The sequence below is a fragment of the Atractosteus spatula genome, chromosome 4, assembly GCF_055471065.1.
Source record: "Atractosteus spatula isolate fAtrSpa1 chromosome 4, fAtrSpa1.hap1, whole genome shotgun sequence".
NCBI classification, from domain to species: domain Eukaryota; kingdom Metazoa; phylum Chordata; class Actinopteri; order Semionotiformes; family Lepisosteidae; genus Atractosteus; species Atractosteus spatula.
In genome coordinates, this window is record NC_142709.1 from 70276180 (window position 1) to 70347332 (window position 71153).

General features: G+C 37.8%; 7 protein-coding genes across 11 annotated transcripts in view; all 7 read left to right on the forward strand.

The window, feature by feature from the left end:
• Positions 1-2686: 2686 nt before the first annotated feature.
• Positions 2687-7061, forward strand: LOC148837054 (vomeronasal type-2 receptor 26-like). Of its 2 annotated transcripts, none has more exons than XM_088914497.1 (6): positions 2687-2889; positions 3094-3388; positions 3480-4292; positions 5253-5480; positions 5626-5749; positions 6148-7061. In XM_088914497.1, the coding sequence occupies exons 1-6, from the start codon at positions 2687-2689 to the stop codon at positions 7059-7061; spliced, it is 2577 nt and encodes an 858-aa protein (XP_088770623.1). The 2 variants fall into 2 exon arrangements, with proteins under 2 accessions (XP_088770623.1, XP_088770624.1); XM_088914498.1 differs by having other exon boundaries at positions 2792-2889; positions 5626-5812; positions 6112-7061.
• A 5530-nt stretch (positions 7062-12591) lies between these two features.
• LOC148837055 (extracellular calcium-sensing receptor-like) lies at positions 12592-18396 on the forward strand. The gene is made up of 6 exons (XM_088914411.1): positions 12592-12794; positions 12981-13275; positions 13367-14179; positions 14680-14907; positions 15042-15165; positions 17477-18396. The coding sequence occupies exons 1-6, from the start codon at positions 12592-12594 to the stop codon at positions 18394-18396; spliced, it is 2583 nt and encodes an 860-aa protein (XP_088770537.1).
• Positions 18397-23295: 4899 nt separating this feature from the next.
• LOC148837056 (extracellular calcium-sensing receptor-like) lies at positions 23296-28779 on the forward strand. Its single transcript, XM_088914580.1, has 6 exons — positions 23296-23498; positions 23648-23942; positions 25041-25853; positions 26593-26820; positions 27354-27477; positions 27866-28779. Exons 1-6 carry the CDS (start codon positions 23296-23298, stop codon positions 28777-28779), a joined length of 2577 nt encoding a protein of 858 aa, XP_088770706.1.
• Positions 28780-31284: 2505 nt separating this feature from the next.
• On the forward strand, positions 31285-35180 carry LOC148837057 (extracellular calcium-sensing receptor-like). 2 transcript variants are annotated; one of them, XM_088914047.1, is made up of 6 exons: positions 31285-31487; positions 31614-31908; positions 32049-32861; positions 33448-33675; positions 33831-33954; positions 34267-35180. In XM_088914047.1, the coding sequence occupies exons 1-6, from the start codon at positions 31285-31287 to the stop codon at positions 35178-35180; spliced, it is 2577 nt and encodes an 858-aa protein (XP_088770173.1). The 2 variants fall into 2 exon arrangements, with proteins under 2 accessions (XP_088770173.1, XP_088770174.1); XM_088914048.1 differs by having other exon boundaries at positions 31342-31487; positions 33831-34005; positions 34174-35180.
• Positions 35181-39174: 3994 nt separating this feature from the next.
• LOC148837058 (extracellular calcium-sensing receptor-like) lies at positions 39175-43595 on the forward strand. The gene is made up of 6 exons (XM_088914049.1): positions 39175-39377; positions 39510-39804; positions 39947-40759; positions 41358-41585; positions 41688-41811; positions 42682-43595. The coding sequence occupies exons 1-6, from the start codon at positions 39175-39177 to the stop codon at positions 43593-43595; spliced, it is 2577 nt and encodes an 858-aa protein (XP_088770175.1).
• A 10107-nt stretch (positions 43596-53702) lies between these two features.
• On the forward strand, positions 53703-58645 carry LOC148837059 (vomeronasal type-2 receptor 26-like). 2 transcript variants are annotated; one of them, XM_088914744.1, is made up of 6 exons: positions 53703-53905; positions 54118-54412; positions 55214-56026; positions 56815-57042; positions 57407-57530; positions 57732-58645. In XM_088914744.1, exons 1-6 carry the CDS (start codon positions 53703-53705, stop codon positions 58643-58645), a joined length of 2577 nt encoding a protein of 858 aa, XP_088770870.1. The 2 variants fall into 2 exon arrangements, with proteins under 2 accessions (XP_088770870.1, XP_088770871.1); XM_088914745.1 differs by having other exon boundaries at positions 53778-53905; positions 57407-57643; positions 57704-58645.
• Positions 58646-70581: 11936 nt separating this feature from the next.
• LOC148837060 (extracellular calcium-sensing receptor-like) overlaps positions 70582-71153 on the forward strand; it is a 4642-nt gene continuing 4070 nt past the window's right edge. The window contains exons 1-2 of one of the 2 annotated variants that reach the window (XM_088914697.1): positions 70582-70784; positions 70880-71153. The exon at positions 70880-71153 is cut by the window's right edge and continues 21 nt beyond it. In XM_088914697.1, coding sequence (XP_088770823.1) covers positions 70582-70784; positions 70880-71153 — 477 coding nt within the window. The remainder of the gene's footprint in view (positions 70785-70879) is intronic. The other variant, XM_088914698.1, reaches the window with a different exon arrangement.

Below are 71153 nucleotides of genomic sequence, written 5' to 3' on the forward strand. Positions count from 1 at the left end.
GCTGTACAGTAAGTGAATCTGTTGTGGGCAACACTGGCCAACCTACTGCTCCAGGGTCCAGCCAGGAATGTGGGCCATGAGGAGGTGCTGCGTCAGAGGTCATCTGTGAGGTGTTCAGAAACCCAGATGGGCTTCGTGAAGGGTCAGTTAGTTCATGAGTTCTGCAGGAGGTGCCCGCAATATGTTGTAACGTCAAACTATATAGAAATCACAGAATTTCATTCTAATTATAAATAAAGTTACTTCCTTTTATTGATTTCTTTCTGCTTCTAAAATATCTTTTTAATATGTATGTCATCTTCATGTTATTCATTTTGAATACATTATCCCAATGTCCATGGAAAGCTGTTATGACTACATTTTGTACGTCTTATCAATCTCATTGTTTTCTTAAGATAAAGACAGATATTTCCTTATGTGAAGCACAGATCTGGGTCTTCTTTGATGTATTTCTACGTATACAGTACATTTTCTTTTTAGCATGTATTTCCTCTTATTATAAATTTTGAACATATCATAGATATGTCTATTTGGAAATCTCTCCAGTTACTGTCCTGTATATCTGAATCTGCTATCAGTGCTTACTGCATATCAATGTATCAATCCCATTGTTTTCTTAAGATTGTAACAGATATTTCCTTGTGTGAATAATAAAAGAAACCCCCCCAAAAAATGTCCAAAGTTTATATCACAGAGGACAATAATCTGGAGAACCCAGTCCCACATTGCCACAGGGATCATGCTAACTCCATAGCATGAGAAGCAGGCCATAGAAGGCCAAAATCTAATTCATAACCAAAGACATGCTACCATACTGCTCATTAGGAACAAGTAAAAGGTTTATTCCATGCTAAAACGAGAAGAAGGGAAACACAACATTTCGGCTGTGGAGCCTTTTTCAGGTGTGAGCACACCCGAAGAAGGCTCCACAGCTGAAACGTTGTGTTTCCTTTCCTCTCCTTCCAGCATGGAACAAAACCTTTTACTTGTTCCTTTGCAGCCTCCGCATGCTGATGCAGCTGCCTACAGTACTTGTACTAATACTGTTCATTGCCTACTATTACAGCGATTTCACATTATGATTCTGGGCATTCTGGATATAATAATACATTCATTATACTCACATAGCAGTTCTCTGAACTCTCCACTAAAAGCATTTTACAGGAAATGGTAACTCCTCTCCTCCACCACCACCAATGTGTAGTCCTACACATTACCCCTACCACACAGATATACAGGAAGTGGGAAGGATAACAGAGTAATAAAACCAATTCAAAGATAGAGATTATTAGGTGACACTGTTTGGTAAAAGCCAGTGGAACTTTGGCCAGGACACTGGGGGAACATCCTTACTCTTTCCAGGAAACTCCCTGGGATTTTTAATGCCCATGTAAAGTCACAGCCTTGGCTTTATGTCTCACCCAAAGGGCAGCACATGTTTTACAGTATAGTTTCCCCATCACTATACTGGTTCATTAAGACCCACACAGACAACAAGGTGAGCACCTCCTACTGGTCCCACTAACTAACACCTCTTCCAGCAGAAGCCTTAGCTTTCCCAGGAGGTCTCCCATCCAGGTACTGGCCAGGCTCACACCTGCTGAGCTTCAGTGGGTTGTCAGTTGTGAGTTTCAGGGTGATATAGCTGTTGGCTGATGGCGGGAGCTCTGGAATAGTCCTGGTTCAATAATGGCAGTACTGTTAGATGCAGGAAATTGGTCAAAAAATAGGATGAAAGCACCTGAAAACTGTCATACCTGAGCATGAGAGGTCACTGGCTTTTAGGCTGCTGGGGTGGGAACTGTTTAATTTTATAACCAGGAAGGCCAACAAAGAGCCTGACCTTGTCCTCTTGACCTGTTCGGCACATCGCGTCAATCATTCAGATGGAAGCATCCTACTGTATGTTCTGTGTGGGTCTTAATGTCGACCCTGGGTCTAATATTAATATAATTAGGAAATTGAAACATCTCTGTCTGCTGTCCACATCTTTGGAAAGGAAGGATAGTGATACTCACAACAATCTTTCGGTGGCTAATTACTGCTGTAGGTCATACCAATTTAAATGACTTGCAGTGTGACCTGTAGCCCAGTACTAAAACCTAGACTACACCCAGTCGTTAGACCCTGTATGAGTGAGATTCATATGGATAGAATTAAAGTATAGTATTGAATTTTTCAATGAGTTCTAATACAGTAGGTCTCTAATATTCAATATTTTAAAAACTGTTAGAATTGACATTGATCCTAATTAGGAGCATCTTAGAGTTGTGTTGAAAAAAGAAGATTTTTTTAAAATGGGTATGTGTTACTGTATGTATTCTGTCTGCACTTTGCTTTAGAGAACAATATACTGTATAGCACCTTTAATAAATAGTTTGTTTTATTGTTTCATGCTATCTGACATACAGTACAGTATATTTCTCTTCAGTCTCAGCTTATAAGTATAGTGTACTATTTGTACAGTACCTTTACTCTGATAAGTAAATTAAAATGTACTGTTTAAAGATAAAATAGCATGACTCCCAATGAGCAATTAAACAACTCAATGCAGACTCAATTGTGAGCTCACCTCTGAGAATTAATGCTTTGATGCTTCCATTTAAGCATAAGGGATTTGTGCTTAAGTATAAGTGTCATGAAGTAAATTAGTTTTTTACACAAGAAAGAAAGGAGACAGTCTGAGATGCTGCTGCTTGTGAAATTACTATTGATTTCTTTCTTCACAGGGGCTGAGAAGCCTACTTGTCAACCATATGGAGAACATGTCCAGCCCCAGTTTTCAAGAGATGGGGACATCAACATAGGGGCAATTTTTTCATTCCATAAAAAACCTATTATTGCAAATCCAACATTTATGGTTAACCCAGGACAACCAAAGTGTGAAAGGTAAGCACGTTTTATATAAAAAGTATAATATTTTTAAAAACTATAAAGAAATATTACTCTACTAAAAGGTTATAACTGATTAATAGAGTCTATAATAAATCAGACATCTGCTTATTTTAGAAAATGATGCTAAAAATGTTACTCTTTTAAGTGAAAAAAATGCCAATAATTATTTTAATAATAGCCAGTGCTTTCTTCCTACAGTTTAAATCCTGAAGAATTCCAGTATGCTCAAACTATGATATTTGCTCTTGAAGAAATAAACAACAGTTCACATATTCTTCCTGGTTTGTCTCTGGGATATAAGATTTTTAATGCTTGTAGTTCAGTGGCATTAGCTATAAAAGCTGCACTGGCATTAATGAATGAGCAGCAAGAGGAAATTAATCTAAACAACTCCTGTACCAAGTCACCCTCTGTTCATGCAATAATAGGGCTATCTGGATCATCACAGACAATTGGACTTGCAACAACTGTTGGACCCTTTAACATACCTGTGGTGAGAGAAATAGATGATTTTCAAAGACCATGGACCATAGTGTAGATACTCTTCCTTTGTCGTAATTTTTACTTCTTTCTCCTTATTGCAGATTAGTCAGTTTTCAAGTTGTGCCTGTCTCAGTAATAGAAAGAGGTTCCCTACATTCTTCAGGACAATTCCCAGTGATCATTATCAAAGCAGAGCAATGGCAAAGCTTGTGAAGCATTTTGGATGGACCTGGGTTGGAGCCATTAGAAGCAACAATGATTATGGCAATGATGGGATGGCTACCTTTGTACAGGCTGCCCAGCAGGAGGGGATCTGTATTGAATACTCAGAGGTCATTTTTCGAACTGACTCCAGAGATAAATTCCTTAAAGTTGCCGATATTGTCAAAAGATCAACTTCTAAAGTAATTGTGGCTTTTACATCTTACATAGATTTGGAATTATTAGTGAAAGAGTTTTTGATACAGAATCTCACAGGTTTCCAGTGGGTGGGCAGTGAGGCATGGGTTACACACAGCAGCCTTGCATCAAAAGAAGGCTATAAAGTCCTGGGTGGAGCCATTGGCTTTGCAATTCCAATCGCACAGATACCAGGACTGAAAGAGTTTATAGTAAATGGTCGACCATCAAACACACCTGGAAACACTGGCTTGAATGAGTTTTGGGAGAGTGTTTTCAACTGTACGCTAAATTCTCACACCAATGCATATGTTAAAACTTGCACAGGAACAGAGTCTTTAAAAGAAATAAATAATCAATACACTGATGTATCTGAACTGAGGATATCCAACAATGTGTATAAAGCAGTGTATGCTGTAGCTCATTCACTGCATGATCTAATGTCATGTCAAAATGGACACGGACCTTTTGACAACAGAACATGTGCAAACAAACACAGACTAGAAACCTGGCAGGTAAGGAAATTGTTTTTCTGTTTAGTGTAAAGATTTAAAGGGATAATTAAAAATGTACAAAAGGTTTTAATTAATTTTGAATTAAAAATCATTTAATTCTAAATGATTAACTTTTATTCATTGATTGTGAATGGGCACAGACAATTTCCTCAAATATTTCTGTTGTTTTCCAATTTTACAAGTTTGGGGTGAAGTATCACAAATTATACTAAAAAAGTATAAAAATGTTTTTACTCCTTATTTCTTTTAATTTAATTAAGTCTTTTAGACTGTTCTATGCTTTTCACACAATAGTGTCCCTTCGTTAAGCTGAAATACAATAATATGGTGGTCTTCAATAATAATCACGATAGAACTGTACGAAACACAAAAAGTAATCATTTTGCTTTGATGTTATGTACAGTAGGGAGAAATAAATGATGTTAATGATAAGTGATACCTGATAATTACAGTGATATTTGTGATGTATTTATGATTTATGTATGTGAAGGATAAACAAAAACAACACTTATCTGCTGCTTATGCACTGTACTGTACTTTACCTTGAGTTACCTTAATCTTTTAAAGATTCCACTGAATCTGATTTAAAAAATTCATACATTATAAACCTTGTTTTCACCGAATGTAAGCTATTTAAATAACAGCCTGTGTCCTTCTTTTTCTTTGGTTAAAACATATACAATATTTAACCTCTGATTATGTCTTATATGAGTAAAGGTTTGGAATGGCAGCTTTGTATCAGATCTAATTATAAATAATTTATATTCAATTATACACACACTGTACTGTAGGTTTCCTTACTTTATTTTTTTATCTATTTTATTCAATAAGATAGAAATATAGGTAAGAGTGTAATTTTTTCAGATTATATTCTCACTTTTTAAGGTTTAAATGGTGATGAAAACAAGCATTATCCACTGTATATAGAGTAATATTTTTTGTTTTGTTTTTTTACTCTAGGTGCTACACTACCTCAAGACAGTAAATTTCACAACCAGGAGTGGAGAAAATATCTTTTTTGATGACAATGGGGATCCAGTGGCACGATATGCAATTGTGAACTGGCAGATGAACAAGCAGGGAATCATAACCTTTGAAACTATTGGTCTGTATGATGCCTCTTTACCAGAAGGACAGCAGTTCATAATGAAAGATGTTAATATTATTTGGAAGGGTGATCACACTAAGGTAAAATATTTACCATACTTACTGATTACCATTTTATTGAACTCTAAAGACTGCTCCAGAAAAAAAATACCCACAGAAAATCGACCTCAAACCTACATGAGGGTCCACTGCTATTCTCTCCAACTCAGTTTTCACTGTTTTGCAGGTGCCGAAGTCAGTCTGCAGTGAGAGCTGCCTTCCAGGGACTCGTAAGGCCATTGAGAAAGGGAAGCCAGTCTGCTGCTTCGTCTGCATCCCCTGTGCAGAGGGAGAGTTCAGCAACATTACAGGTAAGGTATAAACATGAGCAAATACAGTTGCTAGTATGTTTGACATGGTGGCACAGAGGTGCAGTGTTTAGAATTACTGCCTCACAGTGTTGGAGCCCAAGGATTTATTTCATGCTATCTGCATGGAGTTTGTATGTTCTCCCCGTGTGCATGTTGATTTTCTCAGAGTGCTCTGGCTTTCTCCAGAGACATACTGGTATACTATGGGTAAACTGGATTTAGTGAGAATGGGCTTCAGTCTGTGTGTAGCACAGCAGTTGGAAATATTTTCTAGGCACATGAAGAAATGAATACTCCAATTTAATATTTATATTAGTATTAATACTAATATTAATTTTAGTATTCATACAATTTACTCCAAGTGAACACTGATAATTTTATTTGTTATCTGTCACCAGACTCCCTGGGATGTACCTTGTGTCCTTCAGAATACAGACCAAATGAACAACGGGATCAGTGTCTCCTTAAAACAACTGAATTTTTGTCCTTTGGAGAACTAATGGGAATACTTCTAGTCACATTTTCATTGCTTGGTACTTGCCTAACTATAGCAATAGCTGTTATATTTTATCAATACAGATTTACTCCAATAGTAAGGGCCAATAACTCTGAACTGAGTTTCCTTCTGCTCCTTTCACTGACACTGTGTTTCCTCTGTTCACTTACTTTCATTGGCCAGCCCTCTGACTGGTCCTGTATGTTGCGCCACACAGCTTTTGGGATCACGTTTGTCCTGTGCATCTCTTGTGTTCTGGGGAAAACAATAGTGGTGTTAATGGCCTTTAGGGCTACACTGCCAGGCAATAACATTATGAAATGGTTTGGGCCCACACAGCAAAGGTTAAGTGTTCTTGCTTTCACACTTGTACAGGTCTTGATTTGTGTTCTTTGGTTGACAATATCACCTCCTTTTCCAAACAAGAACATGAAATACTATACAGAGAGAATCATTTTAGAATGTGATTTAGGATCAAACATTGGATATTATGTTGCATTAGGATATATAGGATTCCTCTCTGCCATGTGCTTTGTGCTCGCTTTCCTGGCTCGGAAGCTGCCTGATAACTTCAATGAAGCCAAATTCATTACATTCAGCATGCTCATATTCTGTGCTGTCTGGATCACCTTTATCCCAGCTTATATCAGCTCTCCTGGGAAGTTCACTGTAGCTGTGGAAATATTTGCAATTTTGGCTTCAAGCTTTGGTTTACTTTTTTGCATATTTCTGCCAAAATGTTATATTATTCTACTGAAACCTGAGAAAAATACAAAAAAGCATTTAATGGGCAAAATGCCCTCCAAGTCACTGTAAGTTCTAAGCAATCTTTTTACAGCTATTAATTCAATTGCAGGTAACCCTTTGTAATTTTATTACAATGAGTACAACGTAATTTCTTTTTCATTTCCCCAATCCAAATTTTTCTAAATCTTCAACTTTTACAATAATGACAATGTTATTGAGTTGTTGAATATGATGAATATGATTGTCACACAAACACAAAACTCTTAGCTCTTGATTAGAACTACACCTTGTTTTTGGGAAACAGACAGCATTTCTTAAATTATTTCATTTTAATCAGATTACTAAAGGCTTCGATATCAATCTCTTTTATTAAATGTTCCTATTATTGAAAATAATCATATTCAAATATTTAAAAAATATTTGTAAAGCTAGTAACTGAACCTTAATGCTTTAGAATTATTTCTTTAGGGGAAAAAAGCATGGGAGTTGCTTTAAAATAAACGTAGTGTGAAAAATCAACAAACCTTCGCATTTACAAACATCTTTTCCAACATTTTAAATATTACTACGCTGTCAGATTGTCTGGATAAAATTACAATAAAATACAACTACAATTGTATAACAATACAATAAAAATAGAATAATAAGAAAACGTTAAGAAAGTATGTGATTTTTCAAATCCTTTAGACATAGTCTGAAGAGTGAGTGAATGAGTGAATGTAATTAAATTTTGTCTATTCACAGAAAATAAATCTTTAGATCACTTGATCAATACTGAAAAAGTGGTGAGAAAGTGGTGAACATGTCAGGCAATGAACCAAGCAACATTACATTAATAAGATTTTAAAAATCAGTTCTGTCAAGCAAGTAAAACCATTCATATAATAGTTAAATGTCACATGGTTATTACTCACACATACAGTATGTTAGGTGACATTCTAGGATACATAATATGTGATATACTGTACTGTAGATATCTCCCAGAAAGGGAAACTACAGTATATCACATATACTGTAGTATATATAATACACTGTATACTATGATAAATTCATAGTAAATGTGCCACTGACGAGTGATTACTACTCTCTGTCATGATCCAGGCATGCAGTCTGTTATTCAGCTTATTTTGCCACATGCATGTTATGGACAACCACCAATTCCAGCAACTTTATATATACTGTATAGATACAGTCAGCAGCCATATCACCCTGCAACTCACAGCTGGCAACCCACGGAAACTAAGCAGGTGTGAGCCTGGTCAGTACCTGGATGGGAGACTTCCTGGGAAAAACTAAGGTTGCTGCTGGAAGAGGTGTTAGTGGGGCCAGCAGGAGGCACTCACCCTGCGGTCTATTTGGGTCCTAATGTCCTAGTATAGTGATAGGGACACTATACTGTAAAAAAGGCGCTGTCCTTCAGATGAGATGTAAAACAGAGGTCCTGACTCTCTATGGTCATTAAATATCCCAGGGCGTTTCTTGAAAAGTGTAGGTGTCTGGGTGTCCTGGACAAATCTCCAATTGGCCTTCACCAATCATGGCCTCCTAATAATCCCCATCTATGAACTGACTTCATAAGAGCTCATTTGAGGTGGATATTCTGTTGCACTATGGTTGCGGTCGCATCATCCAGGCGGATGCTATACATTGGAGGTGGTGGAGCTGTAAAGCGCTTTGAGTGGAGTGTCCAGCAAAGCTCTATATATGTGTAAGGAACTAAACTTTGCAGTGTAAGACAGTCTATTTGCAGCCCTAATATTTCACAAATTGGGCAGGTTACAAGTCCACTGCATATATATTATATTATATTTATTATATATATATGATGAATAGACAGTTTTTTGTTGCTTTGGGAAATCAATCATAAAAAAATTCTACATTTCTTGTGGAGTTCCACAGGGTTCCATTTTAGGACTTCTGCTCTTTTCATTATATATGTTACCTTTAGGTAATTAGGAACCATGGGATCAATTTTCATAGCTACGCCGATGATATACAACTGTACAGTATATCTCTATTCCATCTGAAGATCAAAACTCAGTCAACAGACTAATTGGCTGTGTGTTAGATATTTCTCAGTGGATGTCCCAAAATGTTCTACAGTTAAATCAAGACAAGACTGAAATATTGATAGGTCTCAGCAAGAGAGAGTCCATGTGGCTTCCCAAGCACCTTCAGGTTTGCAGTGTTGTCTGTGAGGGCCGCGTCTCTCCGCTAATCAGTGCTGAACTTCCAGTACAGGTCTGTGGTGCCTGTGATATGTTAAAAGCTGAGTGGCTCGAAGGAATCAATCTACACTCTTTCAATATCTCCATCGTGGGGTTTCTAGCTGCAAACTGAAAACTTATCCAGCATTATCTGGTAATTCTAAAAAAACGGGTGATATAGCAAAGATAATTTATTTATATTTAAATATATTAAAACAACAATTTATTTAAAACATAAATACATTCTGCTCAATTTAGAGTTGTCTCTTTTCTTCCTCAGTCTTCCTGTTATGTTTTTTGAATATATCACCAAAAAAAAGTCTATTTAGACATCTGTCAATTAAATCAGACCCCTATCCGGATTAGTATGATGAAACAATGAGATAGAAAATACTAATACAGTACAAGATTTTCGTGAGAATCTAATATGACTCTAACACGTTTATATTAGAGAGGATAATACATATTTTTCTGACTATTTCAATATAACCACACTGAATCCTATAACATACACATGCATGCAGCCCATCAAGTAAATAACAGCATAATGCAAAAGTATTGGAGCCTTTAGGATGAATAAAGAAGCTACCATAGGAGAAGGTAATTAACTTCAAGAAGAGTAATAACATCCAAGAATCAGATGTTTTGCAAATGTTTATTGATTATTTGTGTATAAGTTTTGGTTTAACCTGCTTGGTAGCCTCCTGGCCATTTTGGGGGGTTTTGGGGCCAACCCCAAAAAAGAAACTTGTGACCTCCCCAAAAAAGCAATGCAAAAACAGAGATGGAAGGAACTTACAGTGAGGAAATATAGACATAATGATAAAAAGAGAAGGCAAACCTTATAATCGCTAGGATGCCTGCTGATGAGCAAAAGATAGGATATTGGACAGACTAGGGGACAATGACATGGTGTCAAGAGCAGCACAGGTCAAGGAAGGGACTTGAGACTGCTTGAACCCCAAAAGACAGAACTGAACCCCACAACCACCAATGCAGAAGAAACATGGAAATACAGATGTTGTGATATGAGGTTTCTAATTTACATTAACAAATAGAAACTGGAACAGCAAATTGCGAGAGTACTTTGAGTGTTAGGAATCAATGTATCATAATAATTCACAATCTCATACACAGATTCTAAATACACAATATACAATTTATTGATATAACACCAAAAACATGCATCAAAACAACAACAATAGTAGAATACATTTGTAAAGTTATCTGTGGTGATTCGAAAAGCTGATTCTTTAGTCAGGGATTACAACGATTAGAGTTGATAACCGCTGAGTGATCCTAGCTCTGAAGGTTAATGTCACGATCGCTAACACCTCCTCTTAAGGGCGCTCCAGCCCTTCCTTGTTCTGCCCCATTGTTTGCACCTGGTCCCTAATCCCGCTCCCCCTTAAAAGCCAGACGCGGACCTTACTCCTGGTTCGTCATTGATTTCAACATCATGAGAGCCCGGGGTCTTGCTGCGTCTGGCTCCGTTATGCTTTTAACTTTCTGTTCCTAGTTCCTGGTTCCCCTCGCCGGTTCCGACCCGGTTCCTGTTCCCCCCTCCCTCCGGATGGATCGCCTGGCTATGAACTTCAGCTCTTGTTTCTGATTTCCCGTTTGGATTTCCTACATGGATTGTTCGCCTGGATTCACTTCCCCTGGACACCTGCACTGCATGGACACACCCCCCGTCTCCAGACCCTTTTACTGCATGACCATTTTTCCTCGTGTCTTCACTATTCTGGATAGTGTCGTCCGCATAGGGCCCGGAAAGAACTGTTCGTGACAGTTAAGCATACATATTGCAACTATAACATTGTTATGGTCTACCTCTTAGGTTTTAATATACAATTTCATATATATATTTTAAGATAACATACATTTACTATCATAAACTAAACAATCTAACGTGTCTGGAATAATAGTTTAACTCTTAAGATTTATAATGTGAATAAAGAAGTTTTATACACAAAGACCCCTTGGCTAAAAAGCTCTAGGAGTTCAAACTTAACACTGAGTAGATGGAGCTACAGTAGACTAGATTGGTGCGTGGTCTCTTACATGGCAATTTGTCAGTGTCACAATGCAGAGAGAGAGGAGAGAGCTTTGTCTAGCATTCCTAAGGACATCTCTGCTGGAACTTAGCATTGCTGAATTTCAGTCTTTTAAATTTCTGCTTGGTTGCACGTGAGACAGGTGGGGAGAAAAATTTGTTTCATCCTGGATACAACTTTTACTGACGATACAGTATATGGATATATAGATGTCGACAAAAAGAATTAAACTTTCTTATTTAAAAAAAAACAGTGGTATCGCAAACACTTGATTTACTTTGTTGCAAAAAGAATATCTAGGGCAAAATTTTGTTATTTTACTGACTCACTCCCCTGGCCTTGGAGAATCTTGGAGAGAAGTTCAAGTCCTGACTAGAACTGCTTGCCACCAAGTGGTTGGAAAAGAGAAGATGAACAGTGAGAACCAACAAAAATTCATTGAGTAAGTTCGGTGCTAGCTTGGAACAACATCACAGTTGTGAGCTTCTTGCTTTTTTCCCATTGTCCCAGTGCATGGGTTTATTCTATGAGAACATTCTACTGCTTGCAACCCCCATGAGTAGTAAGATCTCACAGAAAGTAATTAATTATTATAACTTTAAACAGCTGGGTGAGACTGGCTTGTCTGTCAATATCCCTTCCAAACAACAGTTAATAACTTCCATTTCTTATATGTATCTCTAATATGCAATATATTGTCATTTGTCATTATTCACAACAATTCTAATTAGAAGTCACCTTTGTATTCTTCACATAACTAGTATTAAGGTTATAATCATTTTCAACATCTAGAACTGGAAAATAAGTTATGAATTATTTATTTATAAATACAGAATATATAATCAGTCACCGTGTCAACATATAATGAACACATATCAAATATTCTTTTATTGTAGCTAGTTGAGAAAGAAAAACAGAATATTGAAGAAAAAAATAGAAAAGGTAAAAATATTTGAATATCTGAATATTATACCTGAGAGGAAAGTATATACTGTTGGCACTCTGTTAAAATAAAGGTAGACTCAAGTCAGATGCACCTCCTAAGTGTATTATAATATTTTGTCTTTGCTTTGAAGTGAACAACTAGAAAAAAATCAAATATATTACACTGTTAAGGATCAATAAAAAAAAAACATCCATGGGTGTCCAAATGAGCAATTACACAGCTCCTTAATTTCTGCTTAAATGAAGCCAGGCAATAATTCTCAGACTCTACTCTGAACTCACCTCTGAGAATTATTGCCTGGCTTCATTTAAGCAAATGGGATTTGAGCAAGTATATAAGCACCAGTAAAGAAAATATGTACAGAAAAAAAGAATAGCAATAAGTCTGCAATGTTGCTGCTTGTGAAATTAGCAATGATTTTTTTCTTCACATGGGCTGTGAAGCCTATTTGTCAACCTTATGGAACACAAAACCTGCCCCAGTTTTCAAAAGAAGGAGACATCAATATAGGGGCAATTTTTTCTTTTCATAAAAAAACTGTTGCTGTAAATCCAACTTTTAAGGACAACCCTGGACAGCTAAAGTGCATTAGGTAAGCATTTTTATTAATATTATTATACAAAAGTTAGATGAAACTATTAAAAATATATGATTATATGAAAAAGATAAATCACATTTAAAATTTCAAAATGATGATGGGATATTATCTATACATTATTGTGCATCAGCAAAAAACAATAAAACAACATATGGAATGGGGAATTATTTCTCTCTACAGTTTAAACCCTGAGGAACTGCAGTATGCTCAAACAGTAATATTTGCTATTGAAGAAATAAATAACAATTCTGATATTCTTCCCAATGTGTCTCTGGGATATAAGATTTATAATGGTTGTGGGTCCATAGCTTTGGCTATTAAAGCTGCATTGGCATTAATGAATGAGCAGCAAGAGGAAATTAATGTAAACAGCTCCTGCACCAAGCCTTCCTCTGTTCATGCAATAATAGGACTATCTGAATCTTCACCGACAATAGGACTTGCAACAACTGTTGGACCCTTTAACATGCCAGTGGTGAGGAAACAGTACTTTCTTCAGTTAGTTTAAATAAGAGTGTGCATACGTCTTCTTCATCAGTATTTTACCTTCTTTTCATTTCCTGCAGATAAGTAACTTTGCAACCTGTGCCTGTCTGAGTAACAGAAAGATGTTCCCCAACTTTTTTAGGACAATCCCAAGTGATTACTATCAAAGTACAGCTCTGGCAAAGCTTGTGAAGCACTTTGGATGGACCTGGATTGGGGCCATTAGAACTAACAATGATTATGGCAACAATGGGATGGCTACCTTTGTACAAGCTGCTCAGAAGGAGGGGATCTGTATTGAATATTCAGAGGCCATTTACAGAACTGATTCAAGAGAGAAATTCCTTAAAGTTGTAGATACTGTCAAAAAGTCAACTGCAAAAGTAATTGTTGCTTTTATATCTTATGTAGAACTGGAAATATTAGTAAAAGAGTTTTTTATTCAGAATGTCACAGGTTTCCAGTGGGTGGGCAGTGAGGCATGGATAATGGACAGCAACCTTGCATCAGTAGAAAGCTATAAAGTCCTGGGTGGAGCCATTGGTTTTGCAGTTCCAAATGCAGAAATACCAGGTTTGAAAGAATTTATTCTACATGCTCGTCCATCTAATACACCTGGAAACACTGGCTTAAATGAGTTTTGGGAAAATATGTTTAAATGCAGCCTAACTATCAACAGCAATCCAAATGTTAAGCCATGCACAGGAACAGAGGATCTAGAAGAAATATTTAATCAGTACACTGATGTGTCAGAACTGAGGACATCAAACAATGTGTACAAAGCAGTGTATGCTATAGCTCATTCACTACATAATCTATTTACATGTAAAAATGAAAACCTATCCTTCAGTAACAAAACATGTGCAAACAAAAAGAATTTAGAACCCTGGCAGGTAAGAACAAATCTTATTGTATATATATTTCAAATTATTATTGTAAATTCTGAGTAATAAATTGATTTTTTTATTAAATGTAAATGCTGACTAAGAAGTAACTAACAATGAAGTAGTTCAATTAGGTACAGTAACTGCGTCAGTATGTGTAGGCTGCAGAGGACCAAGTAAAGGTTTATTCCATCCTTAAAAGAGAAGAAAAGAAACACGTTTCGGCTATTTAGCCTTCTTCAGGTGCATACGTTGTGTTTCTTTTCTTCTCTTTTCAACATGGAAAAACACTTTATTTTTTCTGTTGCAATAAACAATAAAGTCTATGTTTAAACCTTTTCCTTTGTTTCTAACCATATTTCAGAAGTACAGATGTTGATGAGAATTTTAGTAAATAGTACACACGCAGATTTTATACAGTATATTCCTTTTTCCTAAGGGTCATAGTATGAGTAAAGTAAAGCAAGCAAAAGTTAAGAAAATTAAGCTAAAGGTTTATTTTGCTCCAGGTGCTATGTTATCTGAAGAGTGTTAACTTCACAACCCAGAAAGGAGAGAATGTCTTTTTCGATGAAAATGGGGATCCAGTGGCACGATACTCACTGATAAACTGGCAGATGAAGAAGGAAGGAATCATAACCTTTGAAACTATTGGACTGTATGATGCCTCTTTACCAGAGGGAGAACAGTTTGTAATGAAAAATGTCAGTATTGTGTGGGCAGGTGGTCACAGTAAGGTAAGGTATTTTCCTGAGTATTCAGACCAAATTCAACAGCACTGCTCCTGAAAAGATAGCCACAGAAAATCTATTTCAAACTTACTTTTCAATCAACTGCTATTCTCTCCAACTCAGTTTTCACTGTTTTGCAGGTGCCGAAGTCAGTCTGTAGTGAGAGCTGCCTTCCAGGGACTCGTAAGGCCATTGAGAAAGGGAAGCCAGTCTGCTGCTTTGTCTGCATCCCTTGTGCAGAGGGGGAGTTCAGCAACACTACAGGTAAGGTATACGTATAGAGAAATACATTATGTATTTATTTTTACTAGCAAAAAATTGGAATTAGAATTTTAATTGTTTTCCAGAGGTGATTGGACTCATATACTTTAAATATTGTAGTTCTATGTTAATGACATAGTGCAGGGAACACTTTTCTTTTACTGTATATTTCACAATGATTTGCTCAGTTGGCCCTTCTGAAATCAACTATACTTACATCTAAAATAAAACAGCCGACAAATACAAAGTGTGGGCATATTTTCAAGAAAATGGAATTGTGTTTTAATAGTCAGAATACCTTATAACCTGAGGAACATTAATAACATTGGAAAATTACTTCTGCAACCAATAGCATTTATTGCTCTGTAAATTCTCTTCAGTAGATATTGTTTTTATTCCTAGTTATTTCTGAGTTATTTTACTATACATTAAAATACTGCTTGAGGAGAACAGTAGATTGAACTGAAGCTCTGAAGGTTAAGAATACATATTGCACTATATTCGATACTTAGTGTAGTATTTGCTTTCTGTTGAAAATGCAGTAGAAGCAATGGAACTTTTTTTCTGCACACTACTAAAATACATGTGTATATAAAACTATTTGAAATATATTTTAAAGATCACATATTTACTGTCACGACCCTAGGTTGGCCGTGTTTGTTTGTTTTTCTGGTTTATTGGATTAATCTGGGTAGAAGACGCTTCCCGTTTTATCGGATGTTGAGCTGCTGGCCCCGCCTCTCGTCTCAAAATAAATTCCAGTTTCCTCCATCTTGACGGTGAACATGTCTCTCACCTTTACAACCATTTAGAAGCGAAGTTTTCCGCTGTGACTTGTGTGGAGTTTGAGTTCTTTTGCTTGCTTATTTGCGGTGTGCATTAATTGTGTTAGTGAGTGTGGACTTTCGTAAGGCAACTGTGGCTTACAGTACATGTTTCCATGGTTGTCCTTCTGCTAATCAGTTTAGTGAGGACAATATATTTTAGATAGTTTAGGGTAGAATAGTGAGTTTAGGTTGCGGAAGACCTTTCTTTGGCTCTGGCTCTTTTATTTTTCGGGCTGGAGTTAGGTTTGCCTTTTCCGTTATGGTAGAGTAGTTTTGCTTGTTTTCTTTTCTTTTCAGGGACTCACTATTATACTGTTTTGGTAAATGACAGAAACGAACCAATACCTGTGTCACCCCTAATTGTCCTGTCACCCTATATCTGCCCCCGGGGAACGGGTCCCAGTGTTTAAATCGACTCCTGTTATTCTTTAAAGTTTTATGTTCACAGCTCCTTCATCCCCTAGTAACTAAGTGAGAAAAAATAAGGTGGGGTCGTAACACTACCAATAGATTATTATAAGGAGTATTTTAACATTTATTGAATTACTTTTTTTTTGAGGAATCACTAAGTTATACTGTTCCATTACTTAAACTACAAATGATAAAGAGGCATTAAATATCCTTTCAAATTAAGCTGTAAACATCTGACTTAAGTTAGGTAAATTGCACGATAATTCATTATTTGATCATTTAATATTAATATGTCATAATATTGTAACACAACGGGGTTCAGGTGGGCGCCCTTGCCGCATTAGGTCGGCCCCGCACCGTCGGGGGCTCGAACCCAGGACTCCCGCGTCACTCGATAGGGACCCAGCCCGGTGAGCTAAAGAGAGATCCCTCTACAGCCCAGTAGCTGTAGTCCTGCTATCACAGGGAAGGGCGGTGACTTCACCTGCTCTGGTAAGCCGGCTCTTACACAGTGCCTGTCGGTCGTAAGCGTTACAATATTAATTTAATTAAAATATATATGTTTAAAATATTTGCAGGCTTCATAAATGTCTTTGTAGGTTTAGTGTTCATGTATACATGCTTTGTGCATGTGAAAGTTAATTTAAGCAGGAAAAGTACATTATTTAGCATCAGAGCAAAACAGCAATGGAGGGCTGCCTTAGCTTCCTTCTCTGTAGTTCTCTTTTAGAATCAAATATTATTAAACATCCATGAGAAAAATAATGTAACTGCCTGTTAATATTAAATGAAAAAAAGTCTTAAATGCATTAATTGTAACTATTAGAAAATGTCATTTTAATTAAATTACTTGTTTGATTCAAGTTAAGACTGTCTTGCTAAAGAAATCATAATACTCTATAAGTATACATTTTTAAAAAACACATTTAATTTATACTGTTTTCAAAAGCCTTTTCAAAGCTTTATTTTATACAACACCATAAGTAAAAATACAAGATAATTTGGGAAAAGCGTGAAATACAGAATATTATATTTAAAAAAAACACAAAGGTCATTTCTTTTTCTTCTCTTTCCAGACTCCCTGGGATGTACCTTGTGTCCTTCAGAATACAGACCAAATGAACAACGGGATCAGTGTCTCCTTAAAACAACTGAATTTTTGTCCTTTGGAGAACTAATGGGAATACTTCTAGTCACATTTTCATTACTTGGAACTTTTCTGACTATAGCAATAGCTGTGATTTTTTTCCGATACAGATTTACTCCAATAGTAAGAGCCAATAACTCTGAACTGAGTTTCCTTCTGCTCTTTTCATTGACACTGTGTTTCCTCTGTTCACTTACTTTCATCGGCCAGCCCTCTGACTGGTCCTGTATGTTGCGCCACACAGCATTTGGGATCACGTTTGTCCTGTGCATCTCTTGTGTTCTGGGGAAAACCATAGTGGTGTTAATGGCCTTTAGGGCTACAGTGCCAGGTAATAACATCATGAGATGGTTTGGACCCACACAGCAGCGGTTAAGTGTTCTTGCTTTCACAATCATACAGGTCTTGATTTGTGTTCTTTGGTTGACAATATCACCTCCTTTCCCATACAAGAACATGAAATATTATGCGGAGAGAATCATTCTGGAGTGTGACCTGGGATCTGCAGGTGCATTCTCTGCTGTTTTAGGATATATAGGATTCCTCTCTGCCATGTGCTTTGTGCTCGCTTTCCTGGCTCGGAAGTTGCCTGATAACTTCAATGAAGCCAAATTCATTACATTCAGCATGCTCATATTCTGTGCTGTCTGGATCACCTTTATCCCAGCCTATATCAGCTCCCCTGGGAAGTTCACAGTGGCTGTGGAAATATTTGCTATTTTAGCTTCAAGCTTTGGCTTACTATTTTGTATTTTCATACCAAAATGTTATATTATTCTATTAAAGCCTGAGAAAAATACAAAAAAGCTTTTAATGTCCAAAATGTCTTCTGTAATGAAAAGTTACTGAAGAAAAGTGTTTTATCCTAAAAATTTACGGGCAGAGCCTTGTTGCAGAAGCAGCTGGATTCTTAGAACAAAGTGTGATAGCACCCAGCGAGTCAAGGGCACTGGATATTTTAATAATGTTTATCTCTGCTTCTTGAAAAAGGGAGTATGAGAAACTATTTGTATAACTACTCTTTTCTTTGCTTAAAGCAGAAACCTATAAGGAATGGAAAATTACTGCTTTGCCTGTCCTTGAAGTGTTGCATCAGCTAAAAAAGATATAAAACAAGGGGCTCTCCCTGCTTGCTTTGGAATCAGCCTTCACTTCTCTGCACAGACCAGTGATTGCTTTTTCCCATATTGCAATATGAATAAATGCCTTACTGAGTGAATGAGAACACTTCTCCTGACTCTTCTTTGATAAAATTCCACGACACTTCCAAGTCTTTCTAGGACCAATTAAACCATTTTCACTATTTGATTTCTAGCAGATACTCCACATTTTCTTTTCCTTTACATATCACCATTTCCTGTCTTTTAGGTCTGTATATTTTACAGCTCGACAAAGTATGACAATGAGGTGTAACTATTGTTGTCAATCATAACTTTAATAAATTTTAATTATGGCAATCTTTCCTAATTTCTGCTCAAGTTTTCCTTTTTCATATTTTGAGACAACCATTTCCTTTTGAATACGATTGTAAAAAAACTATCAAACGTTTTTCACTGAAATGGAATTGTCTGTTTTTTTAAACTTTTTCTGAATTACTTCAGGGGTTCAAACAGAGCTTTAATTTGTATTTTCTATATAAAACTAGGATAGAAATATACTCAGTTTTCATTCATAAAATAGTTTGACTTTTTAATGTAAATAAAGCTACATAATAAATATTAGGAAAAATGTAAAACAAATGCTCAGTATTGTGTAAAACCATTTTGAATGCTAACATATTTATAAAGATAAAATTAAAATCTCAGTCTTGCTTTTTCAACAGAATTTGGTCAAATAGTCACTTGACATGTTAAAAATAAATCTTCCAAAATATAGGAATTTCACTTTATTATTCTCCAATTTATTACACTACTTATATGTGGATAAAAAGATGGTAAAATTGCACATTCAAGACTGCAGTAAAATTAAGAGAAACTTTTTCAGACTTTTTACATTTTGTAATAACTTATGTTTTTACGGAGCCCGGGTATGGGCCATGGGTAGGAAAAAAAAGTTATATCGAGGGAACCACTTTACAATTCATGTGCACGAAATAACTAAATCGTTCCCTTGTTTCCTTTAATTCATGAGCACGAAATAACGTTTTCCAGCTCCTTCGCAAGGACAGGTGTGGCACTAGCAGTGAAAGAGGGGTGCAGTTCTAACTAGTAGCTGAAGAGTGCAGTAGCTACAATGCCCTAATAACTCATCCCCAAATCAAAATAAAACTCAATCCGTTCATCTTTATCCATTATCCTAATATACAGCAGTGTCAGACAGTTAGGCTTTATTGTACTAATACTTGTATAAAGACGCGGTAACATGTTAACTAGTGTTTGATAAAGTTGTTGTTTGGAGCCGAAGATAATGCTGGCGTTTTAGAAACTTTCTATGTGCGTGTAACTACCGTGACACAAAGAAAACAGAGGAAAGAGTTGGACATTTCGTGCGCACGAATTAAAACGAGGGAACGATTTACAATTTGTCCTCACGAAACAACTAAAACGTACACTCGTTTTCTTTTGTGCGCACGAAATAAGTAAATCGTTCTCTAGATATAACTATTTCGTGCATACGAATTGGAAATCGTTTCCTCAATATAATTTTTTTTCCCTACTGATGGCCCCTCCCGGGCTCCGTATGTTTTGAATCACAACATTCCTCTTTATTTTTTCACTTCATTGTGCTGGTCAGAGAATCTAATACACCCTGAGATAAAATTGTGTTCCATGAAAACGAGCGATTAAATGGTAAGCAAGTAAATTGTCTCTTAAAGGAATGCAAATCTTGAGCATTATGTTTCGCAGACACCTGTAAATTTGAAAAATTTTACACAGGGTTATGATTGATAACTCATCAGGTTAGTCCCTGGGGTACATAAGGGCCTTCAGACACCAGCCATCAGAAAGCGAGCCTGTATCCCAAACGTGAGCATGAATTAACCCTGAATGTGCTACAGATGAGTGATAATACTACTTTCTATCATGTTCCTGGTGTTTTTTGTCTAATGACTATTGCTATTTTTGTTTAGAAGAAGGCTGGTTGCAATATGTTACTCATTTCAGTTGTAACAGGAATGACCCAAAATATAAGTGAAATTTGGTAGAGATTATTGAACAGAGGATATGTCATGTTGCAGTGTACGAAATGTGAAACGTAGTCTGTTTCCATTCCATAGAAGTAATTATTATATACAGTAGGGGGTATGCCATTGAATCCATTGCCATTGAATTATATTTAATAAAATATAATAATAGGCATAGTTACATACTGTAAAAGGTTACAGACATGAGTAGGCCATATGACCTATTTAGCCCATTTAGTAGTTAGTACCTTGCTTTTGTGTACACTCTTCATGGCCTCTTTAAATTCATTCAGAACAATTATTATTACCCAGTCCTTCTGGGTGAAGTCCAGCCCTGACCTCAGAAAACACTTTGTATTTAGTTGCCATCAGCTGAGAATAACCCACAGGAGCCCTTAGGTGATGATCATCAACCCCCACCAGTTGAGATTTTCAGGCCTCCCATGAAAAGGCCTCTCAGTCTAAGTAGCAGAGGAGCTTTAAGATTAGTTCTGTGTGCTCTATTAACTCAGCTGGAGAGCCACCAAGCAGTGAGATCTGTCAATTCCAATTGGAGTTAATAAAAACATAAGGACAAATGGAAACAAGAGGAGGCCATTTTGCTTTCGCTGGTCCATGTCACTTGTTTGGTAATTAGTGTCTAATTAACCCAAGCATCTTATCTAGCCATTTAGCTGGTCAGAAAATTTCCATCTGGCGCAGAGTGAGGCAAAGTCATCTTTCTCTTCCTTGTATGTCATCTCAAGGTGGGGATTTGCTAAAAACATAATAGGCATGGATGATAGTGTGAGATTAGATCAAATGACAGGAGTATGAGAAAGCACCATGTGTTCCAGGTGGGTTCTAATGCCCCAGTATAGTGACGGGGACACTATACTGTAAATAAGCACCGTCCTTCGGATGAGACGTAAAACCGAGGTCCTGACTCTCTGTGGTCATTAAAAAGGTGTTTCTCGAAAAGAGTAGGGGTGTAACCCCGGCGTCCTGGCCAAATTTCCCATGCCTCGTAATAATCCCCCTCTATGAATTGGCTACATTACTTTGTTCTTCTCCCCCCCCCTCCCACTCCGACGGCAGGCGGAGCGACGTGCCGGTTGGAGTATTTCTCGGTCGCAGTAAATGGCAACGTCTGCTCAAAGATTTGGTTCAAACCACCAAATGGAGACTGGTGTGCCGACAAGCGGACCCTGCTGATGCAGGATTAACACTAGGAAAGAGAGACAGGAGTATGAGAAAGGAGCTTAGTTAAGTATGCTTCTCCTGGTCTCTAGAATGTACACTTTGAGTTTTAGACTAACAGATCTATACATACAGGTGCACATGAATATCTTTATTTAAATACACAACCAATAATTATGGTGTCTCAGTTTCTGTTTTCTCACAATCTATCTACTGTCCTTTAGGAATTTGGTAGATAGATGATAGATAGATACTTTATTGATCCCGTGAGGGAAATTGCAGTGCAACAGCAGCTTAACACACACAACACAGCCACAGTGTAACGAATTATATAATAATAGTACAATACATACAATACAATACAAGAGTTACTCACAGTCCGGACGCACAAGAACAAACTAGAACAGAACAGTACACAGAAAATCGTATCACACTCATATCACACATATGAATATAAATATAGATGTAACTATAGATATAAATATAAATGTATTGCACAGGTCCCTGGCATATATTGCACAAAAAGTGGTTGTAAACGGGAAAAAGAAAAAGAAAGAGAACAGATGTAGCAGTAGATGTGTAGATGTGTTTAGTCCAGAAACAGGTCACTGTCGATCTTGCCTCTGCCAAGACGCAAGGTGGATGCGTTGTACAGTTTATACCCTAGTAACAGACTGAAAAAGTGCGAGATTTGGCAGATCATTGTTAATTATCGCACTTTTTCAGTCTGTTACTAGGGTATAAATAAAGGCATCTAGTAAAATGTATTCAGCTGTTTGCCACGACATCACCTCTTTACTCAAAAGCCACTTCAGATGCAGCAATCCTTTAACCTTTTGTCCTCAACTTACTGTTAAATCTGTATACTATTAAGGTGTGTTAAAGCCAGATATTTCTATAAATTCTTCATCTTTGTTGTTGCAGATTTTAACAACTGAAATGTACCATTTTTAAAACAAGGTGCTTTCTTGTATTACATGCTTTGTGCTTTCAAAAAAAACTGTAAGATGTAAACAAAGTCATTTGTGACACAGTACTACTATAAAAAAAAACACTCTTTGCATGTATGATGAAAATGCATTATTAGCTTCATAGGTCCTTGGTGAATAATTATAGGCAGAAAACTTGGAAGGGAAAATAATATCCCTTATTCTTGATTTAAACACACAAAAAATTAAGTGCAGTGTCATTTGAATACAAATAAATCAAATAAAAGTATGGTATTATGTTGTAGAGCAATAATAGAGAGGGACACCTACTGGTGCAGAACTCTGTGATTTATGTTAAATTTCCCCAGACAGATTTAAAACTGAATTCACCTTTGAGACTTGATGTTTTGAAGTCTGAACCTCACGTGATCTTAATTCAAGCATGATATTTGTGATGTTCCATATAAGCCTTTTTAAAGGAGCTCTGATCCATTCAGGGGAAAAAAAAGATCTGCTATGTTTCTTTTTGCAGAAATAGTTTTAGTTGCTCTTTTCTCAAGAGCTGAAAAGCCTGTTTGTCAGCCATATGGAATACAAGAAGTGTCACAGTTTTCAAAGGATGGAGACATCACAATAGGAGGAATTTTTTCAATCCATAAAAACCCTGTTGTTGTAAATCCAACATTTAAAGTCAACCCAGGACACATCATATGCGAAAGGTAAATTGTGCATTATTATCTAAAAAATTATGACACTATTATGCTTTTAATGCTTTTCACAAATATGCACCTATATTCTAATCAGGGATTTGTATATTTTTTCAAAATGCTAATACTAATACTAACATTATCAGTTTCTTCCTTCACAGTTTAAATCCTGTAGTATTACAGGATGCTCAGACCATGATCTTCGCCATTAAAGAAATTAACAACAGATCAGATATTCTGCCTAATGTTTCACTGGGATATAAGATATATGATTCCTGTCGCTCCATACCTCTGTCTATAAAAGTATCACTGGAATTGATGAATATGCATGAAAAAGGGTTTGTCATAGACCAGTCCTGCACCAAACCATCGACTGTCCACGCTATTATAGGACAGTCTAGCTCCACTATAACAATAGGAATTGCAGCAACTGTTGGACCATTTCGGATACCAGTGGTGAGAAAACTTTTATTCATTTTAACAAATAAGGATTGAATAGAATGTAAATACTGTAAGTAAGCACATCGAATTACAGAAAGGATAATATGCACAACTAAACTGTTAGGGGAGCCAAGACGAAATATGTTAGGGTCCTATGCGGAGAAGAGAGAGTGTTCGAGAGAGGATTGAGACAATAGGCACAAGCAAGGTCGGGGTATCCAAAGCCGAATCGTAAGCCAGGGTCCAGGTCCAGGAATGAGAAACGGGGGTCAGAATCCAAGGGAGTCCAATCTGTTAGGCAAAGTTGTGGTCAAAGAACAGGCAGAGAGGTCTAAATCCAAAAGAGACGATCAGAGAAGGCAGTTGAAAACATGAGGTAGAAGCACAAGACGTGAAACTAATACCAAGCCTAGAGCAGTGCGTACAGAGGGTTTAAGTACGGCGTTGATGAGGAACTGCCGTGGGTGATAGTCCACATGTGCGGTGGTGATTGTAGTTAATAGGTATGCGCTGAAGCCGATTAGCTCGTTTGCGAGAACTACTCCGAGTACTTTTTTGATACAGAAATATCATTTACAATAAATGTGACAATAAGGTGGTATTGTACAGTTTCCTGTGTGTCAGGCAAAGAGCTTCTTGATAATAATGTTGTATCTGTTGCAGTGAATATTTTGAAACCTGTCTAAAAGAACAGCCAGCATGCGCAGTAATGTGGTTGATTTCTACTTGCTCTAGTGCTACATTATGCACTTTGTAAGCAAAAACTGTGTAATTTGATATACATTCCTGTATGTTAATGTACAGTTTTACTACTGAGTTGATTTTTGTGTAAGTCATTGTCCATTTTGGGACACAGACTACTTTTCTCTTTATTTATAGTCTTCAGTTGTACCTGTTTGATTTTAAAGAAATATGTTTTTTGAGAATCTTCATAACTTTAAAAAATGCTTTCTTTACTCTACATTACATTAGTCTACATTTCTTTTTCTAAAAATATAATAACCCTGTATAATGACAATATAAAACATTAATTTGGAAATCCTTTCCTTTTCTATGTTTTGGATTTTCTTTTTTATATTCGTGCATGTAATTTGTTTGTTTTCTTTGCTGTAGATCAGTCACTTTGCTACCTGTGAATGTCTCAGTAACAGAAGGGAGTTTCCCAGCTTCTTCAGGACAATCCCCAGTGATTATTACCAAAGCAGAGCCCTGGCGCAGCTTGTGAAGCACTTTGGATGGACCTGGGTTGGAGCCATTAGAACTAATAATGATTATGGCAATAATGGGATGGCTTCCTTTGCAAAAGAAGCTCAGCAAGTGGGGATATGCATTGAATATTCAGAAGCTATTGTCAGAACTGATCCTAGAGAGAAGTTCCTTCAAATTGTTGATGTTATCAAACGATCATCTTCCAAAGTTATTGTTGCTTTTACATCATACATAGACTTTGACCTCTTGGTAAAAGAGTTATTGATTCAGAATGTCACAGGCTTACAGTGGGTGGGCAGTGAGGCATGGATTACTGACAGCAAACTTGCATCCACAGAAGGCTATAAAGTCCTGGGTGGGTCCATTGGTTTTGCAATTCCAAATGCACAAATACCAGGACTGAAGGAATTTCTTCAAAATACACGTCCATCAAACATATCTGGAAACACTGGCTTAAATGAGCTTTGGGAGAGTACTTTCAATTGTACTCTATCATATGAAAAAGATACAGTTCTTAAGCCGTGCACAGGAAGAGAAACCTTGAAAGAAATAAATAACCAATACACTGATGTGTCAGAACTGAGGATATCCAACAATGTGTATAAAGCAGTGTATGCTGTAGCTCATTCACTGCATGATCTGATGACATGCAAAGGTGGAGAAGGGCCTTTTGAAAACAAAACATGTTCAAATGAAAAGAATATCAAACCCTGGCAGGTAGGGTGTCATGTTGTTTATTCTAAAATTTGTATGATAAACTTGTTATTGTTGAAAGATATTTACATCCTCAGATATGGTTTGAATACAAACTCTTTTAACAATATCACTATACCTTAATATGGAGTTGTGACTGTAATTTTCAGTTTCACTCTGTATGTCTATTTACAATATAAAGAAAAATGTGGGAAACAAAAACAAAAATAGTATTTTCTGTTAGTAGGTGCATTATTTTTGTGTACTAAAAAATTAAGAATTTCAAATACATATTTCTTACTGTACATCTGTGTTCTAGTTTGAAGTGTTTAATCAAGTCTTGCCATTGAAGACATTTTCTGAATTGAATGCAGAATTGACATACCTGTTCCCATGTCCTAATCATGGCAATAAGAGGGAAGAGAGGTGTCATTCACAAATATTTCTCACCAAAGACACAGACCAACCTCAATAATTCAAGTGTGAAAAAGAGCATTTAATGTGCTTTTTAATTCACTTGGTTTGAGATACCAAGTGTCTGTATTGAGATTCAACTGTCTTACAATACAGACAAGGCAATTTGATAAACTTGTTGCTTGCATTGACGCACTGACGTAGGTGCTGTGGATGGCGAAGAGGTGTTAAAACGATGAAACCTAGGAAATATCTGTCTGAAGAATTTGGGAATTTTTGATTGCCAGAGCTGGAGTACTTGTGTTTTGTCCTACTCTTGAGTCCAGTTAACAGCATATGTTTTCTCTAGGTGCTGCATTATTTGACAAGAGTCAACTTCACAACCAAGAGTGGAGAAAGTGTCTATTTTGATGACAATGGGGATCCAGTGGCACGATATGCAATAGTTAACTGGCAGAGGAACAAGGAAGGAACCACGACGTTTGAAGTTATTGGTCTTTATGATGCTTCTTTTCCAGAAGGACAGCAGTTTCAAATGAATGATATCAGCCCTGTGTGGGCAGGAGAACAAAAAACGGTATTTACATAAATATTCATTTACACATGAAATAGTACTGATAGCACTTTCTTTGAATTTTAAATTATGTACCTGTAGTTAAAATGAATGGAGTAATACTTTCATGATACCTTCTTAGCAGTATAGAAAATGGTAAAACAACATTTATGACCTATTATGACTAATTTTTCAAATAATACATAAATGGCACATTCTGTACGTTTGTTATAACAACATGAGTGCTGGCCCTACAACAACCCATAACTCTATATCCAGCCCCACTACCAACTCTTACAATAACCATTGGTCTAAACCTAGAACATACTATACTATAAAATACTATAGTATGCACTTTGAAAAATTATATTAACATTTGTGTATCTGTTATAATACTGTACGTCTTTCTGAACAAAAGGCTGAAAGGATGATGAATGTTGTTACAATGGCTTGTAATAAAGATATTATGCAGCACACACAAAGCCTAAAAGTAAGCAATACTGAGCACGCCTGAGTATTTGCAATATGCAAATCATTAAGCAAAATTGTTTTTTAAGGTTCCAAAGTCAGTGTGCAGTGAGAGCTGCCTTCCAGGGACTCGTAAGGCCATTGAGAAAGGGAAGCCAGTCTGCTGCTTTGTCTGCATCCCCTGTGCAGAGGGAGAGTTCAGTAATGTTACAGGTAAGGTTTGAAAAATGTCAAATTATTTATACTTACTTCAACAAGGCAAGCCAAGAAGAAAATATAATGTAAAGAAAGTAGGTCAAAATTCTGGATACATTTAAGGCATGCAAAAAACCAACAACAACACAGTAGTCCCCTTTGAAGTAGTCTTAAAACGATAAATGATCATACAAATGTAAAATTATGAGCAAAATATATCACATCACATTTTTCAAAAAAGCATGCTGACTTCATCAAGTTTATTAGCAATACCAAACATTTGTATTTCATGATACATAAAAATGTGAATAAAATTAAGTCTTTAAGAGTGTAACAAGATATTACAGTAAGAAAGGAATTCCTGAATACTGTACATCTGGACTGCCTGGTTTTACTCTTTTTTCAGATTCACTGGGATGTGCAAAGTGCCCTTCAGAATACAGATCAAATGAACAGCAAAATCAGTGTGTATTAAAAGCAACTGAATTTTTGTCCTTTGGAGAATTAATGGGGATACTTTTAGTCACCTTTTCTTTGCTTGGAATTTCACTAACCATAACAATAGCTGTTATTTTCTTCCTTTACAGATCTACTCCAATAGTAAGAGCCAATAACTCTGAACTGAGTTTCCTTCTGCTCTTTTCATTGACTCTGTGTTTCCTCTGTTCACTTACTTTCATTGGCCAGCCCTCTGACTGGTCCTGTATGTTGCGCCACACAGCATTTGGGATCACATTTGTCCTGTGCATCTCTTGTGTTCTGGGGAAAACAATAGTGGTGTTAATGGCCTTTAGGGCTACACTGCCAGGCAAAAACATTATGAAATGGTTTGGGCCCAAACAGCAGCGGTTAAGTGTTCTTGCTTTCACACTCATACAGGTCTTGATATGTGTTCTTTGGTTGACAATATCACCACCTTTTCCTCATAAAAATGCAAAATACTACAAGGAAACAATCATTCTAGAGTGTGATTTAGGATCTGCAACAGGATTTTGTGCTGTGTTAGGGTATATAGGATTCCTCTCTGCCATGTGCTTTGTGCTCGCTTTCCTGGCTCGGAAGCTGCCTGATAACTTCAATGAAGCCAAATTCATTACATTCAGCATGCTCATATTCTGTGCTGTCTGGATCACCTTTATCCCAGCTTATATCAGCTCCCCCGGGAAGTTCACAGTGGCTGTGGAAATATTTGCCATTTTAGCTTCAAGTTTTGGGTTGCTTTTCTGTATTTTTATTCCAAAATGTTATATTATTCTTTTAAAACCTGAGAAAAATACAAAAAAGCATTTGATGAATAAAGTGCCCTCCAAGTCACTTTAAAAATATGGAAAAGGAATTCTTTCAAATCCCTATTTGTCCACCAGAGCATTTTTTTTTCATTATCCAGAATTCAACTTTTTGTTTCTGTAGCTACAATATTTATAATTTCATTTTGAATTAATAAAAATACACTTCTACTGAGGGAGGGGAAAATGAAACATCATTCTCTGGTATGTTATCTTTACCTCAATATATTAAACTTTTTATTTTTTACCATGATCACCACACATTTTGGCAAATTGATGATGTAGAATCCTACTACATTTTTTATAGAATTTTCAAAATACTGTATTTAATTCCTTTTTATTTTTTGATTTGATTTGATTTATTATTTGATTTTCCTCTGTAAAAAATGCTAATGGCTTATAAAAAATTCTGTTTAATATCTCATGTAAAAAATGTTCAGGAAAAATATTGTTCATCAATCAGGATTATGTTTTAGTACCATTAACTAATTATACTTTACCTGTAAGAAAATTTGATTTTCAAAGTAGATCATTAAAGTAATTTATTATCAGGATTGATTTAATTTCATTTAATTTAAGTCCGGCTGGGGTATGTGGCGGGCTGGGGTAAATAGCCAGGTCCAGATTTCACCAGGCCAGGGGGGCTGAGGGGGCGGACCGCCAGACTCCACCTCAACACAGCAGGTGCACTCGCCAGGTGCCGTGGAGGCTGCAGGATTGTGTGCTGGACGTAGGCAGGCTATTCAACGCCGGTGGGACGCCAGACGTCTCAGGAGGGGGCAGTGTAGCGCATTCACCTGGTGCTGTGGCTGAAGTGCGCCCAGCTGGGGTACGCGTCATAGGGCAGGACGGGAGTAGTAGTGGTCAGGGTGGGGACTAGGAAAGCCGCTGACCAGTGCAGCTGACCCATTGCAAAATGGTCGTACAGTTTGGTGAGATCGCCCAGATTCATGTAAATAGTTCCCTGGTTTTGTGCCCATGTTATACTTGTACCCAACTGCCACACTATCCCTGTGTAGCTACCCGCATAGACCCCAGTGTGTTGCTCTCTCTCTCTTGCTCTCTCTTGGGCTTGCTCGTTCTCTCTCTCTCTCTCTCTCGGCTGGCATGCGGGCGCAGTAGTTGTGCTGGCTGTGCTGAAAAATAAAACCCCCGTTTTTCAGTCAACAAGTGTCTGAATCACTGTGTCTGTTCTCGCTGAACCCGAAAATACTACAATATGGACCTATAGTAAGCTTTTAGTTTTATTCATTACATTTACAGTAGGTAGCTGCAGTTATGGAGATATTTAACATTTCCTATTTATATTTTTTGCAGTTTTTTGTTTCTGAACTGTTTAGCACATGAGTACAGCTTCCGTATTCAATGACTCACATGGAAGTTAAAGAAGTGACTGTGTATCTGAATGACAAATAATTATTTAGTAAGGTGTGCTTGGTGGGCAGGGTAAACTATGCAGTAAAAGCATTCAGTGCTACACATTTTAGCCATGATAATATTCACATAGATACAGTATAAGGTGCTGTGGGGTGTGTCTGTATTCGCCAATTTACCCGTTATCCTGAAAAATGTCCCTACTCTGTAGAGTTCCAGCCACAGAGCCAGGAGAATGAAACACACAAAAAATGCATAGAAGTCATTAACACAATTCAGAGAAACTATGGCACTTTTAGAATTAATTTTGAATTTTGGGCAATTCGTGAGCAGAGTAACTCTTGTTATAATCTGGACTTCAACACATATTATCAGCATTATAAATCTCAAAACAATCCTTCAAATCCAGACTCAAAACCCTCTTCTTCAGAAAAGCTTTTACTTTTCTTCACCCCTCTGCTTTTCTTAGTACCACCATCCACGGTCTCCTCTATATATTGTAATTGTGTTTTATCTTGTGTATTCTTCTTATTTATTGTTGTTGTCATCCTGTAAAGCACTTTGAGAAGCCACCTTTAAAGGCGCTATATAAAATAAAGTTTATTATTACTATCAACCACTGTTCTAGCAGTATGAATCTGAAACTGATCTATTGCTAAGTGATCTCCTTCACCCGCTGACAATGGACTAACTGCTGATTCAGGAACGTGTGCTTCTTCTTTCTGTTTCTTCTAGTCTCATCTTAGTCTCACCTGTTCTAGGAAGACTAGAGCCACACTGGGCAGATCAGAGAAACGACACTACGGATACAAAATGAAATACACCAGGTGTTGTGAGTTCTATAGACCAAAGAAATGATGCCTGATAAACTGATGTCTCTGTTCTGTTGCCTCTTTCTCTAACCTATCACTCAAGCAGCACAAATAGCAATATCAGAATAAGTAAAACAGAAAATTATATCCTATGAGCAATAACACAGCTCCATGATTAAACTTTTGCTTTTCATATACCTAATGAAGAGATGATCTCCAATGTCACCTGAGAGAATTTATGCTTTAGTGCTTAATTTGATGATACACACATGAGGTTTACACTGCGGTATATAACCTTGTGTTACCTTGAACAGCCACAGTTTGAATTCTGACAGGATGAAAATTGGTATGCAATGTTGCTCTTTGCAGAAGTAGCATTGATTGTTTTTTTAACAAGTGCTGAAAAGCCAGTCTGTCAGCCCTATGGAGCGCAAGAGCAGCCTTACTTTTTAAAAGAAGGGGACATTACCATAGGAGGTGTTATTTCATTTCATAATAAACCTGTTTTTATCAAACAAAACTATAAGGTGAACCCAGGACAACTGCAATGTATACAGTAAGTGATTTCTTAATTAAATATCTGTATTGTATTTTCAATTAAAATCATACATTGTTTAATTTTATATGGAAATGAAATTTAGTCATAATAATTGTGAAATTAGGCCATGGACTTTCCCTACAGTTTAAACCCAGAGGAATTCCAGTATGCCCAAACTATGATATTTGCTATTGAAGAAATCAATAACAGTTCTGAAATACTTCCTGGTGTATCTCTGGGCTATAAAATTTACAATGGTTGCACTGCACTTACTTTGGTAATAAGAGCTACATTGGCAGTAATGAATGGAGAAGGAAATGACACTCATTCAAACAGTTCCTGCACAAGATCGTCTACTATTCCTGCAATAATAGGACTTTCGGGGTCTTCACAGACAATAGGACTTGCAAGAACTGCTGGACCTTTTAATATACCAGTGGTGAGAAAACACTGTTTCCTATTATAACATTTTTATTTTTGTGTTTGTACTGTACATGTATGAGTGTTTTTTTCAAGGTGTCGGTAAAAATACATGCATGTAAATATTCCTAAATTTCCATTTTCTTTTCTTTCTGGCAGATAAGTCACTTTGCTACCTGTGCCTGTCTCAGTAACAGAAGGGAATTTCCCACATTTTTCAGAACAATTCCCAGTGATTATTACCAAAGCAGAGCCCTGGCAAAGCTTGTGAAGCACTTTGGATGGACCTGGGTCGGGGCCATTAGAAGTGACAATGATTATGGCAACAATGGGATGGCAACCTTTGTACAAGCTGCCCAGCAAGAAGGAATCTGCATAGAATATTCAGAGTCCATTTTAATAAATGATCCACAAGATAAATTTCTTAAAGTTGTAAATGTAATTAAAAAATCAACTTCAAAAGTAATTATTGCTTTTATATCTTATCTAGACCTTGATATTTTAACAAAAGAGCTTTTGATTCAGAATGTCACAGGTTTGCAGTGGGTGGGCACTGAGGCATGGATAACAGCCAGAAATCTTGCATCTAGTGCAGGATATAAAGTCTTGGGTGGAGCCATTGGATTTGCCATTCCAAATGCAAAAATTCCAGGACTGAAGGAATTTATTCTAAATGCTCGTCCATCACACACACCTGGAAACACTGGCTTAAATGAATTCTGGGAAAGTATGTTCAACTGCAGCCTGAGTTCCCAGAGTGATGCGAATGTTAAGCCATGCACCAGGACAGAGTCTTTGGAAGGAATAAATAATGAATACACCGATTTGTCAGAACAAAGGATATTGAACAATGTGTATAAAGCAGTGTATGCTGTAGCTCATTCACTGCACGATCTAATGACCTGTCAAAATGGACAAGGACCTTTCGACAACAGGACATGTGCAAATAAAAATAAGATAGAATCCTGGCAGGTAAGAAAAGTTTAAAAATAAGAATGTGTCAATTGGTATGATGACCAAATTTCACAGCCAACTAAGCTTTTAATCTAAAATGGAAAATTCTTTAATTCACCCCAAATGTTATCTGTGATAAAATAGAGACAAACAGACCTGTTGATTAGGCTAATGAAATACAGAAATATTATTTTCCTCTAACAACATCGTTGTTTTTCCATCCAAAACTTGTATACAGTAATTGCTTTATCCAATACAGTGTCATGAATGAACCCAGAGACTATCCCAGCAAGTAACACGCACAAGTTGAGATACAGCTTGGAAGGGAATACAGTCCTCCACAGGGCGAAAATTTGTTTTTTCACAATACATTTAAAATGTTTATTTGATATATTTTATATTCAAATATGTCAAATTAACCAGAAAGTGAAAGAGAATAGTTTAGAACAATTAATATTTGTATTTTCTTTCAGAGTAACATGTTTATTTGATCAGTTTGACCATGTACTAAAAAAGGATGTTTTTCCACATGTGGATTATAAATATAACTGTCTTGTAAGGTCCAGTTATTCTAAAAGTATATTAACATGTTGTTTTCCTGTAGGTTCTCCATTACCTGAAGAGAGCAAACTTCACAACAAGGAGTGGAGAAAATGTTTATTTTGATGAAAATGGGGATCCAGTAGCACGATATGTTATAATAAACTGGCAGCAGAACAAAGAGGGAATCGTAATATTTAAAACTGTAGGTCTATATGATGCCTCTTTACCTGAAGGACAACAGTTTATAATGAACAGTAACAGTGCACTGTGGGCAGGTGATCAGGATCGAGTAAGATTTTCACTTTCATATTACGTCTAGATACCAACTAATTACAAAATAATTTTCTATCAAACGTTGCTGTTAACTACAGACTCATCTTTATATTAGGTGCCAAAGTCGGTCTGCAGTGAGAGCTGCAATTATGAAACAACACTTTCTTACAGGTACCAATATCAGTCTGCAGTGAGAGCTGCCTTCCAGGGACTCGTAAGGCCATTGAGAAAGGGAAGCCAGTCTGCTGCTTCGTCTGCATCCCCTGTGCAGAGGGAGAGTTCAGCAACACTACAGGTAAACTATAGACACAAGACATTTTATTTCAAACAGCACCACAGGTAACACATGAACAATTCTTAAATTCTTCATAATTCATCTTGTAATAACCTATAATCTTATAGTTGCATTGTAAACTTAAATAAAAATCATAAATATTATTTAACATAAAATGATGTTAAAATTAAAAAATTGCCTTCTTAAAGGTTTTAATGTTTCATTGTTTTATTTGATAACTTACATTAAGTTTATTTCAGTACATAAACAATCACATTATAAATGAGCACAGCTAAAAAAATCTCATGTTATTCTTTTTTATTTCTACTGTAGATGCAGTGGAGTGTGCTAAGTGCCCTTTGGAGTACAGATCTAATGAACATCGAAATCAGTGTGTCTTAAAAAGCATTGAGTTTTTATCTTTTGGGGAATCAATGGGAAAAGTCTTAGTTACATTCTCTGTATTTGGGGCCTGTCTAACCATAATCATAGCTCACATATTTTTCAGGTACAGATCTACTCCTATTGTAAGAGCCAATAACTCTGAACTGAGTTTCCTTCTGCTCTTTTCATTGACTCTGTGTTTCCTCTGTTCACTTACTTTCATCGGCCAGCCCTCTGACTGGTCCTGTATGTTGCGCCACACAGCATTTGGGATCACATTTGTCCTGTGCATCTCTTGTGTTCTGGGGAAAACAATAGTGGTGTTAATGGCCTTTAGGGCTACACTGCCAGGCAATAACATTATGAGATGGTTTGGGCCCAAACAGCAGCGATTAAGTGTTCTTGCTTTCACACTTGTGCAGGTCTTGATTTGTGTTCTTTGGTTGACAATATCACCTCCTTTTCCACACAAAAACACAACTTACTATAAAGAAACCATTATTTTAGAGTGTGATGTGGGATCACCTGTTGGATTTTATGCTGTGTTAGGGTATATAGGATTCCTCTCTGCCATGTGCTTTGTGCTCGCTTTCCTGGCTCGGAATCTGCCTGATAACTTCAATGAAGCCAAATTCATTACATTCAGCATGCTCATATTCTGTGCTGTCTGGATCACTTTTATTCCAGCTTATATCAGTTCCCCTGGGAAATTTACAGTGGCTGTAGAAATATTTGCAATCTTAGCTTCCAGTTATGGGTTGGTGTTCTGTATTTTTACACCAAAATGCTACATTATTTTATTAAAACCTGACAAAAATAGTAAAAAGCACTTGATGGGTAAAATGCCTTCAAAATCACTTTAAAACAATCTGTTTTTCCTTAGTTTCTTTAATATATATTTATATTTGTCTTTAAAGTTTTGTCTTAATGTAAAAATGCTTTCAATTGTTGTGTTTACAAATCTGCTACTTTGAAATCCAGTGCAAGCCATATTGCTGTTAGTCTATCTTACAAATTAAAGCCAACATATGGAAGAACACTTCACATTTGTTTGCTTTTATTTTTGTGGGTATTTTGTGATGAAATTGTTTGTTTCTCTTAAATAACAAATAGATAAATAATGATTTAAGAAATTAAGCTTGTCTGCATCTTTGTGTGGAAAATATATGTTTTATATAGAGATATATATTTTGTTACACTACTAAAAGTACATGGTACATTAAAAGAAACATGTCAATTATAACCCAAAAAGTTCACAATGTTATCAGGAAAGCAATAAATGCTTTTTGAAGCAGAAGGTCAAGGTTTTATTATTATTGTTATCCATAATAATACATTCCTATTAAATTCTGTAGCTAGGTTTATTCTTATGTTCAACGTACAATCTTGAGATGCTTGAAAATATGAAAATGAAAGAAAAATCAAGAAAAAAGCATTAGTCCCATCTTTCCTGATATGATCAAAACCTCTCAATATTTTATACAATTATATCTAAACAAGCTGTATTCTCAGTCAGATACAGTACAGTATATCCCTATCACAAGCACAAGATCACTAAAATGACAGAGCTCTTCCTGTATTAAATACTGTATATTACACAGTTCTGAGCGCAAATGCATAGAAGAGATGTGTAAATTCAATATATCAATCAATCAAAGTTTATTTATCAAATGCATAACAATACAGCATGCAGCAGTAGGTGCTGGCAATGAAATGTCTTTTCTGCAAGCTCACCGGGGGTAAAAATCACAAAATTAAAGTTACAAAATAAGGTAACATAATAATACCTAGTAATGCAATAGAAATTGAATAAAATTAACTCAGACAGAGCTCAATATAAGTAGAGCTGTGATGTGTCCAGGGTGGCTTTTTTATCAGGTGGCTTTTTGAGTTTTTTTCTTTATCTCTTTTAAATTTGCTTTTGTTATTACAGATTATACGCAGTACTTGCATGATGTAGTGTATTGCTGATATGCATAAGTCACATATCTTAACCAGGTTTAAGATGCTGTTCGGTACTGTAAGGACAAAGTAAATTATTTCACTTAGAATTTAGTGTTATTTAAGATTATCAATAAGTGTTATTTACCAATTCTAATAATCTTTGTGGGCCTTAACAAAGCAACTTGGTGCCTGTTCCCAAATGCAAGGAATGTGGCTAATGAGGCCCCTCTGATAAAAGACATCAAAAAGCTGTATCAAGCTTTTTATCAAGGCTGCTTTCATCCCAAAACCACAAGTCAAAGGTCATTATCCATCAAGCAAAGGAAGATCCACCACTTGGGGATCTGTAGGGTTGGAACCAGAATAAAACCAGCTTGTGATTTTGCACATTTTGCTATAAACTGGAACACGTCATTTTTTCTCTGATTAACCTCTGGCTCTCTAAATCTCTCTCTAAACTGGCAAACTGGTTTTATGACCACATGACAGCAAGCAGTCCACAGCAGAACTTAAACTATTCTCCAAAACACCAGGCTGAGAAAGTCAGTCAGTAAAATATAGAATTCTGCCCAAGATATTCTTCCTAAAGCAGTAGAATTTTCATGTTCACAAACCCACCATTATTTTTGCCTGATCAACAAAATTAGACAGTTGAACTCTTTCTTTTTGTCGACATCCAGAATATTCTGAACATAGCTAAAGCTGGAACAATCTGAGTTTCCCTTTTGTCTGTGCTGTGAACCTCAGGAAGACAAGCTGGGGACAGAATGTTTTTACTCACTGACATCAACACGACTCTTCTTTAGCACTCCTCCCTGAGTCCAAAGCAAACTGCTAGGCAAAGCAAGGCAAAAGTTTTCTCTCTCTCCTCTGGATCGAGACCCTTCCAGCACTGAGAGGCTGCTACAGAAACTGAGCCAGCTTTTTACCAGTGCAAAGCTGAAACTCATCAAGTGCTTTTGGCCAACAGATTGTTGAGTATTACTTCATTAATCACTTCATAATTGTAGAGAACTGAACAATTATTCCAAACACTTTTGAAGTTTAGTTCATGATAGTAAATGTACTGTTTATTTACTTCTGTCTGAGAATATATAGTACATGAAACTGATAGAGCCTATGGCTAGACTATACCACATTATAGTCAATGCATATTTTAACTCTGTTATTACCTGTGTTCTTTGTAATCCTTGAGTGAACAAGCAGCCATTTGTGTTTACAGTTTACAGCAGAACGTTTCACATACAGTATATATATATATTCTACTACATTGTTGGTTGTTATGCATGTTTTGGTTATATCAATGAATCAACGAATTGTACTCTATATTGTATATTTCGGATCCATTTGTGAGACTGTAAATTATTATGTTTGGTTGTTTTTTTTAAGTTGTCAAGTGCTCTCACAATTTACTGTTTCTTATGGCTACAGCAAATTAAACCCCCCAATCTCCTTTAATGACCACACAACTGCAAGCAGTCCAAGTCAGGACTTAAACTTTTCTTCAAGACGCTTTATATCTTTATATAACGACTTTAAAAAATGATTATACCGAAAATAATATCCTAGATTATCTTGAATAAGAATGCCTAATAGGGTTTATTTTACATGTAATCTATCCTTCTATCAGTGATATCTCTCTTCAAGTAAAATAAAAGACTAACCAAACTGTTCACACAGATCAAAACAATGCAGAAAGCATCAGAGGTGTTTCTAATAAAATATAACCATAAGCAGGGCAAATGACAGAAGGGGACATTCACAAAGGTGCAGCAGGGAACAAGATGCAATAGTAGAGCTGCTTGATCAGGTTAAGCAGGCTATAACTTGTGAGAGACCCTAAAGGGAGATACAGTGCTGTCCATCACCTCTGAGGGTTTTCATGTTTAGAGGGCCCTGAGATAACATCTCTTACTAGACAAACTGTAATAAAATAAATGTACATGTAATAGGTTTATTCCATGCTGAAAAGAGAAGAAAGAAAGGAGCACACCTGAAGAAGGCTTCAAGGCCGAAACATTGTGTTTTCTTTCTTCTCTTTTCAGCATGCAATAAACCTATTACTTGTTCCTTTGCAGCCTACACATGCTGACGCAGCTCCCCACCTAAAATAAATTTATATCACATTCTATGTGCTATTTCATAATACTACAGTATATACAGTATGTGAGATGTTTTCCTACTCACAATTATTTTAATAATAATAATAGTAATAGGTTGCTTTGAATGTTCTGTTCTCTCCACATTTTTATGACAAATTGTCTAATTCTGCAACAGATCTGTCAGTTAAGAGGAAGCTAATGGGGATTAACTTAAGTTTTCAGTGTCTGGAGCTCTTTGGATTATAAAATAGATCATGTTTGTTTTCAGATGCACATGCTGTATATTCCTTTTATAAGTATCTTTCTGCTCTTTCCATTAACACTGTGTTTTCTCTGTTCCCATAGTTTCATAGGTCATCCCTCTGATCCACCACAGCCACACTGGAGAGATCAGGGAGGAAATACATCAGGGACTCAGTTGGAGAGAATGAAAATAAAATCATGATGGTCAGTCAGTTCTATAGAGAGTTTTATAGAAATAATTTACTTCTTAATTATGTATTAGAATAATTTAATTCTGTTAAGGTAATGTCTCCCTTCTGTTGTTCTTTTCTCAGAATGATAAAGCAAGAAGAAAATTAAAATTATAGGCATACATAAAATAAAAACTGAAATTGTATTAACCAGCTCCATGATTGCACTTTTGCTCTTCGTATGCCTAATGAAGACATAACCTAAAAGCTTTCCACTGAGAATTGAAGCTTTTGTGCTTCATTTTATGGTGTACACATGAGAATAGCACTGCACTATATAAATACCTTAAACTGCAATACTTTGGCTTTTGACAGGACAGGAAGAAAACTGGTATGCAATGTTGCTCCTTGCAGAAGTAGCATTGATAGCTTTTTTTACAAGTGCTCAAAAGCCAGTCTGTCAGCCCTATGGAACACGAGATCAGCCTCTTTTTTCAAAAGAAGGAGACATCACCATAGGAGCCATATTTTCGTTTCACAATAAACCTGTTGTTGTGAATCAAAACTATGAGGTCAACCCAGGACAACAAAAATGTATACAGTAAGTGATTTCTTATTTTAAAATAAAAAAAAATGTGTTTTCAATTAAGCATTATATTTGTTTAATTTTATACTGAAATACGTTTTAATATAGCAATAGTTTGTGAAATTAGACCATGGGTTTTCCCAACAGTTTAAACCCAGAGGAATTCCAGTATGCACTAACTATGATGTTGGCTATTCAAGAAATAAACAACAGATCTGATATTCTTCCTGGTGTATCTCTGGGCTATAACATTTATAATGGTTGCACTTCAGTAACTTTGGCATTAAGAGCTGCTTTGGCTTTAATGAATGGAGAAGGAAATGACACTCATTCAAACAGTTCCTGCACGAGATCACCTACTATTCCTGCAATAATAGGACTTTCGGGGTCTTCACAGACAATAGGACTTGCAAGAACTGCTGGACCTTTTAACATACCAGTGGTGAGAAAATGTTTCTTATTATGAAATGGATGTCTTCATGTTTTTCTATGTGTATGCATACAAGTATCTTTTTAAAAAAATTCTGGAAAGCACATGCATTTTAGTATTCCTAAATGTCCACGTATTGTTTTGTTTCCTTCAGATTAGTCAATTTTCAACTTGTGAATGTCTCAGTAACAGAAGGGAGTTTCCCAGCTTCTTCAGGACAATCCCCAGTGATTATTACCAAAGCAGAGCCCTGGCAAAGCTTGTGAAGCACTTTGGATGGACCTGGGTTGGAGCCATTAGAAGTGACAATGATTATGGTAACAATGGAATGGCTACCTTTGTACAAGCTGCCCAGCAGGAGGGGATCTGTATTGAATATTCAGAGGCCATTTTCATAACTGATCCTCAAGAGAAATTTCTTAAGGTTGTAAATATTATTAAAAAATCAACTTCAAAAGTAATCATTGCCTTTACATCTTATCTAGACTTTGATGTTTTGACAAAAGAGCTTTTGATTCAGAATGTCACAGGTTTGCAGTGGGTGGGCACTGAGGCATGGATAACAGCCAGAAAACTTGCATCTAGTGCAGGATATAAGATACTGGGTGGGGCCATTGGATTTGCTATTCCAATTGCAGAAATACCAGGACTGAAAGAATTTATACTAAATGCTCATCCATCAGACATAACTGTTAATACCGGCATAAATGAACTTTGGGAGAATGTATTCAACTGCAGCCTGAGTTCACAGAGTGATGCGAATGTTAAGCCATGCACTGGGACAGAGTCTTTGGAAGGAATAAATAATGAATACACTGATGTATCAGAACTGAGGATATCCAACAATGTGTATAAAGCAGTGTATGCTGTAGCTCATTCACTGCACGACCTAATGTCATGTCAAAATGGACAAGGACCTTTCAACAACAGGACATGTGCAAATAAAGCTAATATAGAACCCTGGCAGGTAAGAAAATGGTGTGTTTAGTATAAAAATTAAAATGTGACAATGGGTGTGGAGACAATTGAATTTTTAATAAACAACTTGATATTGGTTTAATTCACTTCCAATGTTACCTTTTATAAAATGGAAAAAGAAAGAGAAGTTGCAAAGAAAGTTATCTACTGTATAAGGCCCAGAATTTAAAGCTGAAATCTAGCAATATTAATTTCTATTACTTTTGTAGTTTTTGCAACACAGATTTATTTTTTCATATATTTTACTTTAAGATATATCAAATAAAGAAGGAAATATGAGAAAAAAAAAACATTTTCAAAGAGTTTTAAAATATCCCTACTATGGACAGGCTGGTTGTCCAGGGTGTATCCTGTCTTGCATTCATTGCTGCCTGGGATGGAGTCCTGCTTTCCCATGATCCTATGTTAAATAAACACTTTATCAGAGTAATATATTTTTTTGATTTTTCACATGTGGATTACAAATATTCCTGTTTTATAAGGTGCCAGTTATTATAAATATTTATATTAGAAATGCATATAAATATAAAAACAAATACATAAAATATAAATGTAAATGTTATTACAAACAGGTCATTTCCCCCTAGGTGCTACATTACTTGAAGAGAGTTAATTTCACAACTAGGAGTGGAGAAAATGTCTATTTCGATGAAAATGGGGATCCAGTAGCACGATACGCAATAGTAAACTGGCAGAGGAACAAGGAGGGAAATATAACGTTTAAAACTGCAGGCCTATATGATGCCTCTTTACCAGATGGACAGCAGTTTGTAATGAACAGTAACAGTGCACTGTGGGCAGGTGATCAGAATCAGGTAAGATTTTCACCTTCATCTTACCATTTTCAGATTACCAAAGCACAAAATAATTTTCTATCAAACCTTGTTTTGAACTACAGACTTATCATTATTTGCTAGGTACCAAAATCAGTCTGCAGTGAGAGCTGCCTTCCAGGCACTCGTAAGGCCATTGAGAAAGGGAAGCCAGTCTGCTGCTTCATGTGCATTCCTTGTGCAGAGGGAGAGTTCAGTAACACTACAGGTAAACTATAGACACAAGACATTTTATTTCAAACAGCACCACAGGTAACACATGAACAATTCTTAAATTCTTCTTGTAATAGCCTTTAATTTTATAACGGCGTCGTAAACCTTAATAATAATAATAATAATAATAATAATAACAACAACAACAACAACCAGCAGCCATATCACTCTGCAACTCACAACTGGCAACCCACTGACGCTCAGCAGGTGTGAGCCTGGTCAGTACCTTGATGGGAGACCTCCTGGGAAAAACTAAGGTTGCTGCTGGAAGAGGTGTTAGTGGGGCCAGCAGGGGGCGCTCACCTGATAGGGACACTATACTGTAAACAGGTGCTGTCCTTCGGATGAGATGTAAAACTGAGGTCCTGACTCTCTGTGGTCATTAAAAATCCCAGGGCATTTCTTGAAAAGAGTGGGGGTGTAACCCCAGTGTCCTGGCCAAACTTTACCAATCATGTCCTCCTAATAATCCCCTTCTATGAATTGGCTTCATTACTCTGCTCTCCTCCCCACTGATAGCTGGTGTGTGGTGAGCATTCAGGCGCACTATGGCTGCCGTTGCCTCATCCAGGTGGATGCTGCACATTGGTGGTGGTGGAAGGGAGTCACCATTATCTGTAAAGTGCTTTGAGTGTAGTGTCCAGGATAGCGCTATATAAGTGTAAGCAATTATTATTATTATTATTAATAAAAACCATAAATATTATTCTAACATAAATCGCAGTCGCAGTTGCTGTAATAACGATTTTAATGTTTCATTGTTTTATTTGATAACTTGGATTTAATTTGCTTTCAGTAAATAAGCAATTACATTAAAAATGAGCCCAGTTAAAATAAATTAATCTAGTTTTTTTTTTATTTCTAGATGCAGTGGAGTGTGCTAAGTGCCCTTTGGAGTACAGATCTAATGAACATCGAAATCAGTGTGTCTTAAAAAGCATTGAGTTTTTGTCTTTTGGGGAATTAATGGGAAAACTCTTAGTTGCATTCTCTATATTTGGGGCCTGTCTAACCATAATCATAGCTCACATATTTTTCAGGTACAGATCTACTCCAATTGTAAGAGCCAATAACTCTGAACTGAGTTTCCTTCTGCTCTTTTCATTAACTCTGTGTTTCCTCTGTTCACTTACTTTCATCGGCCAGCCCTCTGACTGGTCCTGTATGTTGCGCCACACAGCATTTGGGATCACATTTGTCCTGTGCATCTCTTGTGTTCTGGGGAAAACAATAGTGGTGTTAATGGCCTTTAGGGCTACACTGCCAGGCAATAACATTATGAAATGGTTTGGGCCCAAACAGCAGCGATTAAGTGTTCTTGCTTTCACACTTGTACAGGTCTTGATTTGTGTTCTTTGGTTGACAATATCACCTCCTTTTCCACACAAAAACACAACATACTATAAAGAAACCATTATTTTAGAGTGTGATGTGGGATCACCTGTTGGATTTTATGCTGTGTTAGGGTATGTAGGATTCCTCTCTGCCATGTGCTTTGTGCTCGCTTTCCTGGCTCGGAATCTACCTGATAACTTCAATGAAGCCAAATTCATTACATTCAGCATGCTCATATTCTGTGCTGTCTGGATCACCTTTATCCCAGCCTACATCAGCTCCCCTGGGAAATTCACAGTGGCTGTGGAAATATTTGCTATTTTAGCTTCAAGTTTTGGGTTGCTTTTCTGTATTTTTATTCCAAAATGTTATATTATTCTTTTAAAACCTGAGAAAAATACAAAAAAGCATTTGATGAGTAAAGTACCTTCAAAGTCACTGTAAGAATGAAACAAATCCTACAAATCTAAAATGAAGATTGAATGAAATCTAAAATCATTAGTCCTTAAAGAAGACCAGAACATATTGCTGCAAAAAGCAAAAGAATGCCCCTTTGTGATTTTTTAATGAGACTGATGTCCTTTGTGTGTTATTTTTTTTCACTGTTATTTCTACAGTATGTAATTGTCTGTGTAATAATAAAGAAAAAAAGAAACAATTTTTTAAAAGGCTTCCATTTTCATTTTCTGTGGTGAAAAATGTTCTTCATATTTCAATCCGTATCGTGTATTTACAAATGAGTAACAGGTCCAGTGGTATTTAGTATATTATAGAAAATGATCTTACCCTGCTTTACATTAGAATAATGTAGAATCCTCTCACAGAAAAGTATCACAGAGTGAATTGGGGGTGTGGGACGACAGGTGTCAGGGATTATCTTGATTTAAAGAGTGCATAGAATGGCCAGTGTCTCCATAAGGGCAGTGCTTTTTCATTTCTTGTTCTTGAACTTCCAGTTAATCAAAGATCTCTCTTGCATAGAATCAGAGCTCAGAGGTGACATGTGCAAGACATGTCTAACTGGGCCTCTGACTGTGAAAGAACAGTTAGAACAGGTACAAATACACACTGCCTCATTACTCCTGGCCATCTGCATGCAGCCATTTGATCAATGAGCCCTGAGCAGTGAGCTCTGCCCACATCCAAGCCATTAAAGGGACACTTTCACACCGCAATGAGAATGAGTCCTGTGACATAGTTGGAGGGCTTCAAAGTCCCCAGTGATCAGGATTCAAGGGACTCAAGCACCCAGGAGAGGACTCAGACTCCAGGAACTTCTGTGAAGAGCAGAAGAGGAACACTACAACATCGAATTCCTGCCCCGCTATCCAAAGCTGAACTCGAAGAAAAACAAGGGGGCATGAGGAACCACATTGTTCTAGATGGATGAAGAGGATGCCCAAGAACCGCTGACGAACAACATGGAGATTCATCCCTTTCTTTGGTGTGGTGGAAGGAGGCACAGAACTGCTTTTGGTTTCAGAGAACAACACTGCTGGACTTTTCCTTTGGGACATTGGCTTTGGTAACTGGGGTCCATGGGGTTCTTGCACCAGTCTGGAATGTGTGTCCCTTGCAGACATTTTTTTGTGTCATAGTTTCTATGTGTCAGGTAAACTGTGAGATGTTGTAATTGCTAGAGAATAAAAAGGGCAATTATGTACAGTAGATGAACTGTCTCGTCCGGCCTGTGCGTGCACTGGTGACTCTAGAAGACAAAAGAATGTGCTGCAGGGGGGAAAAGAGTCCTAACACCTTAAAAACTGCTAGGTGACTTAGGTACAAAAGCTAAAATTATGGTGCATTTAGGGTTCACCATCTGTGACAAAAGGACACAGTGTTGTGGCACGGCAGAGTTTACTACTGCCTAGGAGATGGTGCTGGTTTATGCTCTGAGCCCATGTACAGTATGACTGTGATTAAATACCAGGTTAGGCAAAAGAAAGCTGCAACCACCATATTGGCATGGTTAGCAGATTTAACAGGAGGCTGCAGGTGTGACTGAGGAATTTAGGGTGGAAACATAACAGGACTCAGGTAGCACTGAGCATGATTCAGAAAGTGATGCAAGCTCCTTGACTCACCATGTACTCTACTGCTATACCATGTAGCTTTTTTCCCATGACAGAAGGCTTGGCCCTTTGGTCTCGTGCAGTACTGTATGTCGATATCTAGGCAACAATGTTTCTTACACTGTACACTCTTAGCCCATGAGCAACCATCATGGAACCCCAACAGGGACAGGACAAAGCTGCAACCATCACACCGGGAATGGAGTTTTGACAAAGCCAGTTTCAGCACTCACGACTTATGTGTAACAGGAGCTGGTCTGGGCTCCTGAGAAGCGTAGTTCAGGACCCTGTGCAGACAGTATAATCCAGATGTAAGTGAAGAAGGACATCAGGAAAAGGTACAGCAGGATCAGGACGGGTTGACAGACAAAAGGTGGTGATGGGGGTGATCCAGTGCCCGGGGAGCTTGGCGAAGGCAAACAATCCAGACACCGGGAGAAACTGGTGGGCAGTCCAGAGTCCAGGAACTGGGGGATCCATCCGAGACAAAGTTAAAATCCGGTACGGAATCTGGAACAGGAACAAGGAGTTAAAACGTTAAAACATAATGCCCCGGACTCAGATGGTCAGGACATCAGGGAATAAGGCCTGCCCTCAGGCTACCCGTGAGCCCGGGGAATAGGCAAGCCTTGTGGCGTCCATCTCCCAGTGCTGAGCCAAGCATAGCGGGAGTGCCCGCCTTAATTTGTTAATGTTTATGGACAAAATGACGGACAGGTGCACGTAATGAACTAAAATATGAAAGGGTCGGATCGCCCTTAAAAGGAGAGATGAGGATCGTGACGTTATGGACATCTTCATCTTTGAAGTGTGTAAGAGGACCCGGGGAAGGGTCATCTATAACCGGTATTTCCGGAACGAAACACTGAAAATACTCGATATAGACCTGGGCAAGATGGCCACCCAGGATAACCAGCTGACCCGCTATTGGAAAAAGCCTATGCAGCGAAACAAGGAGACACAGCTGAACTACATCAGGAAACAGGATATAAATGCCCCAGAAGCGATGAGCCGGCGTGGAAGCCGATAAGGTGAAAGCGTTTTGGAGGAAGGAGAGATATTAGGAGTGTGCTAGAAGAGAATTAAGAATAACGGACTATTGGATACGGATTTTGACTTGGATACGACGCAGAGGAGGGTGGACATACGGATTTGGGAACTAGGATTGTTTAAGGATACTGACAACGGATTGCGGAACGGATTTGGGGAGACACACGGACGAAGAGCACAGAAGAACAGTGTGGTGTGAGTTAAAACTCTTTTACGCCTATTTTACCCCGGCGACACCACAATTGGTGGAGGATGCGGGCAGCTCTCGCTCGGGTTTGAGAATCAAAGAAAGCAAGTTTTTTTTTTGTGTGTGTGCGGGTTTCGCTTTGCGCGTGTGAAGAAAAACTATGGAACAATTAATACAGCAGTTGTCCCAGGCCACCCTCGCCCAATTCCAGGCATTAAAAGGACAGCAAGAAGCTATCGAAGCGCAACGGGAGGCGAACCAAATCCAAAGCGAAACTAACGAACGAATTATAGAGGAGCAAAAATTAGTACGCGCAGAATTGCACAGATTAGGGGAAGAAATCCGGCAGGCCCCGGTAGCGGGGAGAGACACCGTTCAGGCGGAACAAATTACGCTACAAAAGATGACTGAGCTTGATGATGTGGAAGCGTATTAAACCACCTTTGAAAGAACTGCATCTCGAAATGCATGGCCCAAAGAGCAATGGGCTGGGAGAGTAGCCCCTTATTTAATTGGAGAAGCCCAAAAAGCATATTATGATTTAAAAGAGGAAGATGCAGAGAATTATGAGACTCTGAAAAAGGAGATATTGGCAAGACTAGGGGTAACCATGGCGATACGAGCAGTCCGGTTTCACAATTGGAGATACCAGATGAACAAGCCTACGAGGTCTCAGATGTTTGACCTGGTACATCTGGCAAAGAAATGGCTCCAGCCAGAAGAATTAAACCCAGGACAGGTGGTTAGAAAGGGTGGTTTTGGATCACTTTGTGAGGAGTCTGCCTGTTCACCTGAAAAGGAAAGTAAGTGAAGGGGATCCCCAGACACTAGATCAGGCCGTGGACTTGGTGGACAGACACCATGCCACAGAGGCCCTGATTAGGGAGGAAAAGGGGGACTTTCGGAAGGAGGAGAGAAGAAGCCCCAAGAGTCTGGAAACCGAAATAAAGTATCGGCCAATAAAGTATAGTGATTATCAGGAACCTATACCATTTAAAAAACCCCTTCGGGAGAGGTCTGACTCAAGGCCCTGACCATGGATAGAAACCCGGCGATGTTTTAATTGTCAGGAAGAAGGGCATTTAGCCAGGTATTGCCCCGGCCTGTCCGAACCCATGCAGGTAGACCCCAGAGGTGAAGCCAAATGTAACTACCTTACAGCACTGGTCCCGACCTGCGAGGATCCCCATCTTACGAAAGTTGAGATAGGGGGAGAACCCGTCGAGGCCTTGTTGGACTCTGGCAGTACTGTGACCCTGGTGACCCCTACAATACTTCCGGGAGAACTGGAGATTCCGAGAACAGAGGGAATACCTATTACTTGCATTCACGGGGACACCAAGGTCTATCCGACGGTAGAATTGAGCATCTCTACAGAACAGGGGACCTACCGTTCAACGGTAGGAGTGGTTGAGCAGTTGCCATACCCTGTCGTACTGGGACGAGACTGTCCCCATTTCCTCCAGATTTGGAACACGGTCCAAACAGCTAGGCTAAGACCAATCCCCTGCCCGGAAGACCGTGGTGACGCCCCTACCGACGACCCTGATGAGACGGACCCACAAGAAGGCGGAGCTGAACTTGGAGTTGAGTTTGAAAATATGGATTTACCGGACTGGGAACCCCCAGAACATTGTGGTAAGTTTGGATCGGCCCAACTAGAAGATGGGAACTTGAGACATGCGTGGGGGCATGTCAGGAAAATTGATGGGAAGTGGTGTACTGATCCTAATACAGTGAGTTACCCATATTTTATGACAAAGAATAATCTCCTCTATCAGGTACAGCAGAAGGGAACTACTACTTATTCCACGGGCCTACCAGATGAAGCTCCTCAACTTGGCCCATAGCCACCTCCTGGGCGGACACCTGGGGGTAAAGAAGACATCCGAGAGACTCCTCTCTAGGTTCTTTTGGCCAGGGATCTATAAGGCCATCGAGAAGTACTGTCGGGAATGCCCCGAGTGTCAGAAAAGTGCGCCACAACCTTATTATAGAAACCCTTTGATTCCCCTCCCAATTATTGAAACCCCCTTCGAACGGATTGGGATGGATTTGGTGGGGCCCCTGATCAGAACCACCAAAGGTCACCAGTATATTTTAGTAATAGTGGACTATGCTACCAGGTACCCCGAAGCCATTCCGTTGAGAGCTGCCACCGCCAAAAACATAGCTAGGGAGCTAGTACAACTGTTCGCTGAGTCGGAATTCCTAAAGAGATACTAACTGATCAAGGAACACCTTTTATGTCTAAAGTCATGCGAGACTTATGTAAGCTACTTGGTATATAGCAGATCCGAACCTCAGTTTATCACCCTCAAACCGATGGTCTAGTAGAACGTTTTATTAAGACCCTGAAAAGCATGCTTAGGAAGACTATGCAAAAGGATGGGAAAAATTGGGATCAGCTGCTCCCGTATCTCATGTTTACGGTTCGAGAAGTACCGCAGGCTTCGACTGGATTTTCCCCATTTGAATTATTATACTCTCGGAAACCACGGGGCCTATTGGACGTGGTCAAAGAATCGTGGGAACATCAACCTTCCCCTTTACAAACTATCATTGAGCGTGTGGAACAGATGAGAGAAAGAATAAATGTTATTGTTCCCATAGTGAAAGAAAACCTGGAGAAAGCCCAGGCTCAACAACAACAAATGTATAATAGGGGAGCAGTTGCGAGGGAATTTCAGATTGGGGACAGAGTACTGGTTCTAGTTCCAACCCCAGAGTGTAAATTCTTGGCATCCTGGCAGGGGCCTTATGAAGTGGTGGAAAAGGTGGGGCCAGTCAACTATAAGGTCAAGCTACATGACAGAAGACGGCAGCATCAAATCTACCACGTCAATTTGCTGAAGAAATGGCATGGTTCCGAAGTTCTGCTCACCCACTTTTCCCCAGACCCTCTGGAAGAAGAAACGGGTGCGGTACTGTAGCCGTGGGAGACCTGGCTCCGGCACAGAAACAGGAACTACAAGAATTCCTAACCCAAAACAAAGATGTTTTTTCCCGGACACCTGGTCGAACCCACCTTATACAACATAAGATTATCACAGAATCAGGGAAAAAGGTAAGGCTACCCCCGTATCGAGTACCAGAAGCCAAAAGGAAATTGATTAAAGAAGAGGCGGGAAAAATGCTGGAGATGGGAATAATCGAGGAATCCCATAGTGAGTGGGCTAGCCCGATAGTTCTGATCCCCAAGCCGGATGGAACTATTCGATTTTGCAACAATTTCAAAAGGTTAAATGAGATCTCGCTGTTTGATGCGTACCCCATGCCCCGTATAGATGAACTAATTGAGCGATTAGGTAACGCTCGATACAACAGCACCCTTGATCTTACGAAAGGATATTGGCAAGTGCCGCTGGCCGAAGAAGATAAAGCCAAAACCGCTTTTGCCACACCTGAGGGACTATATCAGTATAGGGTCCTACCCTTCGGTTTGCATGGCGCTCCCGCAACATTTCAAAGATTGATGGACCGAATTCTGAGACCGTATCGGGATTTTGCAGCCGCCTACTTGGATGACGTCGTAATCCAAAGCACGACCTGGGAACAACATCTACAACACCTGGAAGCAGTGACTGGAGCATTGCGAGCAGCAGGATTAACGGCCAACCCAAATAAATGTTGTCTGGGGGCTAGGGAAGCCAATTACCTGGGTTATACGATCGGGAGAGGATTGATCATGCCCCAAGATCAGAAGGTACAGTAAATTAAGAACTGGCCCAAACCAGCTACCAAGAAGCAAATTCGAACGTTTTTGGGACTGGCAAGTTACTATCGACGTTTCATTCCAGGGTTTGCCTCCATGGCCGCCCCTCTACATGACCTGACGAAGATGAGCTGTCCGGAGAAAATAAAATGGACCGACTTGGAAGAGAGGGCCTTCCGAGACTTAAAAGCAACTCTCGCTTCTCAACCCGTCTTACAGGTACCAGACTTCAGTAAGCCTTTCATGGTACAAACTGATGCTTCAGACACTGGGATTGGAGCCATACTGTCGCAAGAAATTGAAGGACTGGAGCATCCTATTCTGTATATCAGCCGTAAGTTGAATCCGGCCGAAAAGCACTATTCTACGATAGAGAAAGAATGTCTAGCAATCAAACGGGCCCTAGACTATTTGAGGTATTATTTATTGGGAAGACGATTTATATTATACACAGATCATGCGCCATTAACATGGATGTTACAAAATATGGATAAATGATAGAATTACACAATGGGGTCTTAGTCTGCAAAGATTTCAATTCCAAACGGTATATAGACCCGGAAGGAAACAAGGAAATGTAGACGCCCTCTCCCGAATGCACTGTTTATTTTTTTCTAGATCGCCCGAGGTCGGGGCTGATCTCAGGGGGAGGGAATGTAAGAGGACCCGGGGAAGGGTCATCTATAACCGGTATTTCCGGAACGAAACACTGAAAATACTCTATATAGACCTGGGCAAGATGGCCACCCAGGATAACCAGCTGACCCGCTATTGGAAAAAGCCTATGCAGCGAAACAAAGAGACACAGCTGAACTACATCAGGAAACAGGATATAAATGCCCCAGAAGCGATGAGCCGGCGCGGAAGCCGATAAGGTGAAAGCGTTTTGGAGGAAGGAGAGATATTAGGAGTGTGCTAGAAGAGAATTAAGAATAACGGACTATTGGATACGGATTTTGACTAGGATTACGGATTACGGATTGGATACGACGCAGAGGAGGGTGGACATACGGATTTGGGAACTAGGATTGTTTAAGGATACTGACAACAGATTGCGGAACGGATTTGGGGAGACACACGGACGAAGAGCACAGAAGAACAGTGTGGTGTGAGTTAAAACTCTTTTACGCCTATTTTCCCCCGGTGACACCACAAGTCGTACAACAACAGACAACAGGAAATTCACAAGTGCCTGGCCCCCCATAGCAGGTACATTTAAAAGTAGCCTGGAAACATCACCTTGTGATTCAGTGCTAAATAATCCTTTCTACATGGCAGTAACCTTACCAATTAAGAGGCACCAGTCTCATCTCATGTTTTGCAGGACCGATTTGACCATATAGTTTTTTTTCCTGCCATCATTTAAACACAGTGGCCCCCTCTAAGTTGCTACTTTTCCACAATAGCATCAGCAGCTTAGGCATTAAAATCTGTGATCCTAGTCATGGTACCAACACAATGAGCAAAGTCCCGTCCTTGACAGGATTTAATGCCAGCAGCCATATCACCCTGCAACTCACAACTGGCAACCCACTGAAGCTAAGCGGGTGTGAGCCTGGTCAGTACCTGGATGGGAGACCTCCTGGGAAAAACTAAGGTTGCTTCTGGAAGAGGTGTTAGTGGGGCCAGCAGGGGGAGCTCACCCTGCGGTCCATATGGGTCTTAATGTGACAGGGAGACTATACTGTAAACAGGCGCTGTCCTTCGAATGAAACGTAAAACCGAGGTCCTGACTCTCTGTGGTCATTAAAAATCCCATGGCATTTCTCGAAAAGAGTAGGGGTGTAACCCTGGCGTCCTGGCCAAATTTCCCATTGGTCCTTACCAATCATGTCCTCCTAATAATCCCCTTCTATGAATTGGCTACATTACTCTGCTCTCCTCCCCACTGATAGCTGATGTGTTGTGATCGTTCTGGCGTACTATGGCTGCCGTCGCATCATCCAGGTGGATGCTGCACATTGGTGGTGGTGGAGGGGAGTCCCCATTACCTGTAAAGCACTTTGAGTGGAGTGTCCAGAAAAGTGCTATATAAGTGTAAGCAATATTATTATTATAATGCTCGGGGTGGAGCAGTGGCACTGCTCCACTAAGGATCTGTGCCTGTGGCTGGAAAGTTACTGGTTCAAATCCTGCAGCTGGCAGAGGAATCCTACTTCGTTGGGTCCCTGAGCAAGGCCCTCAACCCCAACTGCTCCAGGGGCACTTCTCTCCCTGTCTGTCTCATGGAGAGCAAGCTGGGGTATGTGAAAAGACAAATTCCTAATGCAAGAAATTGTATAAGGCTAATAAAGTGATCTTATCTTATCTCTTATTTAAACATGACCACACACAGCTCCTTTGAGGCCACACTGACGGCCTTTATATCTGCCTACTGTCATTTTCATATCTGAATAATTTTCTGATAAATTATCTTCTCTTCCAAAAGGATTCAGTTTATATCATGACATGTAATTGAAATTTTCTAAATCAGGGTTTAGATACGACAAAAATGAAGAAACTTTTAAAAATCTCAATGCACTGTACAGAGAGAGGAACAAAAAAAAACAGTACACCGACCCAGGAAAGTAAACTTACATGGTATAGCACACAATAAGACAATATCCACTGTGTGGAGCCTGGTCTTTGATAGAGGAAAAAAGCCCAAATGAGCAACTCTCAGATTAAGGGGTGTTCAAGCAGAGAGACAATGTGATTTGTTGAGAATTAAATGTTGATACAGAGTAGTTTTTGTTACCACAAGAGCTGTAGCATTCTGGTCAGTGTTATCATCAGAAACAGAGTGTTAACAGAAATGTTATGCAGGTGAAAATCCTTGTTATGTTTCCAACGTTAGCTTCAAATGAAAACACACAGACACCACACCTGTAACTTTAAGAAGCTGATCTGTATTGCGAGACTGGAGGTAGGGCCCATAAATTTCACCTCCGCTCTCACAGTTCTGCTGAAAAAGTCCAGCTAAAGCTACAGTGCAGTTAGAGCACTTAAAATAAACCACACTATCTACTGTATATACTGTACTTCATCTCTCTATTACCAGAAAGCTGCTTATTACTCAAAAGGTGAGAGCTTGTCCTGGATAATCAAACCCAGGGCCCAAGAGCAGGGAAGCAGGAGCACTATCCACCATGCCACAGTCATCTACACAAATTCCAGCTTCAGCATGAAGTGTGAAATTGGTTTTAGACAGATAAAGAGTCTGAAAATGTGTAAAAATATTTAAGGAGAAGCTTTTTGTTATTAAACTCTAACGAGATATCCAATAATCAGATGTATCACGATTTTTCTTTTAATTAAAAAAGCTTAATTAAAAAAGCTTAATGTGAGCAGCTAGTGTCTTGTAACTGGAAGATTGCTGTTTTTCTGTTCTCTTTCCCCAGGCTGAGCAAGCACTAAACAAACCTTTGAGAATTAATGCTTTGTTGTGAGATTTCACATGACTTCATCCAAGGTCAAGCAGGAGAATCAGTATATAAGAACCTTTAAGTATTTGGAACGTGGGCATTGTGAAAGAAAATACATCCACAATGTTGCTGTTTGTTGGAATAATTCTAATTGCACTTTTCTCAAGAGCTGAAAAGCCAGTTTGTCTTCCATATGGAACACAAGAAGTTCCCCAGTTTTCAAAGGATGGAGACATTACAATAGGAGCTATTCTGTCAATTTATAAAGATTTCATTGTTGTAAATCCATCATTCAAAGTAGACCCAGGACATGCCAAATGTGAAAGGTAAAGAGATGAAGATTATTATTACTATTATTATTATTGTTGTTGGTGTTATTATTATTGTTGTGTTGCTTATAGTGATAGATGCAGTTGTAGAAGTAAAACAAAAAGAAACATGTAATCCTTTATGATTTCAGCATTTGTTTGTCGAATTTTCAGGAATATTACTATTGCTGTTGTGAATTCTATCTTAATTTTCTTAATTTTCTCCACAGTCTGAACCCAAGAGTATTACAGATTGCTCAAACTATGATCTTTGCTGCTGAAGAAATAAATAATAGTTCAGAGATTCTTCCTGATGTTTCCCTGGGCTATAAAATATATGATTCCTGCCGCTCTTTAACTCTGTCTATAAAAATAGCACTGGAATTACTGAATGGGCATGAAAAAGGATTTCTTTATGACAAGTCCTGCAACAAATCATCTTCAGTCCACGCCATAATAGGACAGTCCAGCTCCACACTAGCAATAGGCATTGCAGCAACTGTTGGACAATTTCACGTACCAGTGGTGAGAAACTTATGCAATTTAATTAATAAATAAAAGGATTATTTGTAGCTTGTAAAACCTATTATGGGTATATATACAGTATATACAGTATATATGATTTTGTGTTAATGTATGTACATTTATTATACATGTGAGTAATCCCTATGTTTTTGCAAGTGTATGTTCTGGCCAAATTTTAAAAAAAAGTATTTATTACACTTAAGATTAATAATACAGCATATTGTCTATTTTCTTCCAAGATGTTACACTTTCACAAAAAACACATATTATGTTCCCATGTTCAGTTAGTGTAAACTAAATTAAATAAATGTATTGATGCACTAATAGAATTGACAGTGACATTGTTATCCGGCAAACCTGAATAATATTATTTTTTTTTTTTTATTCAACCAAATATCTGCTTCATAAGCAGAGATATTTGGGAAAGAACAAAAGTTAAGCTCATTTTATGTTCCTATCCTGAGCATCAGTATTGATTATTATAGACAAAGATCACTAGTAAATGAATAAATATTTCTGTTATATCTCTTTATTGACGTTTTCTCATTACTTTGGTAAATTACTTTAATAAATATTTTAATATATCACAGCCATGAATTGGATTGAGCAGTTAGAAAATGGATGTATATTATCTTATATTATATATTATATTATATTTGGCCTGCCAGGTTTTTTAGATTGTTTCATAAAGTAGACAACAGTCTCATTTATTTTAATATTTATATGAAAGTATTCACCTTACAGAAGCCTGTGATGACTAATATTATGACTTCTTCCATTTTCCATCTTTTTTTCCTGTAGCTAAGTCATTTTGCAACCTGTGCCTGTCTTAGTAACAGAAAAGAGTTCCCCAGCTTTTTCAGGACAATTCCAAGCGATTATTATCAAAGCAGAGCCCTGGCAAAGCTTGTGAAGCACTTTGGATGGACCTGGGTCGGGGCCATTAGAAGTAACAATGATTATGGCAACAGTGGGATGGCTACATTTGTACAAGCGGCCCAGCAGGAGGGGATCTGTATTGAGTATTCAGAGGCCATTTATAGAACTCAACCAAAGGAGAAATTGCTAAAAGTCGTAAATATTATTAAAAAATCAACCGCAAAGGTTGTTGTGGCTTTTACAGCTGATGCAGATCTAGATATCCTGGTAAAGGAGCTTTTAATTCAGAATGTCACAGGCTTCCAGTGGGTGGGCAGTGAGGCGTGGATTGCAGAGAGATACCTTGCATCTAATGGAGGACAGAAAGTCCTGGCGGGAGTGATTGGCTTTGCAATTCCAAATACTGAAATTCCCGGGCTGAAAGAATTTATTCTAAAAGCTCGTCCTTCAAACGCACCTGGAAACAGTGGCTTAAAAGAGTTTTGGGAAACCACTTTCAGTTGTAACCTAACATCCCAGACAAATGATAGTGTTAATTTATGCACAGGAACTGAGTCTTTGGAAGGAATAAGTAATCAGTACACTGAGATTTCAGACATGGGGATACTGAATAACATCTACAATGCAGTATATGCCTTTGCTCACTCATTGCATAACCTCTATACATGTAAAAATGGAGAAGGACCTTTTGAAAATCAAACCTGCGCAAACAAAACTAAACTAGAACCGTGGCAGGTAAGTTTTCTTATATTTTATAAACGTTCAAAAACAAATGCAATGTTCTGATGTGAACAGCTGCAGTATTATTATGTTTAATTCTTTGCGATTTACAAAATGGGTTTTAAAAATTACATTTCCAGTCTTCAAATATGCCTATATTTGTGAATTTTAACTTCTTAAGAATAATACTAATTCTAATAATAAGTGTACATATTAAAATATTATCACCTGCTTATTTCCTTTTAACATTTAATTCTTTTAAAATATAAAGCAGAACATGAAAAACAATAGTTTTCAACTTTGTTTTCAAAAAGAGCTTTGTTGAATTATTTATTTTTGTCCTTCTTCGTGGAAATGACAGCTACATTTTGCTGAAAAAAACATAATAAAACATATAAAAAACTATATATAAGCATTGTAGCAATTTAAATAAAAGTCGTTTTTACTTAAAATATTTTCATCTCATCCACTATCAAAAAGTGGAAGAAAGTGGACAAGACCCCAGTTCATTACAAGCAGAACTACACCCTGGACAGGTTGCCAGTCCATCACTGAGCACACAGAGGGATCATCAGACAGGAACAAGGAGGTCCTTTGGAAAGTGGGAGGAAACCTGAGCACTTGAAAATGTAAAGAAATAGGCACACACTGTACTGAGAAGGTGTCCCAGTCTGTAGCTGAGTCCAGGAGCCAAAAGCTGTGGGGTAGCAGGATGCTGTCGTGCCACTCTGAAATGATTGGTGTCCAAATGCTTTGCAGAACATTATCAACATCACTGTCACTTATTTTTTTACGTACTGCAGGTGTTACATTATATGTCAAGAGTTAACTTCACAGACAGAAATGGGGAGCATATCTATTTTGATGAAAATGGGGATCCAGTAGCCAGATATGCCATAATAAACTGGCAGTATAACAAGGAAGGTATCACAACGTTTAAAATAATTGGTAAATATGATGCCTCTTTACCAGAAGGAGGGCAATTTGAAATCAACAATGCAAAGGTTGTATGGCCAGGTGATGATAATAAGGTAAGTATTCTTCTAAATTTTCATATTAAGTGAAAAGTGACTGTTATCTTAAGTGATCCTCCTTAAAATCATATACAGTATGTAATTATGGTAAAAGGAAACCAATGTCCAATTTAGCAGAGTGAAATCAAGGTGAAAGCACAGTGAAGGAAATGGAAACATGCTAAAGTGTACAACATACAGTAGTACAGTACACTATGACAACTCTATCCTAGTGTAGCTACTGTACAGTACCTTAAAGAAAGGAAAATGCTACTGGGTAGTACTGTATATATTAATCCATATACAACTGTAGTTACAATGTACTGTATGGTTAATATCAATCCTGCTTTGAATGCAATTATGAAACAACACTTTCTTACAGGTACCAAGATCAGTCTGCAGTGAGAGCTGCCTTCCTGGGACTCGTAAGGCCATTGAGAAAGGGAAGCCAGTCTGCTGCTTCGTCTGCATCCCCTGTGCAGAGGGAGAGTTCAGCAACACTATAGGTAAGCTTAACACACAAGACATGTTATTCCATATATACAGTATAAAAATTTATACAAGTAATTGGAACAATGAAAGCGAAATAATTTGCTATGAAAAGCCTGGCAAAATAAAAGTACTGTAATTAATCAAGAGAAGTAAAATTCTGATTTTCTCTGAATTAAAACTGAAGTAGTTAATTTAGTCTCATTTTCTAATTTCAGATTCAATTGAGTGTTCTACATGCCCTTTGGAATACAAATCAAATGAACAGCGAAATCAGTGTGTCTTAAAAAATATTGAATATTTATCTTATGGGGAATTAATGGGAATAATTCTAGTTACATTTTCTGTATTTGGAGCCTGTCTGACCATAATTATAGCAAATATTTTTTTCAAATACAGATCTACTCCAATTGTAAGAGCCAATAACTCTGAACTGAGTTTCCTTCTGCTCTTTTCATTGACTCTGTGTTTCCTCTGTTCACTTACTTTCATTGGCCAGCCCTCTGACTGGTCCTGTATGTTGCGCCACACAGCATTTGGGATCACATTTGTCCTGTGCATCTCTTGTGTTCTGGGGAAAACAATAGTGGTGTTAATGGCCTTTAGGGCTACACTGCCAGGCAATAACATTATGAAATGGTTTGGGCCCAAACAGCAGCGGTTAAGTGTTCTTTTTTTCACGCTCATACAAATTTTGATTTGTGTTCTTTGGTTGATAATGTCTCCTCCTTTTCCTAACATGAACATGAAATACTATGCAGAGCGAATCATTCTGGAGTGTGATCTGGGATCTGCAGGTGCATTCTGGGCTGTGCTGGGTTACATTGGATTCCTCTCTGTCATGTGCTTTGTGCTCGCTTTCCTGGCTCGGAATCTACCTGATAACTTCAATGAAGCCAAATTCATTACATTCAGCATGCTCATATTCTGTGCAGTCTGGATCACCTTTATCCCCGCTTACATCAGCTCCCCTGGAAAATTTACAGTGGCTGTGGAGATATTTGCCATTTTAGCGTCAAGCTTTGGGTTACTTTTCTGTATTTTTATACCAAAGTGTTATGTTATTTTATTAAAGCCAGAGAGAAACACTAAAAAATATTTGATGAGTAAAATGCCCTCAAAATCACTGTAAGTCTGAGTTGAATATTAAACTTCCAACATTTAAATAGAAGTTTGTTACTTTATATCACTTTTAATTAAAAAATAAAATGTAATAGCAGTAAGTACTGTTTTTTTTATTAAAAATAACTTTCTCCAATGTCTATTTGTTTAGTGGATATTTTCCCTATTTAATGTTTTAGTTGTTCTCTAAATAATCATAACATAAATATATTCAGAATATCATCAGAATATGTGCCTGGGACATTGTTCTCTTACTTGTGACCATTTTGTCTGAGAAGGAAAATAGTTAAATGAACCATTCTTTGACTTCTTATCACAAAATAATAAAAATAAAAGAACGTGTCAGATTTTTAAAAAAGCTTACAGTAATCTGGAGTGAAGTTTTTTCCATGCATTTTGCTGAATGCATGTATACTACAGATACAGCTGCTGCTAATCTGGTATATTCTACCATAAAATTAAAACGATAAAGTAACTGTGACTCAATAAGTGAAGGCATTTGCACAGAGTGCAGGCCGAGCCTATTAATTCACAATTCAGTGCCTTGAGCATGAAATATCTCCTTAAGACAAGTGTTTCTGGGATTCCCCTAGGGAAGGTGAAATAATTGCACCCATGACTGGGATCGGATGGGCTGGTGCTGGCTGGTCCTGCCAGGATTGAGTGTTTAATACTACAAAACATTAAGATTAATTAATTCACATATAATGCATATATTGCATATATTGATGGCAATGCACTGACAGTGAGAAGAATGCCTTCTTACGCTCACAAAGTTATAGCTTGTTCCACATATAAAACTGTGTGTATTTATTTTTAAATTACAGAATTTTATTGCGCGTGGGAGAGTGATACTAGGGACAGAGTTCTACTGTAATGAATTACTGGGACAGAAAACCCATCCTCACACTTGAACAGCCTCGGTTTGTGGGTTTGTGACAGGAGTAGTTTGTCCTGACCTTCCTCTGGTTCAGTTGGCCATAGAACAAAAAAGTATTTTAAAACATGAAAATCCAAGCTCACCATCTCTGCTGTGTGTTAGTTAAGGAGTAGACAGATGGCAAGGGGAAATAACGGAATGAGGGTCACCAAGGAAGTGATATCTTGTGGTATAACACACTGAATATAGCACAATGCATACACATGTACACCCACTCCCTGGGTGTTGGGTTCCTCAAGGCTTTACATAACCTGAATTTTGGATAAATTGAAAGTGACCGATTTTTAACCATTACGTGAACACCTGCAGAGAAATGCCATTTATGATACCGCAGGAATGTCTTAGCTGTGTCTGTGAGTGAGGAAGGAAGGACAGCAGAGCAGATTTGCAGGCTCTGCAGGGTTTAATGTCCTTTAATGTTTAATGGGTGTGCGTGCTCAGCAGAGGGAAGACAGCAACTGAAAGTCCATGAGGTCCTGTAGATAGAGAAAGGGAATTTCCTCTGTTTAGGAAAGGGGAAGAGAAATAAAATAATGATAAATGAAAAAAAACATTAAGAATCCTATTATTAGAATAATTAAACACAAAATATTGAATACACTTACAAATATACAACAGAATTAGAATTACCTTTTAACAATTAATAAAACGTGTAATTCTTGACCCTACAAGTTGTGCAACTAAACATAAAACACACAGTAAGTAATAAAAATAATAAATCAGTTGGGTGCTTCCTTGACGTGATTGCAATATATTTTTATAAATCTCAATTTTCAATGCAAAAGCACAAGATAATATGCAAAAGTCACAACTTGTGTGCAAAAGCAAAGCAAGACTGAAGTGGAAAACTGAGGCGGAGTCCTGGTGGAGGCCGTGTGTCTATACAGTAACTTCATCTTTTTATCCACAGAAGCTTCCTGCCACACCACTTGTTCTTTACATGTGTAACTTAAACTCCCCTTGAATTACGGAACCCACAGAAGTTTTTTTTTAAATGTAAATTCATAATTGCATCACTCAAGTCTAGCGTAGCCAGGGCAAAGGGTGCGTGTAGAAATAGACATACACATACTGTACACAACACACAGACATACTCAAAGACAACACATACACAGACAAGATATACACGTTGACAACACATACTTGGAGACAAATATGTTTTAAGTTTAGTCTGTTAATTTAAATAAAGGTTTCTTACCACTGGTATGCAAAATGGTCCAACAGTTGCTGCAATGCCTATTGCTAGTGTTGAACTAGACTGTCCTATGATGGCGTGGACAGTCGAGGGTTTGGTGCAGGACTGGTTTGATAGAAATCCTTCTTCATGCCCATTCATTAATTCCAATGATACTTTTATAGACAGGAGTTACAGGAATCCTATATCTTATAGCCCAGGGTAACATTGGGAAGATTATGTGACACCTAGACTTACATATTCGTATTCATATACATTAAGAATGTATGCCGGATAATGCAGTACATTGTGCCATGCACACATTGATCAAAGCTCTTGCATGTGAATGAGATTCAATAATGCTTGGTTACAGCTTTTGGTCCGACAGACTCAGTTTTAGGATACAATTACAGCACAGTGTACTGCTCCAACCAAGCCCCAGAGAGTTTTCGAAAAAAAAAATCACATAGGAGCTAGAAATTACTCATCCTAAACCTGACTTAGGCCCCAAAATCCAGCACTGAGTTTAAAAATTGTCTAAGTAGTGCATGAATGTTAACCCAAACCCTAGCTGGAGTGTCAATTGAGCATTTCCATAATCTATATCTGAACTACTCTGAGCATTGGAGTTCCCCAAACATAAAAGTATGAGTGGGACACAATCAGGACCACAGACAGAAGCACTTGCATTTGAATGAGATTCAATAGTGCTATGTTACAAATTTGATCCGACAGACTCAGTTTTAGAATACAATTATGGCGCGGTGCACCGTGGCTTCCAGGCCCCAGAGAGTTTCAGAAAAAAAAAAATTCACATACTGTAGGAGCAAAAAATCACTCATCCTAAACCTGACTTGGGCTCCATAATCCAGCGCTGAGCTTAAAAATTGTTTAAGTAGTGTGTGGTTATTTACAATGGTTATTTTGGAAAAGTGTTGATGTGCATGTTCTAACTATACAAGGTTTATATACTTCATAAAAATCTTTTATCCTTTTCTATGAATACAAAATAAAAACATTTAAAAGCCACTACATTACCATATGCGTGAAATATATTTTGCAAAATTTAAAGTTAAATTGTTTCCTGATTACTTGTGCTTAAGATTGTGTTACATTAGGTATATATAATGTTATACTTCTGTTTTTATTTTTGGCTTTCAAAATTTCCCTTTAGTTGTAAACTTCCATATTATTTTTCCAAATTAAGTGGATTTAAACATGCACAGCAGAGAAACAGATTAACTGAATTCATTGTTTCACTTACATTTCCACAAGTGCAACCTACAGATGCAGCCATTCAAAATGCGTGAGGTATTTCGCGGCATACCCCGGTGGGCGTGTCACAGTATCACGCGGTATGACGCAGTTAACGTGGTGTCACGTGGTTAACTATCCGGCGTCGCCTTGTAAAACCGCCAGGGGGAGCTTAACCTCTCATGTACAGCATTTGAGCCTTTAATTTTGAACTGTGTATTACAGCATGTTAATCATCAGTCATTAAAATGTTGGTATATTTTATGAAAGCAAGATTGCTCAGTTGGACAAAAGTACACAGCCTACCTTTATCATAAATATTTATGCATCAAAGCCTTTACTGAAGATATTACTAATAGTATTAATAATGGATGACTTTAGACAAGCTGTATACTCAAAGTATAATTTCTTTAGCACATTTGTACAAGCACTTGGAATCTGTCCAAGCCATACTTTGTCAGGCATTTTGTTTTACTTCAACGGGCATAAAAACTTCCTTGCTTTTAACAGGGCGTTTCATAATTTCTAACTACGAAAATGATTTAAAATGCGACACTTATCATTCAACTAGAGCTTAAAATATCACAAGGATCCTCAAGAGCACAGCAAAGAGTGTATTAAAAGACACTTGTATTTATCAACGCTTTCTTTTCCGTATACCAGATTTTATGGAACCACTTCAGAGGGGTGTCAGCCAGTCAGATTCCAGGATTCGGCACTTTAAAGGAAAAATACACACCGGTATTCCATTTCTCCCTAACGATTTTAAGCATCGAAGTATTTAACTAGCATGTGAAATAGCGTGTGAAAAAGTGGTAGTTTTAAGCTTTTCTGCTAATATAATATGGAATCGATATTGATTTAAATCGTGTTCTGATTTAAATCGCAAACGCGTGTTTAATTATATGTGTTTTTTAATCATAATCAGGCTAATGCAACATAAATTGATACAGTATCTTTGTCTTCTAAGCATCTTAATAAACTTTCAGCATAGCTTTCTACCCGTCAAGATTTATATTTCTTGGGATTTTGGGATCAAACGTGGAAGGATTAGATTATAATCGTTTTTATTTGTCAAATACGTGATTGTATTTCTGAATGTTATGTGACACCTACAGTAGTTCACTGCTTTAAATACATCGAATTAAGAAAGTTATGTGTAGCACTTTAGATCTTTTTTCTGAACCAGGGAAAATCTGATCATGTTTCTCTATAACAATAATAAAAAAAACTTTATTTTACATATCGCCTTTAAAAGTGGCATCTCAAAGCAATACAGTAGATCGAAAAACAGTTAAAAGGGACCAGATTAAATACCAGACAATCGCAAACGCATTTTCAATAAAATTATTTTATTCATTCAGCAGTTTGTGAGAGGAACATCCAGCAGGGAGAGACACACACACCGGTTTTCATTGACAAAATTGTTTTTTTTCAATTCCTTTTGTCTAACAGGAATGTTTTGTTTGTGGACAAACTGTTAGACAAGAGGAAAAGACCGCCTCCTCCTACGAAGCATTAATCGCGTATCTAAGGAAAATTGCAGTATACCTTTGTTCATGCACATCATTATACAGTACAGTATCTCAATTTGTATTTCGATAAAAAAAATCGTTTGCCCAGCCACTACTGTTGTTATTGTTTTTATCCTGTAAAGCGTTTTCTTTTTCTGCGTTTTCCATTTCCTTTTTCTGATCACTCGCTTTCTGGATACACATCTCACCTGTCCTGTTCTTTGTTTTCCTGGTTTGCTGATTATGCCTGCTGCGGTCCACTCCTACCCTCACACCTAAAGAATACTATTTTAAATTTCTTGGCGCAGTTCATTAACCCTTGTATGTGCTGTCCGCGCCCAAAATGCAATTAAAAAAAAGTAAAAAACCGCGCTCAAAATGCAATTTAGAGGTTAATAAGATACACTCCACAGGCAAAATTAAAGACAAAATTAAAGACGATTAAAATCTGTAATCTTTCCACTTGTACTGTGAGTCATCGGACAGTTTCTGCTTTGTGTAAGGATGGTGAGAAAGCTGTGTTCAATGTATTTAAGGGACTCAGAAGTAAAAGAAGATCCTTCATATTGCGTGACTAATTTTAAAAACCAAGTTATAAATGCAGACGCTCCCTCGGTGCCGCGCCGGGTGTAAATATCAAAGTATACATTCCCAACAAGAATTGTACCCATCTGTCAAACAAATAAAACACCTTGAATTGAATTGAGGGAGAGATGGGGGTAGTGGGACAGAGATACTGTAGACAGACTCAAGGCAAATAAGATACTTATGGGTACGCAGGCATTCACGACAGCAACATACGAAACGTTTGCACGTACTGTATAGTTAAGTTATTACTTGGTTTTCAAAGTGCAACGAAATACAATATTGTTGTTGCTGCTGTTCTGGTTGTTTTTATCCCGTAAAGCGTTTTGAGAAGCCACCTTTAAAGGCGATATATACTGTAAAACCACTGATTCTTATGGAATGTGCTCCGCAGGAGATTCAAATTTTTATTTATTTATTTTTTAATCGCGTATCTTAGGAAATCTCAGTATAACTTTGTTCATGAACAGTGGCATGTTACATTATCATTCGTTTTTTTAACAAGGCTCGCCAGCTAATGTGAATCGAAACCTGTCTTGCTAGCTTTTAAAGTCGTGCATGTGTAAACTGTACTAGAGGGCATGCAAGTTACTCTGCCCCTTTCAGCGGCAGGGAGTCCCTCTGCTGCAACACACAGCAGACAGAACGGGAGACTATTGCCTTTCATATCTGACACCAGTGAAGTAAAAGGGGTGTCTAAAGGGGTGATTTTAGACCACATTTTAGTTACTTTATTTTGGTTACTTTTAACATTTCTGTAATTTACAGTAGATGTCACAATAGAAGCCCGAAGCCTATTATACTCAGTCTAGCCTTGGATCCTCTGAGTCCCTTGACTCAGTTATTGCATATTAATTTCTTGAGATACGCGATTCCATATTATATTCCCTTTTAATCAAATTCTAAAAGTATGCTTGTTGACTCCGGTATCGCGTTACTTAAAGACTTCGATGCTTAAAATGTTTAGGGAGAAATGGAATACTGGTGTGTATGTTTTCTTTAAAGTACCGAGACCAGCCATATACTGAACGTTTAAGTTCCAAAATTAATATCGTTTATGGACTTCACACGCGTTGCAGTATGCTCCTATTCTTTTTATGCTCAGGCACTAAAATCTCCCTTCTGCTTTGTGTAAGGATGGTATCAAGAGCAATCTTAAGTGGTGAGAAAGCTGTGTTCAATGTATTTAAGGGACTCAAAAGTAAATGAAGATGCTTCATATTGCTTGACTAATTTTAAAAACCAAGTTATAAATGCAGACGCTCCCTCGGTGCCGCGCCGGGTGTAAATATCAAAGTATACATTCCCAACAAGAATTGTACCCATCTGTCATGCAAATAAAACACCTTGAATTGAATTGAGGGGAGAGATGGGGGTAGTGGGACAGAGATACTGTAGACAGACTCAAGGCAAATAAGATACTTATGGGTACGCAGACATTCACGACAGCAACATACGAAACGTTTGCACGTACTGTATAGTTAAGTTATTACTTGGTTTTCAAAGTGCAACGAAATACAATATTGTTGTTGCTGCTGTTCTGGTTGTTTTTATCCCGTAAAGCGTTTTGAGAAGCCACCTTTAAAGGCGATATATACTGTAAAACCACTGATTCTTATGGAATGTGTTCCGCGGGAGATTCAAATTTTTATTTATTTATTTTTTAATCGCGTATCTTAGGAAATCTCAGTATAACTTTGTTCATGAACAGTGGCATGTTACATTATCATTCGTTTTTTTAACAAGGCTCGCCAGCTAATGTGAATCGAAACCTGTCTTGCTAGCTTTTAAAGTCGTGCATGTGTAAACTGTACTAGAGGGCATGCAAGTTACTCTGCCCCTTTCAGCGGCAGGGAGTCCCTCTGCTGCAACACACAGCAGACAGAACGGGAGACTATTGCCTTTCATATCTGACACCAGTGAAGTAAAAGGGGTGTCTAAAGGGGTGATTTTAGACCACATTTTAGTTACTTTATTTTGGTTACTTTTAACATTTCTGTAATTTACAGTAGATGTCACAATAGAAGCCCGAAGCCTATTATACTCAGTCTAGCCTTGGATCCTCTGAGTCCCTTGACTCAGTTATTGCATATTAATTTCTTGAGATACGCGATTCCATATTATATTCCCTTTTAATCAAATTCTAAAAGTATGCTTGTTGACTCCGGTATCGCGTTACTTAAAGACTTCGATGCTTAAAATGTTTAGGGAGAAATGGAATACTGGTGTGTATGTTTTCTTTAAAGTACCGAGACCAGCCATATACTGAACGTTTAAGTTCCAAAATTAATATCGTTTATGGACTTCACACGCGTTGCAGTATGCTCCTATTCTTTTTATGCTCAGGCACTAAAATCTCCCTTCTGCTTTGTGTAAGGATGGTATCAAGAGCAATCTTAAGTGGTGAGAAAGCTGTGTTCAATGTATTTAAGGGACTCAAAAGTAAATGAAGATGCTTCATATTGCTTGACTAATTTTAAAAACCAAGTTATAAATGCAGACGCTCCCTCGGTGCCGCGCCGGGTGTAAATATCAAAGTATACATTCCCAACAAGAATTGTACCCATCTGTCATGCAAATAAAACACCTTGAATTGAATTGAGGGAGAGATGGGGGTAGTGGGACAGAGATACTGTAGACAGACTCAAGGCAAATAAGATACTTATGGGTACGCAGACATTCACGACAGCAACATACGAAACGTTTGCACGTACTGTATAGTTAAGTTATTACTTGGTTTTCAAAGTGCAACGAAATACAATATTGTTGTTGCTGCTGTTCTGGTTGTTTTTATCCCGTAAAGCGTTTTGAGAAGCCACCTTTAAAGGCGATATATACTGTAAAACCACTGATTCTTATGGAATGTGTTCCGCGGGAGATTCAAATTTTTATTTATTTATTTTTTAATCGCGTATCTTAGGAAATCTCAGTATAACTTTGTTCATGAACAGTGGCATGTTACATTATCATTCGTTTTTTTAACAAGGCTCGCCAGCTAATGTGAATCGAAACCTGTCTTGCTAGCTTTTAAAGTCGTGCATGTGTAAACTGTACTAGAGGGCATGCAAGTTACTCTGCCCCTTTCAGCGGCAGGGAGTCCCTCTGCTGCAACACACAGCAGACAGAACGGGAGACTATTGCCTTTCATATCTGACACCAGTGAAGTAAAAGGGGTGTCTAAAGGGGTGATTTTAGACCACATTTTAGTTACTTTATTTTGGTTACTTTTAACATTTCTGTAATTTACAGTAGATGTCACAATAGAAGCCCGAAGCCTATTATACTCAGTCTAGCCTTGGATCCTCTGAGTCCCTTGACTCAGTTATTGCATATTAATTTCTTGAGATACGCGATTCCATATTATATTCCCTTTTAATCAAATTCTAAAAGTATGCTTGTTGACTCCGGTATCGCGTTACTTAAAGACTTCGATGCTTAAAATGTTTAGGGAGAAATGGAATACTGGTGTGTATGTTTTCTTTAAAGTACCGAGACCAGCCATATACTGAACGTTTAAGTTCCAAAATTAATATCGTTTATGGACTTCACACGCGTTGCAGTATGCTCCTATTCTTTTTATGCTCAGGCACTAAAATCTCCCTTCTGCTTTGTGTAAGGATGGTATCAAGAGCAATCTTAAGTGGTGAGAAAGCTGTGTTCAATGTATTTAAGGGACTCAAAAGTAAAAGAAGATGCTTCATATTGCTTGACTAATTTTAAAAACCAAGTTATAAATGCAGACGCTCCCTCGGTGCGCTGCTCTGGTGCGCCGGCTGTTACACAGTGCCTGTCTGCCGTAAGCGTTACAATATACATACCCAACACTGCTTGTACCCATCTGTCATGCAAATAAAACACCTTGAATTGAATTGAATTGAGGGGAGAGGGGGGGAATACTAAAGCCAATACTGGCTCAATACCCTCAATGGGCTTTGACGTGCTAATGCGTTGGTTTAACAGTCCGGGTGTGGCAGGCTTCCAATGTCAACTCGACTCGATTGGAAGACAATGAACGTATTTTAGCCCTAAATGAATTAATAGCAAACATGGTTTACATAAAATACATTTTTCCAAGAAAGTTTATAATAATACGATCTATAGTTGAAATCTGAGCCTACTTTAAAAATAAAGGAAAAGCATTTTCAGAGAGTAATCATGCTGTGTTTATGTAGAAAAAGCGATTAGGTTTACGAGCAATCTAATTACCTATTCGCTTAAAACGCTATTAAAAATTTACTCTGTTGCACACACACACACAATAGAAGCAGGCACCGCTGTCAGAAGGGAAGATATGTTCAAAATATCGCAAATATCGATCATGTTGCGATATTTTGAAATATAAAAGTCAATTGATTGTCCATAATATCGCTATTCTATTTTTTCGAAGAAATGTTTGTTAAAAGAAAAGACCAGCACCAGCTGGATTCGAAAACACAACCTGTCAGCTGGTAGTCACGTCTACAAGACAGCTCACATGAACAGGCAGGCGAAACAGCCCTACACAGCCCTGTCGCAGCACACGAATACCATTATTAAATTCTTTAGATACGCGATTCCATATTATATTCCCTTTTAATCAAATTCTAAAAGTATGCTTGTTGACTCCGGTATCGCGTTAGTTAAAGACTTCGAAGCTTAAAATGTTTAGGGAGAAATGGAATACTGGTGTGTATTTTTTTCTTTAAAGTACCAAGACCAGCTATACACTGTATGTTTATGTTCCAAAATTAATATCGTTTATGACCTTCACACGCGTTACAGTATGCTCCTATTCTTTTTATGCTCAGCTACTAAGATTTCCCTTCAGTGGTAAAATTCAATACCTACAACGGGCACAGCAAAGACGTTTACTGTCTTTCTACGACAGACCAACGGACCACGAGTGCCCCTGTCGGTCAACCAATCACGTACTGCGGTGCCCCGCGTCATCTTGCGTCATACTGAGCGACGTCACCTGCGGTACGTGTCTGTAACGCGCACTTTGAATGGCTGCATCTGTAGTGATCTTTTCTGGACAGTGAATTACATACAGTACACTATTACAATTACAATGTACTGCACTACTTTTACCATATTTGGAAGAAATACCACACGTTCTGAGTGACTGCATCTGTGCAAATACTGTACATATACACATATTTATACACATGCACGTATAAAGGAATAATGCTAAATTGTTGGGATTATAAATCACTACATCCTCATCTACATCCTCATCTGTATCCAGGGTTGGCTCACTATGTCCTTTGTGAGACTCTTCTAATGAAGCCAATGAGAAATTTAGGCATTAACCTCATTTTGCTGGCTGGACAAAAGATGGGTCTGAAGTTGAACATACCAAAGGAAAATGTGATGCTCAAAACTGCCACGTTCTGCTATGTGCTGTCAAAAAGATGTATAGTATATGTAGTGCATTAATACACCATGAAACCTCATGCTCACCTAAAAGGCTATACATGGCTTGGCACTGATCTGACTTACCATCATCCTTCCCCCCACCTCACAACCTCTGTTCAACTAATCCTGGTCTCCTGTCTGTCCCCCAAGCCTGCCTACATACTACAGTATGGGTGACAGGGCCTTCTCCTGCTGTGCACCAAAGGTCTGGAATTCTATTCCTACAGATATTAGTCTGTAGGAATAGAATTCCAGAGCTTCCCTGAGCATTTTTAAATCAAGATTCTAAACCTTCTTCTTTAGAAAGTCTTTTATTTAGCTGGTTCTTTATCTGCCCCCTTGCCTTCCTACTGTATTCCAAACCCTCATTTTTATGGTGTAATTTTGCTGTCTCCTTTGATTGTGTGCTTTTTTTCCTTACTATAAATTAGTTGGAAAAGCCACTTTTAAAGGTGCTACACAAAATAAATGTTTATTATTATTAATATTAGTATATTATTATATTAACAAGAAGTGGGCAAAAGATTCAAATGAAAGAAACAAACAGAACATAGTATTTCAATAATTATGGTATATTAAATGATGCAAGTACTCCCCTAAATACACAATATGAAACTCCTACACATTCAAAAATATTTTTGATTTGAAACAGTGCTGTAAAAATATACTTAAGATATCAGACAGCATGCCTCTTTGGTGATGTGAAAATAAGCTGATTTACTCAGTCTTCTTTAAGACAGACATTAATCGGTATATAACCTGCATATAAAACAAATTTTACAATACATTACTTTTGAAAGTTCTGACACACAATCTGCTTGACAGAACTTTTTTGTTTTTCTTAAGCATGATAGTAACAAGTTCATGCATGCACAGACAAACAAACCAATGACATATTTATCTACTGAACTTGCTCTTTTTCCCCAGGCAGAAGAAACACTAAAAAACCTTTGAGAATTGATGCTTAGGGGAGAGACTGATCATCATTTAATCTAAAGCATGAGAGCTGCACTCTATATAGGAACTGGTGATGCATTTTGGATCCTGGCAGAAAGAAACAACAGACCACACTTTATTTTGCAATGCTGCTGTTTGCAAAAGTGCTGCTAATCGCTCATTTTTCAAGAGCTGAAAAGCTTATTTGCCAGCCATATGGAACACAAGAAGTGCCTCAGTTTTCAAAAGATGGAGACATCACAATAGGAGCAATACTTTCAATCCATAAAAACCCAGTTGTTGTGAATCCAACATTTAAACTCAATCCGGGTCACATCATCTGTGAAAGGTAAGATGAGGTTCGATTACAGTTTATGACACAAGTAGTACTGTTGCTGAAAAATGAAAATAATAATAATAAACTATGAGCTTTTTTTCTTACAGTTTAAATCCTGGAGTGTTACAGATTGCTCAAGCTATGATCCTTGCCATTGAAGAAATTAATAACAGATCAGATATTCTTCCTAATGTTACCCTGGGCTATAAGATATATGATTCCTGTCGCTCCATACCTCTGTCTATAAAAGTATCATTGGAATTAATGAATGGGCATGAAGAAGGATTTCTATCAAACCAGTCCTGCACCAAACCCTCGACTGTCCACACCATCATAGGACAGTCTAGTTCAACACTAGCAATAGGCATTGCAGCAACTGTT

Coding starts and splice junctions, on each gene's coding strand:
- LOC148837058 (XM_088914049.1), top strand. CDS start 39,175: ATGTTGCTCCTTGCAGAAGTAGCATTGATAGCTTTTTTTACAAGTGCT. Junction 39,378..39,509: donor GGACAACAAAAATGTATACA/GTAAGTGATTTC, acceptor TTTTCCCAACAG/TTTAAACCCAGAGGAATTCC. Junction 40,760..41,357: donor CTAATATAGAACCCTGGCAG/GTAAGAAAATGG, acceptor ATTTCCCCCTAG/GTGCTACATTACTTGAAGAG.
- LOC148837056 (XM_088914580.1), top strand. CDS start 23,296: ATGTTTCTTTTTGCAGAAATAGTTTTAGTTGCTCTTTTCTCAAGAGCT. Junction 26,821..27,353: donor GGGCAGGAGAACAAAAAACG/GTATTTACATAA, acceptor TTGTTTTTTAAG/GTTCCAAAGTCAGTGTGCAG. Junction 27,478..27,865: donor AGAGTTCAGTAATGTTACAG/GTAAGGTTTGAA, acceptor CTCTTTTTTCAG/ATTCACTGGGATGTGCAAAG.
- LOC148837059 (XM_088914744.1), top strand. CDS start 53,703: ATGTTGCTGTTTGTTGGAATAATTCTAATTGCACTTTTCTCAAGAGCT. Junction 54,413..55,213: donor GACAATTTCACGTACCAGTG/GTGAGAAACTTA, acceptor TTTTTCCTGTAG/CTAAGTCATTTTGCAACCTG. Junction 56,027..56,814: donor CTAAACTAGAACCGTGGCAG/GTAAGTTTTCTT, acceptor TACGTACTGCAG/GTGTTACATTATATGTCAAG.
- LOC148837054 (XM_088914497.1), top strand. CDS start 2,687: ATGCTGCTGCTTGTGAAATTACTATTGATTTCTTTCTTCACAGGGGCT. Junction 5,481..5,625: donor GGAAGGGTGATCACACTAAG/GTAAAATATTTA, acceptor ACTGTTTTGCAG/GTGCCGAAGTCAGTCTGCAG. Junction 5,750..6,147: donor AGAGTTCAGCAACATTACAG/GTAAGGTATAAA, acceptor ATCTGTCACCAG/ACTCCCTGGGATGTACCTTG.
- LOC148837057 (XM_088914047.1), top strand. CDS start 31,285: ATGTTGCTCTTTGCAGAAGTAGCATTGATTGTTTTTTTAACAAGTGCT. Junction 31,488..31,613: donor GGACAACTGCAATGTATACA/GTAAGTGATTTC, acceptor CTTTCCCTACAG/TTTAAACCCAGAGGAATTCC. Junction 33,676..33,830: donor GGGCAGGTGATCAGGATCGA/GTAAGATTTTCA, acceptor ACTTTCTTACAG/GTACCAATATCAGTCTGCAG.
- LOC148837055 (XM_088914411.1), top strand. CDS start 12,592: ATGTTGCTGCTTGTGAAATTAGCAATGATTTTTTTCTTCACATGGGCT. Junction 14,180..14,679: donor AGAATTTAGAACCCTGGCAG/GTAAGAACAAAT, acceptor ATTTTGCTCCAG/GTGCTATGTTATCTGAAGAG. Junction 14,908..15,041: donor GGGCAGGTGGTCACAGTAAG/GTAAGGTATTTT, acceptor ACTGTTTTGCAG/GTGCCGAAGTCAGTCTGTAG.